Source organism: Jaculus jaculus, chromosome 7 (genome assembly GCF_020740685.1).
Source record: "Jaculus jaculus isolate mJacJac1 chromosome 7, mJacJac1.mat.Y.cur, whole genome shotgun sequence".
NCBI classification, from domain to species: domain Eukaryota; kingdom Metazoa; phylum Chordata; class Mammalia; order Rodentia; family Dipodidae; genus Jaculus; species Jaculus jaculus.
In genome coordinates, this window is record NC_059108.1 from 70,794,483 (window position 1) to 70,866,571 (window position 72,089).

At 42.3% G+C, this 72,089-nt stretch overlaps 2 protein-coding genes and 2 pseudogenes across 2 annotated transcripts; 3 read left to right on the plus strand and 1 right to left on the minus strand.

The window, feature by feature from the left end:
* Positions 1–3,877: 3,877 nt before the first annotated feature.
* Positions 3,878–13,648, plus strand: LOC101606005 (dehydrogenase/reductase SDR family member 2, mitochondrial-like). The gene is made up of 7 exons (XM_004661758.2): positions 3,878–4,017; positions 5,860–6,037; positions 6,839–6,940; positions 7,559–7,629; positions 12,496–12,547; positions 12,858–13,009; positions 13,489–13,648. Exons 1-7 carry the CDS (start codon positions 3,878–3,880, stop codon positions 13,646–13,648), a joined length of 855 nt encoding a protein of 284 aa, XP_004661815.2.
* Positions 13,649–21,426: 7,778 nt separating this feature from the next.
* On the minus strand, positions 21,427–21,995 carry LOC101610722 (histone deacetylase complex subunit SAP18). Its single transcript, XM_004661809.2, has one exon. It carries the CDS (start codon positions 21,954–21,956, stop codon positions 21,495–21,497), a length of 462 nt encoding a protein of 153 aa, XP_004661866.2. The 5' UTR covers positions 21,957–21,995; the 3' UTR covers positions 21,427–21,494.
* A 1,317-nt stretch (positions 21,996–23,312) lies between these two features.
* LOC101611015 lies at positions 23,313–24,532 on the plus strand (annotated as a pseudogene).
* A 46,655-nt stretch (positions 24,533–71,187) lies between these two features.
* On the plus strand, positions 71,188–71,631 carry LOC123462311 (annotated as a pseudogene).
* The last annotated feature ends 458 nt before the right edge of the window (positions 71,632–72,089 follow it).

The window sequence follows — 72,089 nt, forward strand, 5'->3', positions numbered from 1 at the left end:
TTGTCTCTGGACAAGTTCTAGAGGAGACATGGCTTAAATTTTCTGGGGGGGGCGGTTCTGAGATGAAGGGGGTGTCAACCCTTTTCCCAGACTCCAGCTTGCCACCATTTTAAATAGCATTTAATAGTAAGCAAGAGCAGTCCAAACTAAGAAAGATAATTATTAAAGTATCTTTAAGGGAAGTACAGAACTAAGGGAAGGAAAATGAATATGCCCCCATGGTCTGAGAGCCCACATGGTGGGCCTGGAAAAGCCCTAAAAGAAGAGCTAGAGAAACAAGAACATACATACAAGGCTCCCGCGATGCCGACAGCAGGAGGGTGAAGAGCCCATATGGGAGTAGGGGCTGGGAGTTCTGGTCAGGCCAGGCTGAGATGAGAGGAGACTCACCAGAACCTAGAGGTTCAAGAGTGCTCAGACATCCTAGACAGCATGCTCTCCCTCCTAAATGTATTCAGAACCTCCCTGCAGTGGGCTTTACCTTCTGGCTCAGGTGAGCCAGGGTGAGAATTGATTGGTCAGGGCTAGGGGCTGCCTCAGGAAGTGGCATGCCAAGATGTCAAGTTCTAGGGGCTGAATTTGACCAACCACAATGACAGGATTAGATTTCTAAGAAAGGAGACCTCCCTCCCAGGTAAGGGCTCTGATCTAAACTCCTTTAGGCAAGAGATCATCCTTTGATCTCTAGCAAGTGCAGATTGCAGATTCCTGCCTTTACTTTCAGGGACCTGGTCACGCTAATTGCCTAACTACCTGAGTCCCTCTCAACCTGAGAGGAGAAATAAATGAGTATAGGAAGCGCAGGGAAAGTAGTATGGAGGAACTGTTTGTGTAGACACTGCAATCAACAAAGTGGAGGAGGGGCCAAGAGCTCCGGGAGACAGACTGTCATTTGCCATTGCACTGTATAAAGTTCTCTAAATCTGTAAGACTTTTGAGATTAAAGGTACTAGTCTCAGGCCATTGATCACCATTATCCAATGTATACTGTGGCCAGACAGTATTACAAGTGTTACAAAAGAAAATCAGTTATTTTTGTCCGACTTCTGCTTCAGGATTTTAAGGGATACAAGAGTCAGAGCAGGTCCCATTTAGAGTTAGAGGAGAGAGTCTGCCGGTAGAGTGGTACCCATGATAAGCTTTGGCAATCAATCACATAGAGAAAAATAAGGGATACAAGTCCTTATACCTCCTTAATTTTCTCTCCAATGTGTGACATTGAGTAAACAGAGGCGAGACTGAGCATCCCTAAATTTCACCTGATTTGGGCAATGAGGAAAATCAACTAGTTCAGCTCTGAGTTTTTTGGTTTTTTTAGCAGTCCAGAGATAACAGGTGTCCCAAAGACTCAAGAGACTCACCAAAGGAGAGCTGAGGCTGGGGTTCAGTGTGGAGAAGCTGAACAAAAGGAAACTGATGTGAATTGTTTCTTGAAGCCACAAGATTTATTTTACACCAAATGAAAGAATGGTGGAATTCAAAGCAAACAGGGGCTAGGAAGATGGCTCAGTGGTTAAATGCACTTGCTTACAAAGTGCAAGGAAAGAAGCTTTAGACCACCCAGACAGAGGAGGATGGATGTTTTAAGACTTCTTGGAGATGGGGGGAAGTTCTTTCATTGCCAAAGAAACATGTGTAAATAGTTCAAGGGTATGCAGAACGTACAGAGCCTGGGGGAAAGCTGGGTGCATGTGACAGGAGTTAAACTCTTTCTCTGAGTAGGAGGCTAATGGTGTTACTTCAGCTCTGTCTTTATAGACCTAAACTCCTCTGAAGTAGTGAGAATCACAAAACCACAGATAGGGTCACAGTGGAATGACTGTCACAGCTTTGACAAGGAGACAAAGAGAATGAGCCTAAGATGAGAAAGAGAGAGAGAGTCTTAGTTCTTTCTTCTTCTACCAGATTCCTATTCACCAAAAAGTCTGAAAAACAGCTTTGGAAAAAGAGACAGAATGGGGCTGGAGAGATTTCTCACTGATTAAGGTGCTTGGCTGAAAAGTCTAATGACCAGGGTTCAATTCCTCTGTACCCATGAAAAGCCACATGCACAGTGGCATATGCATCTGGAGTTTGTTTGCAGTGGTTTGATACCCTGGTGCACCCATTCATTCATTCATATTCTTCCTCCCTCCCCCACCCCCCATTTCTCTCTGCTTGCAAATAAATAAAAATATTTTTTAAGAGAATGATTTTGTCCTTAGATGAAGCCTCAAAGATTTAAGAATAAACTACCTGTAGTGACACAAAAAGTTAAGTAGCAGGAGCAGGAAATTCTACAATCTTTTATGAATCTTTAGGGAAGTAAGGATTCATAATGAATGGTTATAGGAGTTGGATTTCTGAGAAAACAGAGTATGAATTTGTCTTAAAGTTTGCTTCAGAAATACTTGCCTACTTTGATATTTACTTGGGACTTACTAAAGTGGAAATGATTAGGGAAATTGGCTTTATGCAGTAAAGTTCATAATTTCAGATTTGTGGAGATTTGAGTGGAAGGCCAGTAACAAATATCAGGAAAATGCAAGTTTACTTTGTACACAAAGTACATGAGATGCCACCCAATGCCTAAGCAATAAAAAGTACAGAAAGGCTATTGGGGAATAAATCTTTTGAGATCAGTGCTTAGGTGATACAACTGAGAGCCTTGGGGGAAGGGTCTGGCTTTCCAGTACTAAGGAATTTGACTCACAGGCCTAGGGAGACCCCTATGCAGCCAAATCCTCATTTATTCATTCAACAAATACCCTCCAGCAATTACCAGTGCTGGGCACTCTGCTATAACTGATAAACAAAACACAATCACTTCAGGACACTGGGTTGGAAAGAGAAATATGTCAAGAAAAATAAGCACAAGAGCCACATGGATACAATAAATAGCTTTGAGGGTTAAAAAGGATTCCCCTTATGGGATTAACATGTAAATAAGTCTGGAAGAAGACTTGGCCAGAGGATTTAAAAGAACAAGAACAGAACATGACAAGAAGGGAGTGGGGTGTATGCCAAGGCTTGAGGTGAGAGACCTGCAGGGGAGTAAAATCATAAAACTTAGCACCCTTAAGCATGTCAGAGTCACATACAAAGACCTTTCACATCTGAACCTTGACTTGTTTGGTTCTCTCTCCAACAAACCTGTAAATTAACTGTTCATTATCCTAGGTAAACTCAATGAATAAATATTTATTGAAAGTTTGTGCATGTATGTTCGCCTCTGATTCCAGATAACCAAAACCATTCCTGTTACAGATTGAATATAGGAAATTTTGTGTTCATAAAACCACTAGAAATAAGTTTTGAATGAGGCTAATCTTGTCTAATATAAATAAATTAGTCTGCATACTAACCTCCAAGCTAAAAAGTTCAATATTTATAATTATGTTCTTTATGGTTGTAGTGTTGGAAAACACTAATGTACAGAAAATAAAGACATTACACAGTGCTGTTTCTCATGTTATGTTACTTAAGCTAAATAAAAAGGATGTGTTGGTATGTTGTATCATGTTATTCTCCAAGGAATAGTAAAAAGTAACTTAATTTGAGTCACCTGATTCATTAAAAAAAAAAAAGAATCTTTTTTTTGTGTGTGAATGGTTATTGTTTGAAGTTTGCCTCTTTTAGTTTAACCAAATCTTATAACAACTTAGGACCCAAGATCAATTGAAAATAAATTTTTAAAATAATAAAATAAAAATAAAATCCACTAAGCAGACTACAGGTACAGGCTGAGTGAATTCCAAGGCCAACCCAATTCCATTCTAACACTGGGATGCAACTTTCACCCTTTATTGTAGGAACTGGTATTGAACAGTGATTGCCTACCTAGAGACCTCCCTATCTGAGCCCAGTTCACCAAAAAGAAGAGCAAACTGAAACCTCAATGTTTAGGCCTCTGACCCAGTGTTGGATGAGAATCCCAACCCTTGCAGCTCTACGTCCCATGGGAAGCACCAGCGGTACAGCCAACCATAGACTCACACTGGCCAACAAAGTGGCAGTGGTCACAGGATCCACAAATGGGTAAGAGCAGCCCTTCAGGGACTTGGAAATTATAGGTGTCTCTAGATTTTATTGTTCTCATTGTATTTGCTTCATCCCCACAAAGCAAAGCCGTACTGCAATGCTTAAGTTTTGGGGGAATGGAACCCTAAGAAAAACACCAAGGAAAGGTAGATGAAATTAGGAAAGAAGACAAAGCCAGTATAGGACATGTTACCAAAATGGCCACCAGGTGATGGGCCCATAGGTGTGGTAGGAAACTGAATTAATATCAATTACCCATCAAAGGAAGTCAAGTAATTCAACAATTGCTACTGATGCAGTATTTGAGGGCTTAGAAGGGGTTCCCTAAGTTTATGACCCTAATTGTGGGTCCTGTTCTATTTTTAACAAAGAATTGATAAAAATGAACTCAAAAAGAATTAATTGTAAGTTATTTAGGGAGAAATAACAAATTGTAGGGTTTATTCAAGGGAAATTAGGGTCTAGGAAGAAGGCTAGAGCAGAGTCATAAACATGTGGGAAGTAGGAAAAACATACTCACGTGGAAAACACTGTATAGTTCATAAGGTTTATTTAAAAGAACTTTGGGTTTTTAAGGAAAGGCTAGAGTAGAGAAAAGCACCTGGAAGATAGTTTATAAAGCTCATTGAAGAGAATTAAGGTTTTTAGGGAAGGACTGGAGTAGATCCAGAAGCACATGGAAGATAGAACTTAGGTTTATATATAGGGAAATTTAGAATAAACATCCACCTTGTGCTTCTCCATGGAAGGAAGTCAAGGGCAAATGGTGGGAGCTTAAAGAAGAATAGCAGGGGGGAAATATCAAAGCAGAGAAATTCGAATGAGAAATGAGTAGTAAAGAAAGTTATACCCATGGCTACCCCAAATTTAAGGAAGTTTACATAACTAATAGACCTACAGTTAGAGAAGGCATCCACGTGGTAGATCTGTAGTATAAGGGAAATATTCATGTGGTAGATTCAGAAACCAAAGGAAAATCATACATGTCATAAAAGTGAGAAGTTACCCCAAAGTGTAAAACAGAGGCAAGCAGAGAATTATTCAGACCAAGATACAGTACTATGCTTTCCGTGACCCACCCAGCTGGGTAGGGGGAAGCCAGACTCACATGTATCCAAATAGCCCAGGGTAAAACCAGGAGAGTCACACAGTCACAGGGGAAGGAGGAGCCTTAAGGCAGCCTTTACAGTGATTGAAAATGTATTCTTTTGTCAGATTCAGGTGTGCAAGGAGAAGACCCAATTGGTTTGTAGATTTGAAGGGCAGGCTCCAGAGGGCAGCCCACCTAGGTAATATGCTTGACTGTGGGCCTCAGGGGGAACTGTAGCCAGTTGTAGATGAGTCATCTACCAGTCTTGATCAGACATGAGTTCCATCCCTGCCAAGGAGGATTAGCATGTGGGATCTTGTAGTTCTCTTTAAGCCTCAATTTCTAACTGAAAATGTCTAAAAGAAGCCAGTTTTCTCTTATTTCTTCTTCACTACCAACTTCTGTCAATTAAGAGTGGTGCAACATGCGTTGATAACTCTGTCCTTCCATGCTGCATGCCGGAGAATGGCTTAAGAGGCCTGAAAGCCTTGAGGGACTAGGAATGGGTGAACACAGTGGTTCCAGGAGGAGGTCAGGCCAAGATCTGACGTTGCCACATCAGAGGCTCAAGGCATCCACAACTGATGCATCCCCTCTCGTCTGATCCTCTTACCATGCAGAGCATGGCGTTAGCCACCCCGAATTAGTAGAGAGAATTCATTTGGAACCTTAGGGTAAGCAGTATAGCAAGAAAGAAAGGGTTTGGCCCAAGGCTAAACTGTCACTTCCTCTTCCTCTCTGGTCTGCAGGATTGGCTTCGCTATTGCCCGGCGTCTGGCCCAGGATGGGGCCCATGTGGTCATCAGCAGCCGGAAGCAGCAGAATGTCGACTCAGCCGTGGCCACACTGCAGGGAGATGGGCTGTGTGTGTCAGGCACTGTGTGTCACGTAGGAAAGGCAGAGGACCGGGAGAGGCTGGTGGCCACGGTGAGGGGCACAGAAGAAAGCACAGTCAAGGAAACAGGGATTCAGCATCTATGACCCACAATAGGGTAGAGTTAAAGGATCCCTCGCAGGAACCAGTTCCACTATGTGTCAGTTGGTCCTGTTTGGAAAGCTCACAGTCTCCTCTGAATAGACTTGAGCAAAGAAAGGACATGTTCAGGTCAGGAAGGCTGTGGGGTGGGGAGCATGTTGGTAGAGAAGGACTCTGCTTACAGTCATCAGCTACCTGTTGAGTATCAGCTATGTCCCCATAAGATCCCTGGAGAGGGGCCTGAGGAGGGATTGAGGTGACATAGAGAAGAAAGTCCTAGTTCTTAGCTAGAGCTAGGGTATTCAGGAAAATGGAAAAGGGCTTTGGGAAATTATGTGGATGACAGATGTGTTGGGCAACTGGTAGCAAAGAGTGCTTGGGGGTATGAGGACATAAAAGAGAAAGTGGGCCCGGTATGTTGGCACACACTTTTAATCCCAGCATTAGAGAGGCAGAGGTAGGAGGATCACTGTGACTTTGAGCCTGGGCTACAAGAAGACCCTACCTCCAAAAAAACAGAAAAAAATATATGCAGATGGAATGAAACTCCACCCTTTTTGTCCAGAAGCTCAATACCTGGTTCCAAAATGAAGTCCGTTGTTCTCCATCTTGAGTTGGAGTTGTTCCTCTCCTTGATTTTATCCAAGCATAACCCCAGGGACACTAAACAAGAATGATCTCCCAGTGCAGAGAAAACTTTCCTCCTCCCCCAACCCATGCCCTGGTCCTCAATGTCTTCTTCCCATCCATAGGCCTTGGAACACTGCGGAGGTGTGGACTTCCTGGTGTGTGTTGCAGGGGTCAATCCCTTGGTAGGAAGTACCATCAAGAGCAGTGAACAGATCTGGGACAAGGTAAGGTCTAGGGAAGTCAATAAGTTGCTGGTAGGACTCCAAAGCTAACTTTCTAAGAAACCCTCTTGTTTTGACTAGCACACCCAGGACCAGTCCTCAAAGCCACCTTCCCATGTAGGCTCAGAGTCTATGAGCCTCAATTTCCCCATCTATGAAATCAAGGGAAGAATATCTAAGTTGAAGTGCTGGTCATTTCCCACCCCACCCCCAGCTTCCAGCCTGCAGAAAGTAGCATGAAACCAAATAAGTCATAAGAAATGTAGGTGCAGAGAAGTAACTGCCTTTCTTTGCTTAAGGATGCTTATCCCTCAATACTGGCAATTCCAGGCTATCTCCCTGAACTTCCATCTTCCCCAGATTCTGCTGCTGCTGCTCTGCTCCACATGAAACTAGTGTCTTTAGAGTCATGGGATGATGTCCCACAGACTAGGGATCTTCAATTACAGTCCTCAGCCTGACCCCTTTAATCCTTTGTCTTCAGAGTGATCTTTCACCTCTATAAATTCTCCTTGGCACAAGGCTCATGCCCACATTCTAACATAGCAGGAATGCTTCCAGATACACTGAGAGTACTGGTTGGATCTCCTGTCCCCCAACCCTCACTTGCTCTAATTTCAGATCCTGAGTGTGAATGTGAAGGCCCCAGCCCTGTTGCTGAACCAGCTTCTGCCTCACATGGAGAAGAGGGGGTAAGCATATGGAAGAGGGGTAGGAAGAGAGAGTCTCTTGGTATCAAATAGGGTTCAAGGAAACAATGAGAGTTACACCTTTCCATTGGAAAAGAGGCTTAGCTGAGCCAGGAAAACAAGAACAGTGAGTTTGTCTTTCAGATGTGTGGGTCAAGAAAAGAAACCGAGGAATCTTATTCATTAATGTACCAAGAGAATATATGTACAGTGACTAGGGAACCTGGCAAGGTTTACTGTGGAAGGAGGATGAGAAATCTACAGACAGAATGGCCTGAATCCTCAAAACTGTTCTAAAATCAAAGAAATCAAAGTGACCTCTCTTGGGATGCAAGAGCTCAGGCCGCACAGGTCCAGGTTGGAGATCCATTTAGCCATCCTATAATCTCTGCTTCTCCCCACAGACTGGGGTAGTGACCTGCAGGACCTACTCCATCTTCACCTGTGAGATGGGCCCAGGGCTGCCTGCTGCTGCTCCCACTAGCTGACTTCCCACTGATCTCCGTGACTGGGGTGTTTCCAAAACGATGCTCTCCATAGGCCCAGCGTTTGTCTTGAGTGGCAACACTATGGCTGTGCTCCCAAGAGCAAGATTTTTTTACTCAGTGCATTGCAGATCCAATCACTACATGCCTTCCATTGTCAGCTTGGCATGATGACACATGCCATAATCCCAGTCCTTGGAAAGTAGATGCAAGAGGAACAGAAGTTCCTTTGCTACAAAATGAGTTTGAGGCCGGCCTGGGCTATGTAACACCCTGTTTCAAATCCCTACTCCCAAATTACATACACATGCACACATACATATATACATACATGCATGCATGCATACATACATACATGCATACATACACAGTAGCTTTTTATTGTCAACTAGTCTGATTTTCCTAATGGTGCTCTATCCAATACCTATTCCAGTGCCCCAGCCTGGGCCAGTCTCATTCCCATTCCTAAAAATATCCTTCAGGCCTTTCTCCTTGTTTAACTATGACTCTTCTGTGTTCTAGGAAAGAAATCAACTCCAGAAAAAAAAAAAAAAGAAAAAAAAAAGAGAGAGCTTTATTGAAGCTTTTTACATGCAGACCTCTGTTGGCTAGTGCCAGAACAGATAGAGGCCCTGAACACTGATCATGCTGTTTTATATCTTATAATCTCCATGTCTAAAAGTTTCCCCACATTGCTGAAGGGAGAAATTTACAAACTACAGGTATAGAGTTAAGACATTCTTTTCTGTCAAATAAGATTGATCACAAGTTGCTGTTTCCCAAAGATAAGGTAGTAGTTTGGTCTAAAGGGGTCTAAGTTAGTTCCTATTTGTGTAACTTCAGCTACATTGCCACAGAATTCTTGTTACCTGTTAGCATGTTGGCTTTATAATAAATTGTTTGAAGGAAACTTTATAGCTATAATTTCAGAAGGAAGTATAAGATTCAGATTACCTTACTGAAAGCTTAGGCACATTCATATATTTCTTGTACATACATTGATTATACTTTGTCCAGACAGATATAGGCTAAGGACAGTAGTAATGTGATATTTCCTCAATATCTGATGTCATAGTCACCTGTCTTCTTGATCCTCATTGCCCTTGCTCTAACCTTAAAATGACCAACTGCAGTTTTCTCATATTGGATCAAGAGCTTTATAAGATTTAGGGTTTTTTTGGGGGGGGGGTTGTTTTTAATTTATTTATTTGCAAGCATAGAGAGAAAGAAAATGGGCAAGTCAAAGCCTCTAGCCATTGTAAATGAACTCCAGATGCATGTGCCACTCTGGCTTTACGTGGGTACTGGGGAATCAAGCATAGGTCCTCAGGTTTTGCAGTCAAGCACCTTAGCAGCTGAGCCATCTCTCCAACCCTAAAAGATGAAGTTTTAAGACTCCTCTTCCAAGGCTGGCCATGCAACTTGGTGGTAAAGTCCATGTTCAGCATGCATAAGGCCCCCTCTACCAAAATAAAAAGAAAGATCCTATTTCCAATCAGGCTGCTTTTCTTAGCTCCTCCCATGTTGGCATCCTGTTAGAACCACTGAGTTCAGCAAGATGGGTGTGGTTAACCCCAGCTTTCAGGAGACTGAGGTGGGAGGATCACCATGAGTTCAAGGTCAGCCTGGGTGAGTGTGAGATAAAGTGAAACCCTCCTTCAATTAGTTAGTTAGCCAGTTAGTTAGTTAGTTAGTTAGTTAGTTAGTTAGTTAGTTAGCTAGCTAGCTAGCTAGCTAGCTGGCTAGTTAGTTAGTTAGATCAGTCATACAAGAGGGGCCCCAAGCAAGAGGGCCTGTGAAGACCTAAGATTACCTGAATTTGATTCTCCAGGACCCATGTAAACATCTGGATATGGCCATGCAAGCATATAATCCCAGAGCCTTGGGGAACAGAAACCAGAGAATCTCTGGGGCCCATGAAAACCACAACTCCACATTCAGAGAGACTCTGTCTCAATGAAATACTGATGAGCAATAAAGGAAGGACATGTGGCATTCTCTGGCCTCTATGCACACAGCTGCATTCATCTGCACATACAGGTGCATATACCACACACACCCCATATACTACATATACACACACACACACAAACATACAAAAATAATATTCAAATTAGGAAGACACAAACTGAGTTACACTGCTAGAAGATTTTTCTTGTTTGAGGCAAGGTAAGATTATTAAACTTTGATGAACTAAATAGTCCTGTGTCCTTGCTATGGGAATATCTCCAACAATGTCAGTAGAGTACAAAGTACAGTTTCAAACTAATAGATGGGGGGATGGAAATAAAAAAGACAATCTAAAAGAAAGTAAGAAAGGACAGATAAAAAAGAAACTGGAGGAATGAAAAAATAATAAAATTGAATGTGAGATATTAATCACATACATCAGTAATTACAGTTAAAATATAAAAATCATTGAGGTAGGTTTTTTAATCAAATTGAAGTTTTTTAATTTGATTAGACTACAATGACATGTTTTATCAAGTTTTTCATTCTATATAATGCTAAGAAGGAATCACTGTAGGGTAGTTATAACCCTAGGAAAGCTAGGGATCAAGAAATTATTCAAGGGCTGGAGAGATGGCTTAGCAGTTAAGGTGTTTGCCTATAAAGCCAAGGGACCAATGTTCAATTCCCCAGGACCCACGTTAGCCAGATGCACAAGGGGGCACATGCAACTTGAGTTACATAAATAAATAAATAAATAAAAAGAAATTATTCAAAGTTGAGCAGATGAACTAGAACACACACAGAAAAAAAATAAGCTTGGTCTGGACAGATGCCCTAATGCTTAAGGCGCTTGCCTGCAAAGCCTAAGGACCCATGTTTGACTCTCCAGATCCCACATAAGCCAGACACACAAGGTGATGCAAGTGCAATGTCACACATGCACACTAGGTGGTGCACACATCTGGAGTTCAATTGCAATGGCTGGAGGCTCTGGTGCACCAATTCTTTCTCTCTCTCATAAAAAAAAATGTTTTAAAAAATTATGGGGCTGGAGAGATGACTTGGAAGTTAAGACATTTGCCCGCAAAGCCTAAGGACCCAGGTTTGGTTCCCCAGTACCCACACAAGCCAGATGTACAAGGTGATGTATGCGTCTAGAGTTCATTTGCAGTGGCTAGGGGCCCTGGAACACTCATTCTCTCTCTCTCTCTGTCTCTTTCTCTCTCAAATGAATAAATAAAATATATAAAAAAAATAATTAAAATAAAATATTAAAATTAAAAAGAGCCATGCATAGTGGCACACGCCTTTAATCCCAGAACTTTGGAGGCAGAGGTAGGAGGAGCGCCAGGAGTCTAAGGCCAGCCTAAGACTACATGGTGAATTCCAGGTCAGCCTAGGCTACAGCGAGACCCTACCTCAAAAAAACAAAAAACAGGAGGGTATTACCATGGGATATTTTTTATGATCATGGAAGATGTTAATAAAAATTGAGGAAAAAAAAACAAAAAAAATATGTAATATAAACAATCAGCTCAACTGCTGAGCTTAAAGTGCCTGTTTTAAATCTCTCTTTACAGACAATGAAATCCTTCTGGATTATAAACAACAGTGATTACCCAAATCACTCTTCATTGTTGTAAAAGCTCAAACAGAAATAAATGGGGAGTGTGAGGGGAGTAAAACACGAAGGTAGAAGGAAGTAGTACAAAGCAAAAATTACTGGAAAGTGGACTGGAAATGTATGTAGCTCAGTGACAGAATGCTTACTTACTAACATAAAGCCCTCAGTTGAATCCCCAGCACTGACAAAGGGAGGAAAGGTGGGGGGAAGGGATGGAAAGAGGGAGGGAGAGAGGGAAAGGAGAAAGGGGGAAGAGAGATGGAAAGAGGAAGAGAGGGAGGAAGAAAACAAAAAAACTATTTTAAAAAGAAACTATCACTTTTGACAAATTTGTAGTGAAACTGATCAAGACAAAATAAAAAAAGGAGTGCACAAATAACCAGTGAAAGATGAAGTTACCACTAGAAAGCTTTTAGAAAGCACTAGACATGAAAATACCAAAGAGAAATCTTTGTGCCAAACATAAATTGGAGTGGTAATGAAACAAACAAATTTTTAGAAAGGATATGCCTTACCAAAACTAATTCAAGAAGACATAGAAAATGTTACCAGCCCTGTTACCATTCAATAATTACAATCTATAGTCAAATTGTTTTCCTACGAAAATAAAATTCTAGCACAGATCGCTTCTCTGGCAATATAACCTGAAAATACAATTAAAGACCTAAAGGAAAATGCAGATAATTCCTTCAACCAGGCCCAAGCTATTCTCCCTCACCCATGTATCTTTCAGCCCTCTTCCATACAGCCTCCATGCCCAGTCACAATTGTCTTCAGTGTTTAGCCTATCCCTCTTTGTCTCCCCAGACAAGGTTCAGTGGTCCTGGTGTCTTCACTTGCAGCCTACGTACCATTGCCTGTAAGTGTGATCATCTGAGGCTTCGGTTAGGTAAGAGGAAATTCTCCATTTCATCAGGAAAATGGGATGCATGGACATAGCCAACATTGAACAAGTGTTCACTGCATGTGCAAAGGTACTCCTGGTGTGCCACAGATCTTTCATTTACTGCACTAAATTGGAACATGTTGCCATCTCTTTTGGGCAGTATCTCCCAGACTTGATGACTGTGATGCTGACCAACATAGGTTCCTGGGAACTCAGGAAATCCAAATGATTTTCCCTTGCCCTCAATTACAGTCTATCCATCTAATTCTCTTTCTGCCCACAGAAGCTAGGAGCCTACAATGTCAGTAAAACAGCTGTTCTCGGCCTCACCAAGACTCTGGCAGTGGAGCTGGCACCAAAGAACATTCGTGTTAATTGCCTAGTACCAGGAATCATTAACACAGACTTCAGCAAAGTGGTGAGGACCAAGGGCAGGCAGCTCCTGCTCCTACTCTGATATTGTGGTCCCTGGCCCTTGGGACCCACAGCAGAATCAGAATCAGTTCTCTGTCAAGGATTAGCCCAGAGTGTCCCACAGATGCCCTTTCACAAACCCACAGTAGGTGTGATGCAGAGCCCATGAGATAGCATGCACAGGAGCAGCATTGACCTTTGACTTTTCTTTTAGCTCAACGAAGTACCAGCGATTAATGATCATTTCAAGCATTTCTTTGGAATGCAGAGGTAGGTTGTGGTTAGGTCATGACACTTGTAACTCTGAATTTAACCTGAGCTGGAAGGACAAAAAATTATAGACTATTGCTCTGCAGGTTTTTATCCATTCTCCTTTCTGGGCTGTGAAGATTTCCTGGGGCCTGAAATGGTGTCTAAAGTTCCCAGCAGAGCTCATATGTCTTCACGAGTAGCTCTTTGTTCACCCCCACAGAATATTGATTTTTCACAGGAACTCAAAGTTGGTGGGGAAGACGTTACCAGTCTCAGCCCTACTTCTCTCCATGCAGGGTGGGGCAGCCTGAGGACTGTGCAGGACTGGTGTCTTTCTTATGCTCGCCAGACGCAAGCTACATCACTGGTGAAAACATCGTGGTGGCTGGCTTGTCCCCACCTCTCTGAGCTCAAAGCTTGGGCTCATCTCTCCATGAAGGAACCCTGTGTGACCCTAGGCCCATATGCTGGAACACTTTGAGGATAGGCCCATGTTCCAAACGTATATACATTTTGGTTCAAAACTTTCACTGACTTCAAAATAAAGGACATCAGAAAAGAGAGTTTGTACTATGAAACTACCAACAAAAACAATGTGAGTGTGCCAGAAAATAAAATATGGGTTTGGGAATCTTAGACAAGAGGAAGTAGAGTTAGGCAGGGAGAGACTGGAGAGCAAGGGAAACAAAACGGCTTTCTGAGCATGCTACTAAATGCTTTCCATGCACCTGATGTGTTCATCTCTAATTCTGCAGCTAAAGAAGCCAAGAATTAAGGACAGTGTTCCAAAAACACACATTAGGCCTATGAGCAGGAGATGAACCCCACTCTGTACAGCAGATAAGGATCAGCATGGAACCCAGCCTGAGGGGGAAGACCTTTCTCCAGCGTCCTCATTCCTTCTCAGATGCATATCCTACAAGACTTGATCTAGCACCCCTCCATCACCATGCATGGCTGCCGTGACATGCTGCCTTTCTACCATGGTGGAAATAAGCCCTTTCTCTAAGTCTATGATCTCAGGCACTTCCTAGAGTGATGGGAAGCTAACCAGCACAGAGAAAGATAGTAGATACTTTCTCAAAACTCAGTTCCAGAGACATCAGGCTCCAGACACCCTCAGATAGTTTACACAAATCATCATTGTCCCCAAGCCTCAACTAGGCCAAGAACTAACTGGAAGGAACAAGATGCAGTCCACTGCCTGACCCTTACAGAAAAATGCAAACACTAACAGGATATGGGTGAAAATAGAGGTGTAGAGGAAATAGAATTAGGGCTTAAGCATGCATATTTAGAAAACACACCTTTAAGAAGTAGCACAAGAGTTGGAGAGATGGCTTAGCAGTTAAGGCTTTTGCCTGCAAAGCCAAAGGACCCAGGTTCTAGTCCCCAGGGCCCATGTAAACCAGATTCACAGGTGGCACATGCACCTGGAGTTCATTTGCAGTGACTGAAGATTCTGGCATGCCTATTTTTTCTTTTTCTTTCTTGCTCTGTCCCTTTTTCTTTTTCTTTTCTTTCTCTCAAATAAATAATTTTTTTAAGTAGCACAAATTGCATAGCTACAATAACTCTCCAAGAACCCCTACCCTAAATAATGAACAAGTGAGTGGGCAGGCTGGGATGAATTCATTTAAAGGGCAAGGGGATATGTACATTGAGTATGATTCCTTGGAACGAATCCACAAGTAAAGGGAAGTCGATGTTGTTGAGAAGCTCAAAGGTCTTTGTGAGCAAAGAATGAGCCACTGACAATTTTGTCAGTGTGAGGACAGGAATCTAAACCAGTAAAGACCATTCAGGAGTAACCAGTCTATCAAGCAGCAGAGCTATCATGGTAGAGAGGGATCTCTGAGCCACAAAGATCTGTGGTGAAGACCAAGAGACAGTGACATTAAGACTAATACAGCAGCTAAACCTTAGGGTGATATCAGCAGTGACAATGAGAAAATATCATTCACACATGCTTTGTTCATTTTCTGTACCTCACCCACAATCAGGCACATCTCTAAGGAGTCTTTAGAGAGAAATGCTATTCCAAGGACTGTAACCTTTGGTTTAAATGTTGTTTCTAGGCTTTTCCAGAATACTGGGTGAAAAGGTTTAAGTGGGGAAGGAAAGCAGGAGGATGGGGTGGGTGGAGGACCAATGAAACCTAAGTATGTTTGGTACAGCCACAATGAAACCTGCTACTTTATATTTTTTTAAGTGTGTGTGTGTGTGTGTGTGCAATGAGTTCAATGATACCTCAAAACAAATTTAGCTCCACATAATGGCCTGAGGAATACAACACAAACCTACCAAAATTATTTTGTAAATCACCTTAATTTTTTTCAAATGTCAACCCTAAACTCTCCATCTTTTGACAATTGTACTATCAGATGGTACAGATACAGTGTAATTAAAAGCTGAGGGGAGGGGCGGTGCTGGAGAGATGGCTTAGTGGTTGTTAAGGCATTTGCCTGCAAAGCCAAAGGATCCCAGTTCCATTCTCCAGGACCCACTACACCAGAGGCACATGCATCTGTAGTTCGTTTACAGTGGCTGAAGGCCCTGGCATGCCCATTCTCTCCCTCTCTCTTTCTCTCTCTCTCTCTCTCTGCCACTTTCTCTGTATCAAATAAATAAATAAAATATATTTTTAAAAAACTGAGGGGAGTACAGCCATTGTGGAAATCGGAGTGGAGGTTTCTGAGACAACTAAAAATAGGTGTACCATATGGCCCAGCTATACCATTCCCAAGCAAATATACTAAGGACTTGTTGCACTACTTTAGAAATACTTATACATCCACGCTTATTGCCATTCAACAATAGCTAGGAAATGGAACCAGCCTAGATGTCCCTCAATGGATGAGTAGACTATGAAGATGTAGTTCATATGGAGTTCTATTCCAATAAATAAAAATGAAATTATGAAATTTATTTATGTACCTGGAAAGGATTATACTTATATTATATTATACTGAGGTAACCCAGGCCCAGAAAGCCAAATATTGCATGTTATCTCTCATATGTGGATCCTAGCTACAAATGTTTGGACTTGTATGTGAGTTGAAATAAAACTCAGTAGCAGAGGCCAGTGAGCTAGAAAGGGCCTGTACAGGAGGGAGCAGAGGGGAGGACTTAAGGGGGTGGCACCGTATATATCTAAGTAGAAGTACAGGTTACTCAGGGTGGAAAGGTCTAAGTGAGATTAGGGGAAGAGATTGAGTAAATGAAGAGGGGGGGTGTTAATCAAAATCTAACAGGGTATGAATAAGTCATATGGAAACCTACTTTTTTGGACAATGGCACACCCAGAAGTGTCTGGAATGGGAAACTTTCCAGTGGGTTGTTGGCCAAGGAGGTCCCTGATGCCCCCAAAACATTACAGGCCATTGCTGAGGCTCTTGGTTTACCACCAGGAATAGATGGTAAGACCCTATTGCTGAAGACTCCACATGCTTGGACTGCAAGGTCACTGAGAAATCTTGCTGGAGCTGATCTAAAAACCTCCTCTGTGTAGACCAACTGACAGAAAGCTGGAAAAAGCTATGCTACAGGTAATAGGAGAGAAATCATCAGTGGAGATACTCATCAGTGGACACTGCAAGCCTTAAATTTGGCCACTCAGGCCAAATGAGCCAACAGGTGCAATAGTGGCATGTTTGTTATAGGGGAAACCAACCACTCTCTAATTGCACTGAAGGCCTGCTCCATGGGAGGGAATCTATGCCTGGTACTGAAAACCTATGGCAGGGGAGGTCATGAGCCCTAGGAATGTAATGTTTGCTGGTGTCTGGCTAAGAACATATATGCTCACCAAGCTGCCCAGTAGGCACTTCTCCTAATGTTCATTCCAATATATTAATGCTACTCTCACTTTTGGTTAGAGAAGCTTCTCTTTTCAGATGGCAGTGACCTCTGGGATGACTCCAAAGGCACCGTATTTCTGAGAAGTGACAGAGGAGTGCTCAGAACTGAAACATCTCTATCACATACTCCAAGGCTCAGGGTCCATTGCAGATGAGGGGGCAGAAAGAATGTAGAGCCAAAGGAAGGGTAGGACTCCTTACAGTGAACTCTTCCAGACAAAAAAATGGCCTGGAAATCCATGACCTCACAGTGCCTGATACTACCTACACAAGACCCTCATAAATAGAAGGAAAAAAATGATGACATCAAAATAAAAGAGAGACTGATTGAGAAGGGAAGGGAATATGATGGAGAGTGTAGTTTCAAAGGGGAAAGTGAGGAAGGGAAAGAATTGTCATAGTTCATTGTCTCTAATTATGGAAGTTGTCAATAAAATAATTGAGAGGGAAGTTGAAGAGGGCACTTCCATTACATACATACTCTCTTCATTATAACTCCTACCTAATTTAAGTTCTGTAAGTACCTATGTTCGCAGCATTTTTTTTTATAATTGTGCTGTATATGAAATATTGGGATGACTGTCTTCCTGCTAACTTCATTTAAATTCAACTCTACAAGGAGTCATGTTTTATCTTCACCATTAGTATTTACATTGGAATCTTTCTGGTTATTTCTTTCTCCAAAACTTGTCTAGAGAATTTTTCACAAGAGTACATGCCAGTGTCCATTGCAAGTTCTTCCAGGATGTTGTGGTTTGTGTCCCTTTGAACTTGAAAGTCACTATCATTGAACAGAAACTCTTTGGCTTACATTTCGTCTCTTGGTATACATAAGGCATTACCATATTTTCCTCTGACAAGTAGGGATAGTATGCTACTATTCATTCTGTTGTTGTTGTTTTTGAGATAGGGTCTCACTCTAGTCCAGGCTGACTGGAAATTCACTACGTAGTCTCAGGGTGGCCTCAAACTCAGGATGATCCTCCTACCTCCGCCTCCCGAGTGTTGGGATTAAAGGGGTGCACCACCATGCCTGGCGCCCATTCATGCTTTTGAATACAACTTTAGATGGCAAATAGTTAATCTCTCATCAACTTGACAGGATTTAGAATCACCATGGAAACAAATCTATGAGAACATCTGTGAGGGATTTTTTAGGTTAGGTTAAGTGGGAAGGCCCACCCTAACTATGGGTGACACCATCCCATGGACTGGAGTCCCAGACTGGACAGAAAGGGAAGAGACAGATGAAAAGCAACATTCACCTCTGCTCTTCATGCTCCTACCACCATGCCTTTCCCACCACGAGGTACTGGATCTGCTTGAATTGAAAGCTGAAGTGAAGGCTTTATCCTTACGTTGCTTCTGTCAGGCATTTTGCCACAATGAGAAAAGTAACTAATATAGGAAATTGGAACTGGTTTACAGAGAAGTATGTGAAAGAGTTTCAAACTTTGGACTACAAGCGCTCTTGAATATTCTAATGGGCCATTCTGACAAAGATGTGGCTCCATTCTGCCCATTTCCAGAGAACTTTAGTGGGGTTGAATTCAAAGGTGGACTCATTTGTTTGGCAGAAGAAATTTCAAGGCAGAACTGCATTCAGGCTGTGGTGTAATTATTAATTATTGCTCACCACTCTTATCCAAGCTAATAGTTTAAAAAAGCAATAAATGGGCCAGGAATATATTTAAAATGTGCAATTTGTCAAGAAAATGACCTTGAGTAAGTTTAAAGTTGCAGCCAAGACATATGCTTTGTTAAAAAAAACAAAAAAAGAAAAGAAAAGAAAAGAAAAAGAAAATGCTAGCCAGGCATGGTGGCACAAGCCTTTAATCCCAGTGCTCAGGAGGCAGAGGTAGAAGGATCACTGTGAGTTTGAGTCCACCTTGGACTATACAATGAATTCCAGGCCAGCTCTGAGCTAAAGCAAGAGCTTATCAGAAACCAAAAAGTAAGAAGAAGAAATAAGCTGTACTTGTTACAGTCAGTTGTTACACTGGGACAACAGGAAAGGTGCCCTGAGGGGAAAAAAAAAAAAAAGAATGGAACCTAAACTGAAGAGGTTCCCTGCTCAGAAACAATACCATGGAGAAGTGCCTCCTCTACAATCCTCGCAGAGACTCCAACCCCACCACACATTACCTGGCCTTAGTGGCTTTCTGAAACTATGGAGCAAGACTTCATGACCCCTCAATCTTCCATTTTTCATGCTTCTAAAACTAATACCACATGATGCCACCAGCTTCTAATGTAACCTAGACCCCTTGGACCAAAGCTGTATAGGTCTCTGTATGCCTGATACCCAGGCTAGAAATGTGACTCAGATTCCTTTCTTTTTTATTGTTTTTATTTTTATTTATTTTATTTATATATTTTGTTTGTTTGTTTGTTTTAAGTAGGGTCCCGCTCTAGCCCAGGCTGACCTGGAATTCACTATGTAGTCTCAGGCAATCATTGTTACTTGTTTTTTGAAGATTCCCTTCCTTTAACAAAAAAAAAAAAATCAGGCCTGGTGGTGCATGCCTTTAATCCCAGTGCCCTGAGGGAAAGACCTCATCAGTTGGAGGCTCTATCTGTTGTCAATTCAGATTCATTTAAAAGAATGGAACCTAAACCAGGCATGGTGGCATGCACCTTTAATCCCAGCACGTGGGGGGCAGAGGTAGAAGGATCAGCATGAGTTCAAGGCCACCCTGAGAATCCACAGTGAATTCCAGGTCATCCTGGATTAGAGTGAGACCCTACCTTGAAAAACCAAAAAAAAAAAAAAAGATTCCCTTCCTTTGACCAGTCATCATAGTCTTGGCATTTCCGCTCCTGAATTTAGAAGCTGATGATTATGCTGGAGGGAGCTGGGCATTTGTTGGTTTTCACTGAGGGGCCCACTAGGTTAGACATTCACCTTGCTTACATTTAGAGCACTCAGATTATCTTCTGCAGGACCTCCTCTCTAATTCCACACTTTATTACATTCAGTACCTGTCATCTTTTCATAACCTTTCCATTTCAAGCTTCTTTCTTATATGTCAGTGCTCTGCTTTATTATGTAATAGTTTTTCTTTCTTGCTCAGAATCAGGGAAGTGGTGTTGCTGAGTTCTTTGTGATGGAGAATACTTGTCTCTTGGTTTTTCTATTTTAAGTACAACTTGAAACACGTGGTTTTCCCTTTAAACTGCTTTTCCAGAGGCTTTGCTTGAGCAGGGAGCATAATTTGGTCGCTTTTTCCTCTGCCTTCCTGCCTGCCTCCCTCCCTTTCCTTCCCCCTACTTTCCCCTTTCCTTCCTGTGTTCACTCCCTACTCTTCCAACTCCCCTCCTGGCCCAGCCCCTTTCTCTTCCTTTCCCCTTCTCCTTCCCAGTCTTGCCCTCCATAGGCCCCCAATGCCCTTCTACTACACACCTCCTTGCCCTTCCTCACCTCTCTGTCTTCTCTCATTTTATGGCTCCTCCAGCTTGTTTTTCCTTTTCACGTATTTCTCCTGGATTGAACTGCCAGTGAGATTTTCATTAAAGACATGCTTATGGCTGTCACGTTTCCTAAGTTCTTTCACAGTCTTTGAGAATGTTGGCCTGCTATGTTGCTCGAATGAGGAAGTAAATGGCCCCAGTATTTCAGGAGAATCCAAGGAAGCTCTTCGGTCAGATAACCTGGCCAAGGGTACACTGCACAAGATACTTGGCTTCAATTAAGTTGAAAGATGAGGATTGACACCCAAAAGTTGTCCTCTGACCATCACATGCACACAGTGGTATGCATGTGTCCACAGTCACATGCATGAACACACATATACACACATCATACGTATATGCACATACCAAAAATAAGCTTTTAAAAAAAAGGGCTGGGGAGATGACTCACTGATTAAGAGCAGTTGCCACTTAAGCATGAAGGCCATAGAGGGCCCAAGATGGCCCAAGTTTGATTCACCAGCATCCATTTAAAAATCTGGATGCAGGATTGGACAGATGGTTTAGAGGCTAAGACACTTGCCTGTGAAACCTATGGATCCATGTTTGACTCTCCAGATCCCACATTAGCCAGATGCACAACTGTGAGGCAAGTGCAAGGTTGCACATATCCACTAGGTAGCACAAGCATCTAGAGTTCGATTGCAGTGGCTGAAGCCCTGTCACAACAATGTTCTCTGTCTCTCTCAATCTCTCTCTCTCTCAAATAAAAAAATAAATCTTGAAAAGCTGAATGCAGCCACCCACACCTGTAACCCCAGTCCAGTGGAACACAGAGAACAGAGACTTGTTGGGGTTTGTTGACCTAAAATGACAGATCTGAGTTGAGGAAGAGACTCTCTCTTTTTTTTAAAAAAAAAGAATATGTAAATTTATTTTACATAACTGCCTGAAAAATAAAATTCAAGAAGTAAATAGAGTACTTAATATGGTCTCAAACGCCCTGAAGGAGGTGGTGCTCGATTTGGAGGGGTGATTGCTATGTCCAAGTAATCGCCAATTTGGAACTTCTGTGACTGCAGTGTCATGGAATCATCAGTCCCCTTTCTGCCAGACATGGTGCTGCCAATCTCCTTGACTCGATAACCAGGTCTCTTAAGATCCATAAAAACAATTGCAAAATTAAAGTGTGTGCCCTTCTTTCTAGCTTCTGGGTAGACTTCTTTCACTAAACTAGTCAGTTCTTTCAAGGTTGCATCCATCCAAGTGTAGATCTGCAGCTCGCTGGAGGGCACGTTTCCGTGGGAGAACTCGTCCATGCGGTGGTGGCGGCCGTTGTTGGTGGTGAAGACCCTCAGCAGCAACGGGCATGTCTTCTCGCGGTCAATTGGCTTCTCAGGCTCCTTCTTAATTTCCTCCTGTGTAACGCGCAACTCCACCGCCATCTTCCTCCCCCGGCCCGCGAGACGCTCGCCCTGACCTCCGACCCCGGGCGAGCATGAGCACTGAGTCCGAGACTCTCTTAAGGAAATTTATACATAAGTAATAAAAGAAGGAACCCAACTGTCCTCCTCTGGTCTTAACACACAGGCACATAGGATGTGCACATTTGCACACACACACATAGCTATACACCACACCACACATACTATATACATGTGTGCACAAGTGCATGCATGCACCAAAAATAAATATCAAGATAGGACACCAAACCTGAACCCTAAGAAACCACCAGACAGCCTGTTTGTATGTGGCTTCTTCCATCAGCAGTGAGACATTAGAACACATACTAGTGTTGTTTCCTCCATTGGCCATGTGACCGAGTGAGTCTCTCACTGAGACTGGGCACAGTTTACACCACTTAACACACACAACAATCGACAAGATAAGAGGCTCAGCCTTCCCAACACCACACACGCTATCCATTTGGGAGGGAGTCTTGACAAGAAACAGTGGCTGGAAGAAAAATTTGGAAAGCTCCAGTTAGCTTGACACATGGGCTTCCTGAGTTTGGGGAGCTGGAGGCTGGAACTATGGTCACATGCACAGAGGTGTGGAGAGTGCCAAGGCAGCAGCAGAATGAAAGGACTGCTAAAGTATTCTGAGTGAAATCTCAAGAGAGTGTATCAGACTGCATCTCCAGGCTGCCAAACAGAGCACAAAGTCTGGCTGTGTTTCTGAGGTGTCACCCTGTAGCAAAGCCACCCATATCCATACAGCTGTGTGCAAGCTAAGGCAATAACTTCTTTTTTATGTTAAGGGAGCTCACAGTTAAAAGTTTGCCTCAGGGCTGGAGAGATGGCTTAGCAGTTAAGCACTTGCCTGTGAAGTCCAAGGACTCCAGTTGGAGGCTCGAATCCCCAGGATCCACGTTAGCCAAATGCACAAGGGAGTGCACGTCTGGAGTTTGTTTGCAGTGACTGGAGGCCCTATCACACCCATTTTCTTTCTCTCTCTCTCTCTCTCTCCCTCTCCCTCCCTCCCTCCCTCCCTCTCTCTCTCTCTCTCTCTCTCTCTCTCTCTCTCTCTCTCTCTCTCTCTCTCTGTGGCTCTCAAGTTAATAAATAAAAGTACCAATTTTTTTTTAAGTTTGCGGCTTCTCGGGCAGCTGTGGCTGGGTTGGAGCGCTGAGCGCGCCGGGGCGGTAAAGAGCTTTGCACGCCGGGGCGTGGGTGGGGGACCCTCCCTCCGGCTCCAGGCTCCGTCGGCCCTCCGGTGTCCTCTCTCTTCTCGGTCCGGCCGGCACCCTGGCCGTGGGCACCTGCGGGGCGGGCGGCGCCGGGCCGCTGGGTGGTGGTGGTGGAGGCGGCGGCGGCATGAAGGTCACGTCGCTCGACGGGCGCCAGCTGCGCAAGATGCTCGGCACGGAGGCGGCGGCGCGCTGCGTGGTGCTCGACTGCCGGCCCTACCGGGCTTTCTCCGCGTCCAACGCGGCTCGCTCAACGTCACCTGAGCTCGGTGGTGCGGCGCAGGGCCCGCGGCGTGCTGCCCGAGGAGGCGGCGGCGTGGCGGCCGCGGCGGAGCTGGACCCGGGCAGCCGACGCTGGCAGAAGCTGCGGGAGGAGAGCTCCGCGCGCGTCGCGCTCACCTCGCCGCTGGCCTGTCCGCCCGCCGGCCCGCGGGTCTACTTCCTCAAGGGGGGATGTGAGACCTTCTACTCACAGTATCCTGAATGTTGTGTGGATGTAAAACCCATTTCACAAGAGACGGTTGAAAGTGAGAGAGCACTTCTCGGCCAGTGTGGAAAGCCCGTGCTCAGCGTCAGTTACAGGCCGGCTTACGACCAGGGTGGCCCAGTGGAGATCCTTCCCTTCCTCCACCTTGGAAGTGCCTACCACGCATCTAAGTGTGAGCTCCTCGCCAACCTGCCCATCACAGCCCTGCTGAACGACTCTCTGAGACCTGGGCAACGCACGCACTCTACAAGTGGATCCCTGTGGAAGACAGCCACACAGCTGGCATTAGCTCCCATTTTCAGGAAGCAATAGACTTCAGTGACTGTGTCAGAATGGCAAGATCCTGGTCCACTGTGAGGCTGTGGTCTCCTGGTCACCCACCATCTGCATGGCTTACCTCATGAAGACCAAGCAGTTCCGCCTGAAGGAGGCCTTTGATTACATCAAGCAGAGGAGGAGTGTGATCTCTCCCAACTTTGGCTTCATGGGCCAGCTCCTGCAGTATGAGTCTGAGATCCTGCCTTCCACGTCCACCCCCCAACCACCCCCCTGCCAAGGGGAGGCAGCCGGCTCCTTGTTGCTACATCACTTACAGACACTGAGCCCTGACGTGCAGGGTGCCTACTGCACATTCCCTACCTCGGTGCTGGCACCAGTGCCCACCCACTCAGCAGTCGCAGAGCTCCACAGGAGCCCTGTGGCCACAGCCACATCCTGCTGAGATCCTGGTGGAGGTAGCAGCCTGGCCCTAAGAGCAACTGTGATTTTGTTTTCTTTCTTTCTTTCTTTCTTTCTTTCTTTCTTTCTTTCTTTTCTTTCTTTCTTTCTTTCTTTCTTTCTTTTTTTTTTTTAACTTGTGGACATTTCATACCTGTGCAATACTGAAGACCTCTCTCTGTTCCGCTGCCCCAGTGAGATGGTGAGTGGTCACCAGGCTTGCATATGAACTTCAGACTGACCTCGAGATGGGTTCTTGGGACCCGAGGAAGGACAAGCCATAATGATAGCACAGCGTGTGCTAACTACTGTACTTCCAGAGACCCTCTGCCCATTCAGGACCACCCAGTCCTTGCACCTCAGTAGTTCGCCTTTTCATTTCAAGCATAAGGCAATAAAAACCCGCAGCGACAAGGGGACGAGAAGCTGCTGGGTCAAGAGAAAAGGCCAGGGTGAAGCCAATTCACTTTGAAGGAAGCACAATTTCCACCTTGGGTTTTGAACTTTAATGATCTTGATGTCTGTTCTCTGTTGCTTCAGGGCATAAGCTGATCAGGAAAATAACCCTACTGGGTTTGTGGGGACACGACTATATGCCAGTTCAAACACAGAAGTGTTTTTGAGATTCCATTTTGGAGTCCAGTGGAGGCTATAAGGAGTAAGGCATGGACTCTTCTGGGTTTCTTTTTTCATGGTGGGTTCTCCCTTGACCTTGAACTTTGGCATAGTTTGTATTCATACTTGAACCTGTCTCGTTGCATCTCTCCTCAAAGCAACTGCTGTCATTTGAAGAGAGTTTTTCAGACCCTGGGCAAAAAAAAAAAAAAAAAAAAAAAAAAAAAAAGCACCCTCTGAGGTGGTGACAGTGGATGTCCATAGACGCAGGGTACACACTGAGTTCTGGGCCAGGGACGTTGAGAAGTTGTTCCTCAATTTGGTGTCCTGTGTGCTTGTGTGTTGTCTCTTATGACACTTCTTTTCTCCCTGCCCCTGGGGCTTGTCTTCAAGTTCCTGACTATTGGGATTTGCATATTTTGCAATCTGGTACTACTTCTGTCTATAGGTTATTTCCCCAGGGGAAAAAGCAATAATTTCCTCAGACCCAAGTGAATGTGAAGAAAGCAGTATGTTACTGATTTGTTTTGTTGTTTTTTATAGTGCAAAATAAAAATAGCAAAAGATTAAAAGAAAGTTTTTAAGTTTGCCTAAGTCTCAAAAGAGACTCTGCACTTACATTTTTAAACAGAGTTGGGACTGTTAAAGCCTATGGAGACGAAGAATGGATAGTATGGCTTAAACGTGTTATCTTTGGAGGACTGGGAAATGGCTACATGGTTAAAGGCTCGAAAAGCCTTACTGGCCTGCCCCAACACCAACATAAAACCAGACTCTGAGTTTTGTTTCTATTTCTAGAAGTTTCTCATCTATTTTGAATCCTGTGATGGTTTAATTCAGGTGTCCCTCATAAACTTAGGTGTTCTGAATGCTAGGTTCCCAGCTGATGGAGATTTGGGAATTAATGCCTCCTGGAGGGAGTGTATTGTTGGGGGCGGGCTTATGTATGTTATAGCCAGTTTCCCCATGCCAGTGTTTGGCACACTCTCCTGTTGCTATTGTCCACCTTATGTTGGCCAGGGGGTGATGTCCACCCTCTGCTCATGTCATTTCCCTGCCATCATGGAGCATCTCCCTCGAGCCTGCAAGCCAAAATAAACCTCTTTTTTTCCCACAAACTGTTCTTGGTTGGGTGATTTCTACCAGCAATGCAAACCTGACTGCAAGAAGTCCTTTCCTAGAAAGCAGCTGGTTAAGGCACTTGCCTGTGAAGCCTAAGGACCCAGGTTCGATTCCCCAGTACCCATGTAAGCCAGGTACACAATGTGGTATATGCACCTGGAGTTCATTTGCAATGGCTGGAGGCCCAGTGTTCCCATTCTCTCTCTATCTGCTTTTCTCTCACTCTCTCCCTCTCTCTCTCTCTCAAATAAATAAATAAATATTTTTAAAGTTCATAGAGAATGGACCATTCTGGACCCTTCAAACCACAGTTGAGGGTGAATGAGAACCCCAAGTCTGGGAATTATGCATTTAAGAAACTTTGAACCTCTGGCTAACTGGGAGACTGAGAAAATACACAGTTGGCTGGAAGTAGGGAGGGCTCTGGTAATTCATCCAAAACACTGCAGTGGGCCAAGGCAGTTAACCCCTACCTTTGCAAACAGCCTTCCATGCTCTCTGTGCCCTGCTCAACACACGCACACACACAAAAATCTCCTGGTTAGTACTTTTAATAGATAATCAGCCTAGGATACCTTCAATTACAGATACAGACAGTCCTAACACTTAAACCACCCCCCAAATCAAATCAGCCCTCATTTGAGTCTCCCACCTTCTGGAGCTCTTATCCATGTAACAGATGCTTTCTTGCTTGTCTGATGTTTTTGCTTGGGCTATATCTCCGAATCCTGCCTAATAAAGCCTATTATGCACTTTTCTACTGGCCTTACCACTCTCTGGGCAAGAACAACTCTGGCACAGTACACTGAGACCAAACAGCTGCTCCCACCCACTTCACAGTCTCTCAACACTAAGGTCCACAAAACCCTCCCAGTTTCATCTGATGACCCCAGAGTAGCCTATGGTGCTTACCAAGTGAGTTCTGGTTTGCTGGTTTGGGATTCTTCTGGTTGAAGATCCTTCAGACTCTGTCCTGTTGCTCTCTCTTCTTCTTCATCATAGATGTTGATACAGATCTTGTAACTTTTGGCAATTTGTTGCTCTTTAAGTACTGTGAAGGCATGCTCTCCATAGACTGGGGTGTTTTATTAAAACTGAATTTGCAGCTTCAGTCCCTAGCAGGCAGACTCCTTCTACAGGGGGCATGTCACAGAGGCAGATCTGAATTCCAGCTGCAGTTAGGCAGAGAGATCTGCAGCTCTGGAGATGCTGCTTTCTGATGGTTCATGCTGCTGCTTTTTGGTGCTTGCTGGCTGGTGGAGGTTTCTCTCTCTGCTTAGATTTATGAATAGAAACCAGCTTCTTCCACCATTGATAGAACTCTTCCTGAATCTGTAAACTTGAAATAAACCCATTTCTCCCATAAACTGTGTTTGGTTGGATATTCATCCTAGCATTGTAGAACTGTTTAAGACACAGGGTCAGATAGATTTCCTGCTGAACTCTATGAAACTTTTAAAGAAAATCTAGTATCAACATAGATCACTGAGCATTCTCTAGAGTAACATACTAATAGAATAAATATGTATTGGGGCTGGAGGGATTGTTTAGTGGTTAAGGCATTTGCCTGCAAAGCCAAAGGACCCAGGTTTGATTCCAAAGGACCCATGTTAGCCAGATGCACAAGGGGATGCACGTGTCTGGAGTTTGGTTGTAGTGGCTGGAGGCCCTGGCATGCCCATTATCTCATTCTCTCTCCTTCTTTGTCTATCAAGTAAATAAATTAAAAATAAAATATTTTTTAAAAGGTGGAGGGAGACCTAATCAAAATGTAAGAGGATGCAAATAAATCATATGGAATCCTTCAGTTTTGGACAATAGAACACTCAGGAGCCATAGATCATTGTTAGAAAATTTTCAGTGCCAGGGATGGGATACTTCCAGTGAGTTGTTGGCCAGAGAGGTCCCTGATGCCCCCAAAACATTATAGGTCATTGCCGAGGCCCTTGTTTTCCCATCAGGAATTGAAGGTAAGACCCTATTGCTGAAGACTCCACATACTTGGACTGCAAGGCCACTGAGAAATCCCACTGGAACTGAGCTGATAACCTCCTCCATGTAGATCAGCTGACAGAAAGCTGGAAGAAGCTATTCTACATGTAGTTCAATGGTAGAAAGAGATACCACCAGTGAAGATACTCAAAAGTGGACACTGCAAGACTTATAATTGGCCAGCCAGGCCAAATGAGCCAATGGGTACAATAATGGCATGGCTGTCATGGTGGAAACCAATTGCCCTCCAATTGGACTGGAGGCCCACTCCATGGGAGGCAATACATCCCTGATACTGAAAAGTTAAAACAGGGGTTGCCAAGCATGGTGGTGCACGCCTTTAATCCCAGCATTTAAGAGGCAGAGGTAGGAGGATCGCTGTGAGTTCGAGGCCACCCTGAGTCTACATAGTGAATTCCAGGTCAGCCTGAGCTCAAATGAGACCCTACGTTGAAAAAAAAAAATACAAAGCCGGGCATGGTGGCGCATGCCTTTAATCCCAGCACTCGGGAGGCAGAGGTAGGAGGATTGCCATGAGTTCAAGGCCACCCTGAGATGACAGAGTTAATTCCAGGTCAGCCTGGACCAGAGTGAGACCCTACCTCGAAAAACAAAAGAAAAAAAGAAAAAAAATACAAACCCCCAAACACACCTTAGAAAAACTGAGAACATTTCACCCAAAATCTAGAATGAGAAAGGTGCTCACTCTCTATACTACTACTCAATATAGTGCTCAAAGTATTAGCCAGAGCAATAATGTGAAAGAAAGATAGAAAAGGTATGAAAATGGAAAGGAAGATCTCAAACTATACCTAATTGCAGATGTCATGGCTCTGTACTTAAAAGACCCTGTGGACTTGATGCACTTAGCTCCATGTTACTGGGACATACATTCAACCAGACACAATTTATGGGAGGAAGGGGTTTATTTCAGGCTTACAAAATCCAGGGGAAACCTTGTCAATGGAAGAAGAAACTGCTCACTCCATCATCATCAGCATAGCAGAGAGAGAGATAAAAGCAACGCCAGCAAGCATGAACCACCAGAGCTTCCACTGCTCTGAACACACCTAGTAGGGCTGGACTCAGATCCTCCCCTGTTATAGTTAGTTCCTCATTGCTAGGATGAACATCACACCAGAAACAGTTCATGGAGGAAGAAATTTATTTCAGGCTTACAGAGTCCAGGGGAACACTATCAATGGCTTCCTTTAATAGATCCAAGCAGAAAGACATCACCAACAGCCAGTGCCACACAACACCAAAAGCCAGAGCTTAAGCTGCTCTCCACATACCTTTGGGCTGAAATGAGATCCACCCCCAAACACACCTTAGAGCTGGACCTCAGGATCTGCTCCTAGTGACACCTCCTCCAGCAGACTGAGCCTGTGGGGCCATACATACAGATATATCACATTTAAACTATCATAGGACTCCACCAGAAAACTTTTAAACCTGATAAACATTTTAAGTATGGTTGCAGAATACAAAATTGGGTACTGAAAAATCAGTACCTTTTCTAACATAACAATTATGAATTTTCTGAGGAAGAAATTAGAAGAAGATCCCAATTGTAAGATCTTCAAAAGATGATTAAAATATGGGCGTGGTGGCCCATGTCTTTAATCCCAACAATTGGGAGGCAGAGGTAGGAGGATCACCATGAGTTCAAGGCCATGGACTTGGACTGCAGAGTGAGTTCCAGTTTGGCCTGTGGCTAGGGAAGAAGAAGATAGGGCTAGAGAGATGGCTTAGTGGCTAGGTGCTTTCCTGTGAAGCCTAAGGATCCCAGTTTAAGGCTCAATTCCCCATATAAGCCAGATGCACAAGGTGGCATACATGTCTGGAGTTCATTTGACGTGACTGAAGGTCCTGATGCACCCATTCTCTCTCTCCACCTCTTTCTCTCTCTGTCTGTTGCTCTCAAATAAATAAAAATAAACAAAAAATATTTTTTAAAAAGATAAGATATCTAGAAATAAACCTAAAAAAGACCTCTACAATAAAAACTTCAAGTACTGGAGAATGTAATGGGAGATCAAAATACATTCTATACATGTTACATGTACAAAAATAGTCAATAAATAATTTTAAAGACATTGAAAAAATAAATTGAAAAGACACTAGACAATGGAAAGACTTTACATTGCCTGGATTGGTAAAGTAGACTATTAGAAGTATCAATAGATTCATTGCAATCTTCATCAAAATGCTAATACATTCTTTAAAGAATAATTCTAAAGGGATTGGAGAGATAGCTTAGTCACTAAGATAATTGTATGCAAAGCCAAAGGACCCAGATTCAACTCCCCAGGACCCATGTAAGCCAGATGCACAAGAGGCACACATGTCTGGAGTTCGTTTGCAGTGGCTGGAAGCCCTGAGTGCCCATTCTCTGTCTCTTTCTCTCTCCTTCTCTCCCTCTCTCTCTCTCTCTCTCTCTCTCTCTCTCTCTCTCTCTCTCTCTCAAATACATAAGTAAAAATAAAAATATTTAAAAAAGAATAATCCTAAAGTTCATATGGAAACACAAAGGGCCACACAGATAAAAAGACAATCCAAAGCAAAAAGAACACAGCTTAAAACATTACATTATCTGATCTCACACTATTCTTCAGAGCCACAATAACAAAGACATCAAGGCACTGCTACAAAAGCAGACATGCAGTCCCATAAACTAATACTAGAGGACCCAGAGATAAACCAGCATAGCTATGAACACCTAATCTCTGGCCAATGTGTCAAAAATATACACTGGAGGGAGGGAGGGCTTGCTTAGTGGTTACGGTGCTTGCTTGCAAAGCCAAAGGACTCAGGTCCGATTCCCCAGGACCCACAGAAGACAGATGCACAAGGTGGTGGTGGCACACATCTAGAGTTCGTTTTCAGTGGCTAGAGGCCCTGGTGCACCTATTCTCTCTCTCTCTCTCTCTCTCTCTCTCTCTCTCTCTCTCTCTCTCTCTTAAATAAATAAATAAATAAGATGTTTAAAAGATTCTATCTTGGGCTGGAGAATAGCTCAGCAGTTAAAGGCATTTGCTTGCAAAGCTTGATGGCCTGGATTCAATTCCTCAGTAGTCATGCAAAGACAGATGCACAAAGTGGTGCATGTGTCTGGAGATAGTTTGCAACAGCAAGAGACCCTGGTGTGCCCATACTCACTTTCTCTCTCTGACTCTCCCTTTCTCCCTCTCTCGCTCTCTCTCTCTCTCTCTCTTTCTCGCCTCACAAGTAAATAAAAAAGAAAGATTCCATATCACTCCAGTCAGAATGGCTAATGCCAAGAAAAAAAAAATGACAATAAATGCTGGTGAAAATGTAGGAAAAGAAGAACACTTGTTCCCTATTGATGGGAGTATAAACTGGTACAGCCACAATGGAAATCAGTGCTGACGCTTCTCAAAGAAAACTAAAAGAGAACCACATGTAGTTTAACTATTCCACCCCTGGGCATATCCTCAAAGGACTCTATACACAGAAATATTTGCACATCCATGTTCATTGTTGCTTTATTTACTATAGCAAGGAATTGGAATTAGCCTGAATATCCATCAACAGATGAATGGATAGTAAAAATGTGGTATATATACACAAAGAATTTTATTTAGCTTCAAATAAAAGATGTATTTTGGGGGGCTAGAGAGATGGCTCAGTGGTCAAGGTGCTTGCTTACAAAAGCCTGAAAGGGAGCTGGAGAAATTGCTTAGTGGTTAAGGCACTTGCTGAAAAGTCAAAGGACTCAGCTTCAATTCCCCAGGACCCAAGTAAGTCAGATGCACAAGGGGGTACACGCATCTGGAGTTCATTTGCAGTGGCTGGAAACCCTGGCATGCCTGTTTTCTCTCTCTCTCTCTCTTTCTCTCAAATAAATAAATAAAACAAAAAAAAAATTTAAACTGAAGGGCCAGGTGTGATGGCACATGCCTTTAATCCCAGCACTTGGGAGGCAGAGGTAGAAGGATCTCCGTGAGTTCAAGGCCACCCTGAGACTGCATATTGAATTTCAGGTCAGACTGAGCTAGAGTGAAACCCTACCTCAAATAAATAAATAAATAAATAAATAAACAAACAAACAAATAAATAAATAAAATAGAAAAGCCTGAAGGCCCAGCAGGTTCCATTTCAGAGAAGTCACATAAAGCCAGATGAACAAACTAGCACATGTGTCTAAAGTCTGTTTGCAGTGTCAGGAGGCCCTGGTGTCCTGAAGCCATCTCAATATTTCTCTCTCCCTCTCTCTCTCTCTCTCTCTCTCCCTCTCTCTCTCATATGTGATCCTAGCTTGTAATTGTTATACATGTGTATTATGTGGAAAAAGGTACATATATAAGCCAAGAGACTAGAAAGGAGCACATGAGGTGGGAAGGTGTTAAGGAAGTGGAGTTAGGAGGCTGACAGAGCACATGTCATACAAACTGGAAGGCAGAATATTGGATGTGGAAAAGTGAGGTAGAGATGTGGACAGAGAGACTGGGGAGAGAAGAAGGGAGGGTGGATGAAGAGAATTGATCAATGCTATGGATGTTTGAAAACTGCCATAAGGAAATCTGTTTATTTCATATGCAAGTTATAGGCAAGTGTCAAATAAGTAGATAAATATAAAATGTTTAAAATAAATAAATAAATAAATAAAGGATTAAGGAAAGATTTATTGGTGTTGCTAAGACAAAACATTTTTTTCCTTTTGTCATACCTGTGCCTCTACTAGACCTGTAGATATCTCTGGGATTCAAGCAAAAAAGCTTTATAATGAAGCAATAATGAAGAATATACTATAGGTTTCAATTTGTCTTTCTAGTATTGTCTCATAGCACTTCCTTCACCATAGCTTACATTACGTTCCTCTAATCATCTCAGTTACCTGTGTACACACCCATGTAACAACCTCATGGATCTCCACATTGTTCTTTATGCGCTCTCTCCACCTAATGACCTTCCTTTCCAGTTCTACTCTCCTCTCCTCTTATCTTCTCTATATTTCCATAGAAAAGTCTCATCTTCAGGCTAAGAAAATACATTCAAGTTACAGAAGTTATACATGGGTGGTTGAATTTGACATAAATCCATATACCAACAATGAAATTATCTCCAGGGTAACTTTCCCTACAGTTATTCATGCCTACAATGGGGTTTTAGGCTGCCTCACTGGGGAAGCTAGAGGGGTCCTCTGTCACCAAGAAGCAGCCAAACTAAGTGTAACCCATAAGACTCCTTCATGAGATTGAAATTTTTCAGTCAAAATAAGTTCATTTTAAATGACATGATTGAATTTGCAAAAGTACATCTTCTGAAGTCTAGAACTAGATTAAAGCACAAAGATATATCTGACAAAATAGAATTCAAAACAAAATTAATCAGAAAGAGACAAAGGTCAGTTCATACTTGCCAAGGGAGCAATTTCTAAACATATGCACACCAAAAACAGGAGCACCCTAATTTTATAAAATAAAAATTGCCAGTTATAAAGTGAGAGATAAAGTCCAACATACTAATAGTGAATGACTTCAGCACTCAACTATCACCAATACACAGGTCATTTAGGCAAGAAATAAACAGAACAAGAAAGGAGAAAAAAGACACCTTAGATCAAATGGACCTAAGAGACATTTATAGAATATTTAATGAGGGCTGGAGAGATGGCTTAGCAGTTAAGCGCTTTCCTGTGAAGCCTGAGGACCTCAGTTCGAGGCTCAATTCCCCAGGACCCACGTTAGCCAGATGCACAAGGGGGTGCACGTGTCTGGAGTTCATTTGCAGTGGCTGGAGGCCCTGGCATGCCCATTCTCTCTATTTCTATCTATCTGCCTCTTTCTCTGTCTGTTGCTGTCAAATAAATAAATAAACAATAATAATAAAAAAAATTTAAAGAATATTTAACGAAACTCTGACCACCAGACATATGTCATAGCTCTCTCTCTATATATATCTGTCATCTATCTATCTCTCACACACATTTATATACACACCATAATATAAAAAATTAAAATTGGAAATAAATTTGCAGCAACATGGCACTGGAAGGCAAAGTGCTGAGTGAAATAAATCAAGCACAGAAAGATCATACTATATGTTCTCACTCACATATGGGAACTAAAATAATTGATCGCAGAAAAAGAAAACATGGCTTTGCAGCTAAGGTGCTTAGCTGTGAAGCCTAAGGACCCAGGTTCAGTTCCCTAGTGCCCACATAAAGCCAGATGCATAAAGTGGCACATGCATCTGCCATTTATTTGCAGTGGCTAGAGACTTAGTGCCACCATTCATTCTCTCTCCCATCTTTCTCTCTCTCCTTACAAAGAAATAATTAAAAAAAAAAACAGAACAGTGGTTACTAGAGGGTAGAAAGAGTAGGGAGATGGGAATAGAGAGGTTAAATAACAAATACAGTTAAACAGTTCTATAGCATAACAGGGTAACTACAAGATACAGCATTTACTACGTATCTTAAAATACCTAGAAAAGTCTGAATTCTTCTAACACATAGAAATAATAAATATTTGAATAATAGAAATGCTAACTATCCTAAATTGATCATAATATGTTGTATACACATATGATAAATACAATATCCCATAAATATGTGTAAATGATGTCAATTTTATTTATTTATTTGTTTATTTATTTATTTATTTTGGTTTTTCAAGGTAGGGTCTCACTGTAGCCCAGGCTGACCTGGAATTCACTCTGTAGTCTCAGGGTGGCCTCAAACCCAGGCAATTCTTCTACCTCTGTCTTCCAAGTACTGGGATTAAAGGTGTATGCCACCATGCCCAGCTCAATTTAAATTTTTTATCAAAATGGAATTTAAAGAAAATATTTACATCTACCTGATATGATTATCTAGTCTAAAATCTATAAATATTTACTGTAAATGTCCATTCCAATATTAGTAAAGCCAGGTGTGGTGGCACATCCCTTTAATCCCAGCACTCAGGAAGCAAATAGGCAAATGTATGAGGATCACTATGAGTTTGGGGCAAACCTGGAACTACAGAGTGAATTCCAGGTCAGCCTGGGCTAGAATAAGACCCTCCCTCAAAAAAAAGTATTATTGAAATAATGTCAGTGCTAACCCACATTCTAACTTCAAAACTAAATCTATCTGCGTACCTCAACTAACAGTTGAAGATCAGGCTGGAGAGATGGCTTAGTGGTTAAGGTGCTTGCCTGTAAAGCCAAAGGACCTCGTTTAGATTCCCCAGGACCCACATAAGCCAGATGCACAAGGTGGTGCATGCATTTGGAGCTTGTTTGCAGTGGCTGGAAGCCCTAGCACACCCATTCTCTCTCTCTCAAATAAATAAATAAAAACAAAATATTTTTTAAAAAAATAGTTGAAGATCATTAGATTATATTTTTAAAACATAATACCCCCAACTATATGCTGCCTATTGAAAATGGATTTTAGGGCCAGAGAGATGGCTTAGCAATTAAGTCTCTAGCCTGCTAAGCCTAAGGACATAGGTTCAAGTCCCCAGGACTCAAGTAAGCCAGATGCACAAGTTGGCGCATGGATCTGGAGTTCATTTTCAGTGGCTAGAGACCTTAGCATGTCCATTCACTGTTTCTCTCTCTCCCTCTCTGTATCTCTTTCTAACCAATCATGCTGTCCAAGCAAAGAAAGGCTGAACTCTTTGACTATCAGGCAACAATTTCACACTAAAGGAAATAGCCTGAATAAAGAAGGTGTGTCATGGGCTGGGAAGATGGGAAGGTAAAGTGCTCGCCATACAAGCATGAATATCTGAGTTCAGATCCATAGAACCCACGTAAAGCCAGTCAGAGTTGTGCAAGTATCTATAATCCCAGCAAGATGGTCAATGAAAACAGGAGAATCCTACAGAAGCTCTCAGGCCAGCTAGCCTAGCAAACACCACAGTGAACAAGAGCCTGCCTCAAAACAAGGTGGCAAATGAATACCAACACCTGAGGTGTGCTCTACCTCCACATATGCACCATAGCATAAACGCTCAAACATATGCATGCATCGTTCACACATACATACAATCAAGAATGAATAATTTCATGGATGATAAGACAACATTAAAGACAGTCTACTATCATTGCCCCACAGCCTTATACACTGAATATTAGCCAACCATATGATGCAGACATTCACTCTGGAGGCATTACCCAAGGTCCTCCTGAGGTCACGCTAGCTTCTGATTCTCTACCTAGGGACCATATATGCTATAGACTACAGCAGTATATATCTTTTCTGAGTTTTCTCTCAAATTTTTCAAATCTTTGTTGCTTTTCATTTGAAGTCTAAAATATGGAAATGAGCTGGGTATATATGTAATCTGTATATGCTGATAGGAATGTTGATATACTAATGTTGTATTGTGTTGTGCTTCAAAAGGAACATCTCAATATTATGTTTTCCTTTCTACTTTGACCAGCTTGATTTTAAGAACAGTTAAATTCAGTAATAGCATGGACTATTTATTTTCAGCAAAATAGCCACAGGTAAGGCTGATTAGAAGCACAGGAGTTTGTGAGGTTTGCAACAGGCTCATGTGTTGAATACTTGGTCAGAACCAGCTGAAGTGCCATTCTAAGGTGAAACTTTAGGAGGTGGGGCCTAGGTGGAGAAAGTAGGTGACTTGGGCTGTGCCTTTACCTGGTCTCTTCCTTTCTGCTTCCTGTCCATCACGGATGGAGTAGCCTCTGCTAAATGCTCCTGTTGTGATGTTCTGTCTCACCACTGGCCCAGAATCAGCAGAGCCAAGGACTGGAGACCAAAACTTCTAAAGTCATGAGCTAAATAAGTGCCCCCCTTAAGCTGTTGATGTCAGGTATTTTATCACAACAAAGAAACTAACAGAGTCCATAGTCTTCTAATATGACTTAGCTCAAGAGCAATACGCAGACCCAACTCAACCCTAAGCATTTAATTATCTGACTCTTGTTGACTCTGGCTTTAAGAGTTCTCTTATCTTTCCTAAAAGTTCATCTTTATTTTCATAAAAGATAAGAATCACCAAATTTCATGGTTAAAACTATAATCTACTTCAATCCCTACTTAATATTTGAATTACCTCCACAATATTCCTGCAAAAATGACCTTCCAACCAGCCATGGTGATGCATACATTTAGTCTACACTCGCTGGACTAGGAGGATCGCCATGAGTTCAAGGCCACCCTGAGACTACATAGTGAATTCCAGGTCAGCCTGGGCTAGCATGAGACCCTACCTCATAAAAACAAAAGAAAAAAAAATGTCCTTCCATCCTCCCTGTATAACTTTACTGTTGGGAAGCCACTATTTCTTCTGGCAGTTTTCATCATAGATAGCTCTAGCTATTTGAGTTTCTTTTTTCTTAAATTGAGCTGAAAATTGTATTCCTATACTTCCCCCCTCCCCATAGCCTTACAGTTATTGAGGGAGCACTATTAATCAAATCAGTTCTCTTCTCCATAACAACCCTTCTAATGATACTGCAGCTATTATTCCTACCTGTCTCAGTTTGATCTTCTCTCTTCCCTAAGAATCATCCCAAGTTCCCTCTCTAAGACACATTTGATCACCAGATAAATAACATTTATTAACATCACTCTTCTTTACTCTATTCCAGCCAGAAACACATGAGCATTATCAAAATCCCCACTTAGGGGTTGGAAAGATGGCTCAGCAGTTAAAGCATTTGCCTGCAAAGCCTAAGAACCAAGGACTGATTCCCAGTACCCACAAAAGCACAATGTGTGTGTGGGGAGGGGTAACTATAGATATTGAACAGTGGTTACCTGCAAAGCCTAAGGACCCACGTTCTACTCTCCAGATCCTAAGATAGCCAGCCACACAAAGGTGAAGTAAGCACAAGGTCACACATGCCCACTAGGTGGTGCAAACATCTGGACTTTGCAGTGGCTGAGGCCCTGGCCTCTCTCTCTCTCTCTCCCTCTGTCTCTCTCACTTTCTGTCTCCCTCCAGAATAAACCTGTTATTGGAAGAACCTAAATCCCCATTTCTTTTTCTAATTTTTGGTTTTTAAAACATTTAAATATATTTATTTCTTTAAGAGAGAGAGAAATAAGCAGACACAGAGAGAGAGTGAGTAAGGGCATGTCAGAGTTTCCTGCCACTGTAAATGAACTCCAGATGCCTGCACTACTTAGTGCATCTGGCTTTAAGTGGGTACTCAGGAATCAAATCCAGATCCTCAGATTTTGCAAACAAACTCATTAACCACCGAACCATCTCTCTAGACTATTTTTTGTTTGTTTGCTCTCACAATACATATGGAATTCTCTGTGTTGTACAGGCTGGCTTTGAACTCAAGGTCTTCTTGCTCCAACCTCTTGAATGCTGAAATTTCAGGTATGAGCTCCATTTGCTCAGAAAAGTACTCAAGGATCACCAGCAAGGCTCCATTAGTGCAGTCTGGAGCAGGTCTTTTGATGTCTTGCAAAGAGGAATCAATGGAGACATTTACACTTGATGTACTTTGGAGCTTAGGCAAAGGAATCTTGGGATCCCAAGGAAGAAGGGAGAGATGGCCACTAGTGGGCTGGCGGCATAATAATGCCACTCACCCTCCTCACCTGAAGCTGCTCTCCAAATGCCACAGCAAGCTCTCTAAGGGATGGTAAAGTCATAGCTACTTTCTGTGGTATATTCCTTGATATTACATTTTTTCTATTTTTTATTTCCCTCTCTCTCTCTCTTTTTGAGACAGTCTGATATAATCCAAGTTGGCCTCAAATTCACTATGAATCAAAGATGACCTTGAGCCCCTGATCCTCTTGCCTGTACCTCCTGAGTGCTGGGATTGCAGATGAATGCCACCATGTTCAGCAATGTGGCACACTTCCTTCCTCAGTTGTTATTAACCTTTGACCTCCCCATTCCCATAGGAACACTGCTTAATACATCATTTTCACACAAATCCTTATCTCAAGGTCAATATTAGGGAATCCACTTCACTTACCATCTCCATCAATCAAGTCCTTGTTGTCAGCCGGCATTCCATAATCTCATCCTGAAGCTCTGCTTGCTAAGGCCATTCCTGGTCCATTTGTCTTGCTTCAGTTCCCTGAAAAAATAGTTCCCAAGGTAGAAACCTGGGTACAGATAGTTTATTTGATATGCGATCCCATACAGTAAAAGTAAAGAAAGAGGGTAGAGATTGAGCTCATGACCTCAGGTTTATTAAGTAAGATGCTGCCACTGAACCACATTTCAAGCCCACATGGCAGCAGAGCTTTTGTGAAAGCCCTTGCACTGTGCTTGGTAGAAGCAATTAGTTGACTTGAGAGCAGAATCCAGCAAAGATACAATAATGGGAAGTGTAAACTCCCTTAGTCACTTGCTCAGAAAGATAAAGAAAGACCCACTACAGGGTCAGCAGTTAAGTGCACTTCCTACTTAAGGGGCAGGAGACTGCCCAAGTTCAAATCTCCAGATCCCATGCAAAAAGAGTTGGATGCATCCACACATGCCTGTAACCCCAGTCTCATAGGTGAGCAGAAAACTGAGACTTTTTTGAACCCCACAAGAATTAGTAAAAAAAAAAAAAAAAAAAAATAGGGGGACAGCTTAAAATGAGACCAAGCAGAAGAGCAATGGAGCAGTTCATCTGACATTTCACTCCAGCCTCTGCAGACAAGTGTACGGGGCATAGGAGGGGTATAAATACATGCATATACTACAAATATACTCCACACACCACGCTGTACACACACACGCAAAAAGTAAATATAAATAAATAAACTACTTCCAAGATTCACCACTTGGGTCCCAGCTCTGTGCTATACTTATCATAGTTACTCTATCTGAATTGCTTATCTGAAGGACAGCTCGCCAACCATGAAGAGTACAGTACCCAAATTGATCCTTTATTCCAGTGATTTGTCAAGTTGGGAAACTTCTGATATTAGTGATGAGACAAGTGAAGGTCATAATCATGTGATGTGGTCACATTATTTCACCATGACACACAGATTAATTAAAGCAAATGTTATGTGGATCTTGTGACAATATATCATATCTGACATTCTTGAGCAGTGGTACTGGTCAAACACTGCAGACAAGGTAGGCAAACGCACCCAAAGTAGCCATTAATCCTAGTAAGGATGAATTCCATTCTAAAGTAACCAACCTGCCAGTTAATATCATTTTAAAGGCTCATATCAGTTTCTACTACCAAAAATCAGTGATTCAATAAACCAACAAGATCAGCCTTGATGAGAGACTGAGTACCAGACTATGAGTCATATCCTATGGGATAGGGCTACACATCAGAAGCTGGGTTCTATTAGACCCTGTTTGTGGGGTTTTTTGAGGTAGGGTCTCACTCTAGTCCAGGCTGACCTGGAATTCGCTAAGTAGTCACAGGGTCACCTCAAACTCAAGGTGATCCTCCTACCTCTGCCTCCCAAGTGCTGGGATTAAAGGCATTTGCCACCATACCCACCACCTTTCTCTTTCTTAATGGTCATAAGTAAAAGATACAATTCCATATGCAGAAGAGAGAATGGAAAGATTGTAAGAGCCACAGGGTGGGACATTATACCCAGAGGCATTGCCTCCCTCCAATAACTGACTGCTGCTCCCACAATAGGTAACCCACTGAGGAGGGCTTCCAGCAGAATGGGGACAGGGAGGAATGAAAAGATGGTACCAACACATGATGTATCCATACAAAGTAGCTCTTTAATAAAGAAATTTTTTAAAGAAATTTTTAAAGATACAATTATCTTGGGCAGGAGTTTTCCCTCCCTCCCCTATTGATAGCAGGATTTCCTCCCCTACCCCCATATATGTATAGGAACCTGACCCAGAATAATTTTCAGGACTGGTAACATCTTCCTCTTCTTCCTCCATTTCTTTCCCACTTCATCTTTGGGTGAGTCAGTCTTGTTAGTTAAAACTGGGCTTCCTGGGAACTCACTACAGCCCAGGCGGCCTTGAACTTGTGACCTATCTGCCTTACAGGATTGTTGGTGTTGTGCCACCATGCCAGTCTACCTCAGCTTTTGTGAGGCCTAGGAAAAGTGATAACTCTATAGTTTATTCGTGTTTTTCTTGTTTTTAATGGTTGGAGGACTATTTTCCCTCATCTTTGTACCTCCTAAGCACCAACTTGAGTTGCATTTTTTGAAGAGAAATCAGAAATATTCTTATCATTGCTCTCCTATGCATGTTTAGTTTTTCTTCTGAAATTTTGCTTTGGCTGTGTGTGTGTGTGTGTGTGTGTGTGTGTGTGGTGAATGCACGTTTATGTGCCCTTGCTAGAGCCCATATGCTTGCCTGAGGTGGGGACTGGAGGTTGCGTGGCCAGAGTGGAGCACCGTGTGTCCTCCTCCATCACTCTTCCAGTCTCTTTTTATTGATTCTGGAGCTTTGTAGGGCTCCTAGATTCTCAGTTCTCTGTTCCTTTCCCTTCCCTAGTACTAGGCTACGGCAATACTTTGTGCTAAGCTTGTGATGGGTGCAGGGGAATAGCTGTCCCAGAGGCAGCTTCAGTATTAAGCAGGCCCTGTCTTCCGGACCTCAAGAGAAGGGCTTTCTATGCAATGCTATCCTTTTCCCTTTGCTCTGCTTCAACAGTGCTGGAACAGAACTTGGCTCTTGAGCCCGCCTGCCACAGCCCCCACGGCCACCACTTGGCAGCACCCTCGGATCACTCCAAGGCCTCGCCACAGCAGCTCCAGCACCGCTGTCCAGCCACGTGAACCCCCACCCCACCCCCAGCGGGTGCGCCAGAGCTACCAGCAGGACTCCAGGCTGCCTGCCATCAGCCGCCAGATCAACCTGGCGCTGTACGCCTCCTACGTCTATCTGCCCATATCTTACTACTTTGATCGTGATAATGTGGCTCTGGAGAATTTTGCTGAATTTTTTCTTCATCAATCTCATGAGGAGAGGGAGCACGCTGAGAAACTGATGAAGCTACAGAGCCGGCGAGGGGCAGAGGGTCCTGCGGAAGAGACCCATCACTGGGGGGTGGGTCTTGAATCCAGCCCTAAAGCATTTGGCACTCAGCAGTTGCGTGCCGCTGGCTGTTGGTGGTGTCTCTCTGCTTGGATTTATGAAAGTGAGCCACCTTCTTCCACCATCGATGATATTCCCCTGGAATTTATAAACCTGAAATAATTCCTGTCCTCCTACAGCATGCTTTTAGGTGGGTGTTTGTGCCAGCAATGCAGAGGTTGCTGGACAATGTAGGGTGTTCCAAACTGAAGACTGAATTTAACTTGATCCCCTACATGTAAAATTCCTTCAAAAGAAGAAAAAAATTAAGAGAAGAAGGAGTGAAGCAAAAACAAAATCATCCTTCTCCCATAGCCTTTCTCTCCATGGCAACAGTTGTTAAATAAAGTATGTATGCTGCAAATTTCCTGGAAAAGATTAATAGATTTATTGACATATGTTTGTATGAACATGCAATATTTATTTATATCACATTGTTCCATACAATGTTGATTTTGCTTCATAATATACTTTGGGCATCTTCCTCACAGCACTCATAAATCTACTTACCATTTTAATAAAGTAAATAAAATAAATAAATAGGTCCCTATTTAGTTTTATCACCACCCTCATAGGGATGAAGATATGTTAATGAGACACTTATACTCCTCCCTTTGGTTATCAGACTCTCAAAACAAGGGACTATAAGAAGCTGGAATTTCTCCAGGAATCTCATGCTGGGTAAAGAAAACAAACGAAGCCCTGATCCAGCCAGAGAAGGAACCTGACTCCCCTCTTTGCCTCCTGGGTTCCACTTCCATCTCTGGTGATAACTAGTTTGAGATGGTGTCTCCAGAGACTATTTTCCTTTTTTGTTTGTTTCAAGGTAGGGTCTCACTCTAGCCCAGACTGATTTGGAACTTACTCTGTAGTCCCAGGCTGGCTTCAAAGTTTTACATCAGCTTCCTGAGTGTTGGGATTAAAGGTGTGGACCACTACTCAAACTCTTTACCCCAGTACAGGGTGATCTTAGACTTGGACAGCCACCCTGATGGCCCCTACATTGATACTATCTTGCCCTTAACAGAGATAGACATTAATGCTGAAGTGTGGCCACTGAATTAAAAAAAAAAAAAAAAAAAAGGTCAAGCTAGGACAGCTACACTTGTGAAACTTCACCTAAAAGACCCTTTTGCCTTCCCCCACCAGAGGCCTTTGAGACCAGAGATCTGAAAAGGCCATTTGTCTCAGCCTTTTGGCTACTTGGGAAATTGTTTTAACAAAGTCAAAGTTTTAAGTCTCAGGCTGAAGAGATGGCTTAAAGGGGTCGTTGTGTCGCACCGTCGGGCGGGCGACGCGGTCGTTGCGGGAGTCTCGGGCGAGGCAGGTAGGCGGAGGGCCTCGGTGAGCGCCCCGACCCTTCTCTTCCGGGGCCGGCAGTGGCTGCCCTGAGCCCGCGGCTGCAGCGCCCGGCCTTGGCGGCCGCTCCAGGGAAGCCTGAAGAACAAGAGCTCGGTGCGGGCGCCCGCCAACAGCCCGGCCGGAGCGCGGAGGAGCTGCGGGAAAAGTCGGAGAGGCGGGATGAGGAGAACGTCCTGGCCCCGTGTCACCGGCGCGCAGACTTGCTCAGCGAAGGCAGGAGCCGCGTCCCGGCGCGGCGGGCGGTGACGAGGACGTCACCGAGACTCAGGCCCGGAGTCCCCAAGTCTCGCTGAGAAGTGAGCCGAGCCCCGGCTCCCAGCCCGCGGGTCACACCGGGAGCGAGAACCACGCAGCGAAGAGCGAGACGCTGACCTCTCACCGGAGGAGCAAGAGAAAAAGCGACAATTTGAAATGAAAAGGAAGCTTCCCTACAAAGAAGGACTGAATGTTAAACTAGCTAGACAGTTACTTTCAAAGGACCTGCATGATGATGAGGAAGATGAAGAAATGCTGGAGATCGCAGATGGAGAATACATGAACACTGAATAATCAAATCAAGGATCTACAGGAAGTGACCGATGACAAAACAAATCTCAAAGTTCATACAAGAAGTTTGTTCAACTTCGCAGTTTGCCAAATGCAAACTGTTACTGTAATACACTGCTTCTTGTGCTCCACAGTTCACTACTTAAGCACCAAAATGCACACCAGTTATAACATATTGCCAAGAATTAAATGATAACCATAGCGACTGGCTACAGTAAGATGCATATATTCCGGTGCCTCCTACGTACTGCACCACCATTATAGTACAGTGTCACTAGTCCAGAACTGCTAAGCTATTGGTGCAGCGGATACATAGGTGGATAAATATCCAGGCTGAAAGGTATTTTAACACTTCAACTTGTTTTGTGTAATTGAGAAGGATTATTGAGAAGAGTTACTGTTGGATTTTTTAGCTTATGACCTTTAAAATTTGTACTAAGGATTTTTTTGTATGTGTTTACACGTAAAGGATGGAAATTTTTCTCAAAAAAAAAAAAAAAAAAAAAAAGGTTAAGGCACTTGCCTGCACAGACAAAGGACCTCAGTTTGATTCCCCAGGACCCACATAAACCAGATGCACAAGGTGGCGCATGCATCTGGGAGCTCATGTGTGGTGGCTGGAAGTCCTGGCATGCCCATTCAGTCTCTCTCTCTCTCTCTCTCTCTCTCTCTCTGTCTCTGTCTGTCTGTCTCTCTCTCTATCTCTCTCAAATAAACAAATAAAAACAAAATATTTTTTAAAAGTTATGTCTCCTTCAGTGTTGTGGTCTTGGAAGCTCTTAATTTTTTGCTTTATGAGTTTTGAAATGCCTCAGTATCTGCCACCACCTCCCTGAAGGAGGTTCTTAGGCTGGTAGTGAGAGCCACACTCATTTAACCCACCACTTTCACTGTAGTATTGCCTGGACTCTGTGGGTATGATAGGGATAATGTGTCTCATACCAGGCAGTCAGCTTTCCATTCTTGTTATTCTGATGGGTCTCTGGTCTCCCAGATATTCACTGCCATCCATAAAAAGCAGCTTTTTATCCAAGAATGGGAGCAGAATAGATTAAAGGAGATAAATGAAGACAGTTAAAAGGCTTTTGGATGGGTATAAACTCTCCTTTCAGCCAAAGAACCATGAAAGCTTTCCACTAGGCTCTATGAACTGCCAAGCCATAGGCTCCTGACTTGGTTCTCAGTACCAGGCATGAGTTCTATCCCACTGAGCAGGCCTCATATCTAATCAGAGAGCAGTCAATTACCCCAATAACAGATGTGCCACCATTGCCATGGTGGATACATCTTTCCTGGCTGATTGATTTTGTAACTTGAACAATCCACTGCTTGTTCACGCTGTTGGTGACTTTTATCCCCAGCAACTCTCACAGTGCTTTTCAACACTATGAGAGCTAGCTAGCCAGTGGGGAATGTGGCTTCCATTTTCCATTTTAGTTATAACTTGACCTCAACCTATGGAGGGGGGCGGCCTTTGGAAATAAGGATACCATTTAGATCTGGTGAGTAAACAAGGGCTTTGGCAATGGCCTGCATTACTTTGGGGCCTCATGGGTCTCCCTGACTGACAGATCACTGTAGGGAGGGGTAACCTAACTCTTGCAATGGGTTTTATCAGCAATAGCCTATGGTTTTAGGGTAAAGCTTTCTCCATCTCTATAAGACTATAGGGTACTTCTGCCCAATCTCTCTCTCTCAACAAGTTATATCATTTAATTGGCTAACAAATAGGTAGGTTTTTGTGGTACTGATTCATGCCACCTTTAGTTTTGTGTACATAGTTCCTCCCTTCCCTCCCTTAGCCCTGCCTACCCCAGATGTTTCCACCTCCTGAATTCTGTCCATCCACTTTCCCATCTACTATCCCCTCCTCTGATCCCTCCCTGATTTTCTTCTCTCCAAGCCTCATTCTAGCTTCCTACTCAGTAGTACTGATGCTTACTACTTATAAACAAATCAAACTATTTCATGTTAGGATCTGCATATGAGAGAGAACATGCAGCGTTTGTCTTTCTGAGCCACAGTAACCTCACTTAATATGATTTTTAACAGGTCCATCTGCTTTACTGAAAATTTAATTTTCCTTATTACTGAGTAGAATTCTATTGTGTATGTACCACATCTTCATCCATTCATCAGTTGATGGGCATCTGGACTGAGCAGCAACAAACATGTATCTCTAGTAAAGAGTTAAGTGGTTGGGGTATACGCCCAGGAGTGATATAGCTGGGTCAAATGGTGCCAGAGCCTGCCAGTTACAATGGTTCAAGCCTGATGGGGAGTGAGGATTAAAGAAAGACAGGAGACAAGAGTGCAAGCAAGGACTCCAGACAAAGGCTGAAGCTCCATTTATTTCTCAACAGTCCCTTTTATAAGCTCTTGCAAACAATAAGCCAATGTAGTCCTTTTCATAAGTTTCTATCAAAACAACTTCTTGGAGACTTCCAGCCAAGATGGCGACCACCTAGCTGTGCTGAAAATCCTTGGGAAAGATAGATAGATGCAGATCCTAAGGAGAGAGCCACCCCATCATACCGCAAAAGGGCCTCGGCTGAAACTAAGAAAAATTGGCAAAACAAGCAAGGGTGTTGTTTTCCTGATGAATCGTATACCAGCACAAGGGGGAAGGAGACCAACACAGAGAAAAATCAACACCTACCAAATCAGAGAACCAAAGCCCCCAGAGGCCCCCAACACCTCATCAGTGAGGCAGACCAAAAATGAACCCAACATGGCTCAGGGAAATTTTGCAGAAGAGGAGGCGGAAAGAATGTCAGAGCCACATGTTGGGTCATGATATGCAGAGACATTTATCTTACCCATAACTGTGGGCTAACTCCACAATGCACGACCCATATACCTCAACCAGGAGGAGCCAATAGGGAGGGGGTAGGTCATGGATGAGCCTAATGATGGTACCAAACTGCCTGTACTTGCAGAATAGAAAACTAATTTAAAAAATACATTATAAAAAATTTAAAAAATAAAAATAAAAAACAATTTCTTCCTGTTACAGAGTCGCACACCTCCACCACTTCTAGGTGCAAAAGTTATTCAAAGATTGGGAGTCAGACAGACTCTCTGTCCCCAGCAATAACTTCCTCATACAAGCACAAGACTTAAAAGATCGGTCACCTCTTGCCAGAAATACTAAATTTACACAAACTTGCTTGCTTGCAGGTGCAAAAAGTCTTGTTGCCACACAACCCAATGCTACAGATTCAAGGCCAGCCCAATGGCTCCCAACAAAGTGGGAGATCTATTTTTAGATTTCTGAGGAACTGCCATACTGAATTCCATAGTGGCTATACAAGTTTGTACTCCCACCAACAGATAAGGGCTCCTCTTTCCCCACAATCTCAGCAGCATTTGTTGTCATTGGAGTTTTGGGTGATAGCCAATCTGACTGTAGCAAAACAGAATCCCAAAGTAGTTTTAATTTACATTTACCTTATGGCTAGAGATGTTGAACATCTTTTTAGATGTTTATTGGCCATTTTTAATCCATCTTTGAGAACTTTGTTCAATTCCTTGCCCCATTTTTTGAATGGATTGATTAGGGTTTGTTTTTTTTTTTTGTTTTTTTTTTTTCTTTTTTACCTACGGTTTTTTATCTGTAAGGAGAAAGAGAGAGAGGAGCAGGGCCTCCAGCCACTGAAAATGAACTCTAGACGTATTCACCACTCTGTGCATCTGGCTTTACATGGGTACTAGAGAATCAGACCTAGTTGTTAGGCATTGTAGGCAAGCATCTTAACAGTTGAGCCATCTCTCCAACCCTACTTAAGGTGTTTTGTTTTGTTCTGTTAGAAGTAGGGTCTCACACTAGCCCAGGCTGACCTGGAACTCACTCTGTAGTCCCAAGCTGGCCTCAAATTTATAGCAATCCTCCTACCTCTGCCACCCAAGTGCTGGGATTAAAGGTGTGGAGTACCATGCAGCTTATTGCTTAGTTTTTTGAGTTATTTGTATCTTCTAGATATTAGACCTCTGTCAGATGTACATCAGGTGATGATTTTCTCCCATTCTCTAGGTTATCTATTGACTATGTTGTTGGTGGTTCACTTAGCTGTACAATAGCTTTTTCAATTCATGAGATCTCAATGGTTAAGCATTTGGCATTTGTCTTATTCCCTGGGCTACTGGGGTCTTACTCAGAAAGTCTTTCCCTATGTCTACATCTAGGAATGTTCTCTCTACTTTTACCACTAGTTGTTTTACAATTTCAGGTCTAATACTGAGGTTCTTAATTCTTCTGGAGTTGATTTTTGTGCAAGGTGAGAGAAGAAGGTTGCAATTGTTAAGATGTTGTCAACTTGATCTGTTTAGTAATTCACAGAAATCCCTTTAGGATGGGTCTGTGAGGTTGCTTCCAGGAAGGATTAACTGAAGGAAGATGTCCTTCCCCCAGAGTGAGCCCTTCCCCCCAGAGCAGGTGGTCCCTCTCAGGGGGGACTTTATATAAGGAAGCTCTGGGTGAAAAGAGCCCCCTTTTTCCTTCCTTCCACTTGGCTGCTGGGGCTGCTTGCTGCCTTCTAGTGTGGATTAAAGACCAGTGCGGACTTGAAGACCAGAATCAACTGAAGACCCGCATGGATTGAAACCCAGCAGCTCCTCAGGTAACCTCCAGGCCTTCAGTGGGGGATTGGGACTACTGAGGCATCTGGCCACGTGAACTAAGCAGCTACCAGGTTCCTTGATTATCAGGCCTGCACTGCTAACTAATCCAATAAATTCCCTTTTTAATATAATTCATTCTAATGGTTCTATTCCTCTAGAGAACCCTGACTAATGCAAAGGTCTAGATTCATTCTTCTACATGTCTTTATGCAGTTTCTTAATCATTTGTTGAAAATGCTCTTTCCTCCAGTGTGTTTTTGGCCTCTTTGTCAAAGATCATGTGGCTATAGCTACTAGAATTTATACCATTCCTATGATCTACTGATTATGCTGTGTGTGTGTGTGTGTGTGTGTGTGTGTGTGTGTGTGTGTGTGTTTTGTGCCAGTATTGTGCTGTTTTATGATTATGGATTTGCAGTATATCTTGAAATCAGGTGTGGTAATACCACCAGAAGTATTCTTTTCACTGAGGAAATTTTTGGCTGTCTGAGGCCTTTCATGCTTTCATATTAATTTTGAGAATATTTCCTAGTTCTATGAAGAATGGTGCTGGAATTTTTATTGGAATTGCACCAAATCTGTTTGTTGCTTTTGATGGATGGCTATTTTCATGATATTCTTTCTAGTTATGAGCATAAAAGATCTTTCCATCCTCTCATACCTTCCTCGATTTCTTTCTTCAGTGCTTTCACTTTAAAAGTCTTTAACTTCCTTGGTTTGAGATATTCCAGACAATTTTTGTGACTATTGTAAATGATATTGTTCCTCTGATTTATTTCTCAGTATGTTTGTTATTGGTATGTAGGAACATTATTGATTTTTATGTGTTGATTTTATATCCTGCCACTTTACTGAAAATGTTCATCAGCTTTAAGACTTTTTGGTAGAGCCTTTTGGGTCTCTTAGGTACAGAATCATATCATCTGCAAATAATGCCAATTTGACTTCTCACTTTATAATTTGTATCCCTTTTACTACTTTCTCTTATTTTATCACTTTAGCTCAGACTTCAGTTAAATGTATGTTCCTCAATAGACTTAAGTGTTTTATTAAAACTTGAATTTCCAGCCACTTGGCTGGAAGAGGTGTCACTAGGAGGGGGGAGCAAATCCTGGGGTGCAGCCCTAAGGTATTACTGGGGTTGGATCTGATTTCCAGTTAAAGGTATGCAGAACAGTATGAGTTCTGCCTAGGTCTCTGCTGCTTGTTAAGGGTCTTTGCTGTTTGTGCTTGTTTGGGGTGCTGGTGGTTTGGTGGTGTCACTGTGTACTTGGATCTCTGAATGGGAGCCAGCTTCCTTTGCCATTGATGTAACTTCCTCTTAGATATGTAAGCTGAGATAAACCCTTCCTCCTATAAACTATACCTGGCTTGGAAGTTCAACCTAGCAATGTGGAGCTGGATTACAACAGTGGACAACTTCAAATTTAGTATATATAATATTAACTTTAGGTCTGTTGTACATAGCCTTTAATTATGTTGAAATATGAACCTTCCATCCTATCTTCAGTGCTTTAGTTATAAAATGGTATTGTATTTTGTCAGAGGTATTCTGCATCTATTGAGGTGATCACGTTATTTCTACCCTTACATCTATTTATATGATGTATTATGTTTAGCAATTTCCATATGTTGAACCATCCCTGCATCCCTGAGATGAACTCTACTTGATAAGGAAGGTTATACTTTTGAAGTGTTCTTGGATTCAATTTGTGGATTATTGAGAAGTTTCACATCTAAGCTCATCAGGGATATTGATTTATAATTTTTTATAAGAGAGAGAATTGACACACCAGGGTCTCCAGCCACTGCAATCAAACTCCCGTTGTGTTTGCCACCACGTGTGCATGTGCAACCTTGCACATTTGTATCACCATGTGAGGTTTATTTGGTAACTGGAGAGTAGAACACGGGTTCTTAGGCTTCACAGGCAAGTGCCTAAAATTACTAAACCATCTCTCCAGCCCTGTCTGGTTTTGATATTAGTGTAATGCTGGCTTCATAGAAGGAGTCAAGGAACATTCCCTTCTTTTTAGTTTTGTGAAATAACTTGACAAGCAATGATTTTTAGTTCTTCTATAAAGGTTTGGTAAAATTCATAGGTTGGAGAGATGGCTCAACAGTTAAGGCACTTGACTGCAAAGCCCAACAACTCAGGTTTGATTCCCTAGTACTCAAGTAAAGCCAGATACACAAAGTGGTGCATGCCTCCAGAGTTTGTTTGCTAGAAGTCCAGGCATTCTCATTCTTTCTATCTCTTCCTCTCTTTGCAAATAAATAATTTTTTTTTAATTCATCAGTAGAGCTGGAGAGATGGTTTAGTAGTTAAGGTACTTGCCTGCAAAGCCTAAGAATCCATGTAAGATTCTCCAGCTCCCACATGAGCCAAATGCACAAGGTAGTGCATACATCTGGAGCTTGTTTGCAGTATCTGAGGGCCCTGGCATGCCCATTCTCTCTCTTTCCCCCACTCTGTCATAAATAATCAAAAATGAAAATAATTTAAAAATTAAATTCATCTGGTACTGGTCTTTTTTTGGTTGGGAGGTTTTTAATTACTGTTTTAATATCATTAGATATAAATTATAGCTTTATTCAGATAATTTCTCTCTTCTGAATTTAGCTTTGGCAGATAGTCAAGAAAATTATTTTATTTCCTCCAGATTTTCCAATTTTGGGGAATATAGGTCTTTGAAATATGTCCTTATGATTCTCCCAGTTGCATTGATATATGTGCAACAACTTTTTCATCTCTAATTTTATTGACTAGGGTCTTCTCTCTTTCTTTTGATAAGTTTTACCAGTTTTTTTAAGACCCAGATCTTCATTTCATCAATTTTTTAAACTGCTTCTTCATTTCTAATTCATTGATTTCTGCCCCAATTTTATTTCTTTCTGTCTGTTACACTTAGGTTTGGATTGTTCTTGTTTACCAATAAATGCCTTCAGATAGAACATTATTTGTAGCTTTAAACTTCCTATGCAGACTGCCTTTCATTGTGTCCCATAGATTTTGGTATATTGTAGTTTTGTTCTCATTGTTTTAGGAATTTTTTTATTTCCTTCTTGATTTCTTTAATGACCCATTCATTGCTCAATAGTGTGATATCCATTTTCTGGGAGACTGAATTTTTTCTTGTTTCTCTTATAGAGTTATAGCTTTATTGCATTGTAGTCAGATATAATATAGGAAGTAATGTCAATTTTTATAAATTTGCAGAGATTTGCTTCATGTCCTAATATATGATCTATTTTAATTAATTAATTAATTTATTTATTTATTTATTTGAGAGTGACAGACACAGAGAGAAAGACAGATAGAGGGAGAGAGAGAGAATGGGCACGCCAGGGCTTCCAGCCTCTGCAAACGAACTCCAGACGCGTGCGCCCCCTTGTGCATCTGGCTAACGTGGGACCTGGGGAACCAAGCCTCGAACCGGGGTCCTTAGGCTTCACAGGCAAGCGCTTAACCGCTAAGCCATCTCTCCAGCCCTATGATCTATTTTAAAGAAGGTTCCATGAGCTACTGGGAAGATGGATGGAATTGGATGGAATGTTCTATAGATGTCTGTTAAGTACATTAGATTTATGATGTGGTTTAGCTTCATTGTTTATTTTCTTTTTAGACATCTGCCTATTGATGATAGTGGGATATTAAAATCACTTACTATTTTTGTGTTGGGATTTATTACTGATTTAATGTCTAGTCAATTTTTCTTTATAAAATGCAATGCACTTGTGTTTGGTACATATATGATTGATTGCAATATGCTCTTGTTGAATTGTTCCCTTGAGTATAAAGTGACCTTTATATCTATTTGATTACTTTTGGCTTAATATCAATTTTGTCAAATATTATAACCACACCTTCTTGCTTCATATTTCAGTTTGCTTGGAATATCTTTTTTCTCTCTTTTCATCCTAAGGTTATGCCTATTTTCATGGTAAGGTGGGTTCTTACTTATTTACTTACTTCAGAGAGAGAATTGGTGAGCAAAGCCCTCAGCCACTGCAATCAAATGCCAAACACTTGCGCCACCTAGTGGGAATGTGCAACCTTGTGCTTGCCTCACTTTTGTCCATCTACCTTATGTGAAATCTGGAGAGTTGAACAAGGGTCCTTAGACTTGGTAGGTAAGTGCCTTAACCACTAAGCCATCTCTCCAGCCCAGGTTCTTAAATGCAGAAAATGGATAGATCCAGTTTTCTGATCTAATCTATTAACCTGTGTCTCTTCACTGTGGAGTTAAGTCCATTGATGTTCAGTTATAATTAAAAGGTATAAGATAATCCCTATCAAGTTGGAGATTTTGTGGAGTTTGGTGTTTTCCTTTTTTAAAATATTACTTATTTGCAAACAGAAGGAGTGAGAGAGAGAATGGGCACACCGGGGCCTCTAACCACTGCAAGCATACTCCAGATGCATGTCCCACTTTGTGCATCCAGCTTTGTGCATTTGTGCTTTGTGCATTATGCTGAGGAATCAAACCTAGGTCCTTAGGCTTTGCAGGCAAGTAACAACTGCTAAGCCATTTCTCCAGCCCCAAGTTTTGGTGTTTTCTTGATCTTCACTTTCTTTCACATCTATTCTGGTTTTGATTATTGTTTTTACTTACCTGTAGCCTCTTGAGTATGTTTGTTCTCCTCTCCTGTGCAAAGTATTAAATCCACTATTCCCTGTATGACTGGCTTAGTGCTTATTTATTCATAAAACCAGCTTTTATCATGAAAAGTTTTTTAATAATTTTTATTTATTTATTTATTTGAGGGGAAGAGAAAGAGAGAGAATGCCCATGCCAGTGCCTCTAGCCACTGCAAATGAATTCCACACACATGTGCCACCATGTGCATCTGGTTTACATGGTTTCTGGGGATGTTGAACCTGGGTCCTTAGGCTTCACAGGCAAATTCCTTAAATGCTAAGCCATCTCTCCAGCCCTGTCATGAAAAATTTAATTTCATCTTCTATTATGAGGAAGAATTTTGCTGGGTGTAGTAGCTTGAATTGGTAGCCATGGTCTTTCAAAGTTTAAAATACTCCATTCCAAGCCCTTCTGGTTTTTAGAGTTTCCATTGCAAAATAGGATATAATTCTGATGGGCTTACCTTTGTAAGTGATAAGCTGTTTCTCTATTGCAGTTTTTTGTTGTTTGTTTTTTTGTTTTTGTTTGGGTTTTTGTTTGTTTTTCGAGGTAGGGTGTCACTCTAGCTCAGACTGACCTGGAATTCACTATGTAGTCTCAGGGTAGTCTTGTATTCATGGCGATCCTCCTACCTCTGTCTCCTGAGGGCTGGGATTAAAGGCATGTGCCACCATGCCCAGCTTTCTAGTGTAGTTTTTTAATAATCTCTGTTTTCTGTGTTTAGTGTTCTTTGTTCTGGGCCTGTGTACCTAAACTGACAACTTGCAAAGGAAAATTACCTTGCTCCTAATCTGTATCAATCCCTCTTAGAAGTAAGATCTTTGTCTGACCATTTCCCCAGTCATGGTGGTTTGGGCTTCCATTACAGGGAATTGAGAGCTAGGGCTGGGTTGTGATGTTCCTCTTATTCTTTGTCTTTTTTGCTGTGTTTTTCACATCTGTTGGGATGGATGTGCTTCCAAATTTAACTTTCCTCTTTTTCCAATAATGGTTGGTGATTTGTTTTGTGAGGTACCTAATGATTTCAGGCATATTTCACCTCAAGATTTAGAGAGTAAAATAATAAATGGGGAACTGTAACTGTCCTACAGGAATAAAAATGTTCTAAAGAGACACATGTCCTTCTCTTTGGCTATGGACCTTAAGAAATTAGAATTTGCCCCCAGAAATACCCAGGATAAATTCCTGGACCCAGTCAGAGAGGAATGTGCCTTTGTGAAAGATTTACAGCTTTTAGAACACCTTGCAGGAGAAACTGTAGCTGAGACAATGGGAAGTGCAGAATCACACCTTGACTAGAGTTGCCTGGCTATGCATACCTCTGCTCTCTATTTAAACCTACTACTCATGTCAGGATGCTGACAATGGACTAGGGAGGTCAATGGACTTCATTGTTCTTCTTCCCAATATGGTCAACACGAAATAAGTCTTTATCTGCTTTTCACTATTACTTGTTTAGTTGGCTTATTGAAAATGGGCAGATGAATCTGGCTTGTTGAGGGGCTTACTAGGGGGCTGTTAAGACTCAGGCTCTGATCCTAATAACTCTAGGAACAGTTTTACTACCAATAAATATTTGTTTGCTTTCCAAGTTGTTTGCTTACTAAACAATTTGCTTTTAAAATTTACTACTTTACCAACACATGATGTATCCATACAAAATGTTAATAATAATATAAAAAACATTTAAACATTGTTTACTACTAAATAATATCTTTGAAAATACTCTTTAACATACATTTATGGGGAATTGTAGTACGTATATTCACAGCATAAATCCTAAGAAGTGAAATTTCCAAGTCACAGAATCAAAATATGCATTTATTTAAATATATGATGGATATTGACAAACTGCCTCCCCAAGAACTTATTTCCCATGCTTTTGTAAGCTCTGGCATTATAAAGCTTTCTTATTTATTTTTTGTAGGCAATCTACAGTTGAAAGATTGTATCTTGCTGATGTGATGAGCTCTGTGTCTTCAGATAGGAGTGGGACTGAGTATATTTCCATAATTTTACAAACCATTTATATTCTTCCCATGAACTATCTGTTCTTATAACTTGCATATTTTCTCCAGAATTGTTCTACTTCCCTGTTCATTTGTTCATGGTTATTTTGCAAATTAAGGCAATTAGCCATTTTATCATATGTTCTGCAATTACTTTTTCAGTCTGTCTTGTCTTTTGCCAAATAGAAGTTTTAAATTTTTACACAGTCAATTTGATCAAACTGTTCTTTTATGGTTTCTGGGGAACAGATATTTTAAATTTTATTTTGTTTCTTGGAAGTTTAAATTCTTTTCTGAAAGGGTTGGTTAGACTGTGAGGTGAATAGAAAGGAGAAAAATAATTTAGACAATTGCAACTTACAAGCAGCACAAAGGATTTAAATGAGGAGGTGACAAGGTGCTGGTGACAGTACCCCAGCTAAGGCCAAATTCAAGGGAGTCAACATCCAGGCAGGGTCTGCTGCATCTTTTAACTCCAAGGGAACTTCAGCTACAACTCTGAGCAGCCAGGCTGCTCTGAAGATGTGAGGCAGCATCCTAGTGCCTTCTGGGCATATTGTAGAAGGGAACTCTCCAAGGTAAGCAGATGTCATGAGTAGCTGAGCTTCTGAAGATATTTCAGCATAGGATGTCTTTATTAAGTCAGTAAGATTGAACATGTTGTAAGAGAAAATCTACATTCTGGTTTTCTCCACCAAAGTTCCAAGAAAAATTTAGATTAGACATTTTCCTTCTTTTTATTTCACTGTGTGTGTGTATGTGTGTGTGTGTTTGTGCACATGTGCATGCACATGCATGTGCCTGTGCGTGTGCATGTGTTACTCTATATGTGATGATATAGTGCCTGGTGGGCTTGCCTGCAGCAACCAAAGAAAATCATTGGGTGTTCCCTTCTATCATACACCAGCATGTTTTCTCTTATAAGAGTTTCTTTCTAATTCCAAAGATTCCAGAACTTGCCTTTTGTGAGCCTAGAAATTCTCCAGTCTCCCAATAGGACTGGGGTTACAGACATGAGTGGTCATGCCCAGTTTACATGGGTTCTGGAAATCTGAACTGCCATGGCCTCAGGTCGGCATGCCTATGCAGTAAGTAACTTAACTGCTGAACTATGTCTCCAGCTCCCTTTCCATTTCTTTCTGAGAGCAAGAAAGAGAAAGAGAGAGAGAATTGGCGTGCCAGGGCCTCAGCCACTGCAATCAAACTCCAGACACTTGTACCACCTAGTGTGCATGTACAACCTTCCTTGCCTCACCTTTGTGCATCTCGCTTAATAGGATTTAGAGAGAGATCAAACATGGGTCCTTAAGCTTCGCAGGCAAGTGCCTTAACCCCTAAGCCATCTCTCCAGTCAGAGTTTATTTTTTTTGAAAAGATAAACAAAATCGACAAATCTTTAGTTAGATCAAGAAATGGGGTGTAGGAGACATGGCTTAGGGGTTAAGGCACTTGCCTGCAAAGTCAAAGGACCCAGGTTTGATTTCCCAGTACCCACATAAAGAAAAATACACATGGTAGTGCATATGTCTGGAGTTGTATGCAGTGACTGGAGGCCTTGGAGAACCCATTCTCTATCTGTCTTTTTCCCTATTTCTCAAAAAAAAATAAATAATTTTTATAAAGCTGTTTGGGGCTGGAAAGATGACGTAATGGGTAAAGCACTTGTCTTGGGAAGCTTAAGGACCCAAGTTCAATTCCCCGGTAACCCCATAAGCCAGATGTACAAAATGGCACATGCATCTGGAGTTAATTTGCAATGGCTGGAGGGCCAGACTTTCCCATTCTCTCTCTCTTTTGCGCACTCTCTCTCTCTATCTCTCTCTCTCACTCTCTCTCTTAAATAAATAATTTCTTTAAAAAAAGTCAACTCACCAGATGTGGTGGCACACTCCTTTCATCCCAGAACTCAGGAGGCAGAGGTAGGAGGATCACTATGAGTTAAAGGCCACCCTGAGACTACATAGTGAATTCCAGGTCAGCCTGGGCTACAGTGAGACCCTTACCTCGAAAAAACAGAAAAACAAAAAATCAACTCATAGGACTGAAGAGATGGCTTAGTGGTTAAGAAAATGCCTGCAAAACCAAAGGACCCAGGTTCTATTCTCCAGGACCCACATAAGCCAGATGTACACAGTGATGCAAGTAGTTCATTTGCAGTGACTGGATGTCCTGGTGGCCCATTCTCTCTCTCTTTCTTTCTTTCTCCCTCTCTTTGTCTCTTTCAAATAAATAAATAAAAATAAAATATTTCTTTAAAAGCCAACTCATAGTTACACTGATATTTTCTATTGTTTTATTTCATTTATTTCTGCTCTAATCATTACACTTTCTTTCCTTCTACTAACTTGGACCTTAGCTTTTACTTTCTTAAAGTATAAAGTTAAGTTGCTGATATAACATCTTTCTTCTGTTTATATAGGCACTTATAGCTATAAGTACCCTCATATAACTGTTATTGCTATATCCTACAAGTTTTTTTATGCTTTATTTTGCTTCTGTTTGTTTCTCTCTCCCTCACTCCCTCTTCTCTCTCTCTCTCTCTCTCTCTCTCTCTCTCTCTCTCTCTCTATATATATATATATATATATATATATATATATATATACACACACACACATACACACACACGTATATATAATTATATACATATATATTTTTTCCAATCTAAATTAAGTGGGAATATACATATACTTCTTTACTCATTAGTTATTCAGGAGTATGTCATTTAGTTTCTATCTATTCCTGAGTTTTCTAATTTTCCTCCTGCTGAAAATCCTAGGAGAAAATTAATCATAAACTTATTAAAAATGAACATGCATATACATAAATGTGGTATATTATATTAACATAATGAAGGATAAAAGTTTTATGATCTCCTCAACAAATACAGAAAATTAAATGACAAAATACAATATCCCTTCATGATAAAAACTCCCAAGACGGGACTGTCTCAAAAACAGACACAAAGTTCTAATAGCAAAAGCAACAAGTGAGATTGATTTTGAAGGTAGAATTTCAGGTAATGTCTCATTATGTAGCCCAGGCTGGCCTTGAACTCAAATACTCCTGTCTTACCCTCCACTGTGCATATGCCACTATACTTGGCTAGAATTGATTTTATTTTATTTTTATTAGCAAGGAGAGAGAATATATGTGTGCTCCAGAGACTCTTGCCCCTGCAAATGAATTCCAGATATATGATATATGTGTCACTCTGCGCATCTGGCTTTATGTGTGTACTGGAGAAATGAACCCTAGCTGGCAGCCTGTGTATGCAAGTGCTTTGAACCACTTAGCCATCTCTTCAACTATAAAACTAATTTTAATAATGTATTTTCTTTAGCCTATACTATCTAAAATATGATTTCAACATGTAATCAATTATTAATGAAACATTTTATCTTTATTTTATACACTATGGTGGTTTGATTCAGGTGTTCCCCCATAAACTTAAGTATTCTGAATACTAGTCTCCCCAGTTGATGGCAATTGGAAATTAAAGCCTCCTGGAGGCAGTGTGTTGTTGGGGGCAGGCTTATGAGTGTTATAGCCAGTTACCCCTTGCCAGTGTTTGACATACTCCCCTGTTGCTATTGTCCACCTTATGTTGGCCAGGGCGTGATGTCCACCCTCTGCTCATGACATTGCTTTTCCCTACCATCGTGGAGCTTCCCCTCAAGCCTGTAAGCCAAAATAAACCTCTTTTTTCCCACAAGCTGCTCTTGGTTGGGTGATTTCTACCAGCAATGTAAACCTGACTACCACACATACTAAGTCTTTGAAATCCAGTATGTTGTTTGAGCTTTGAGCACATTGGAATTTGGGCCTGCCATGAGCTAAGCAGTTGCCTCATGTGGCTAGTGGCTGCTATATGAAAGGACAATGCAGTTTAGAATTTCTATAAATAGGAGCTGGGGCAGTGACCATGTAGTAAGAAGTACAAACCGGGCTGGAGAGATGGCGTAGCGGTTAAGCGCTTGCCTGTGAAGCCTAAGGACCCTGGATTGAGGCTCGGTTCCCCAGGTCCCACGTTAGCCAGATGCACAAGGGGGCACACGCGTCTGGAGTTCGTTTGCAGAGGCTGGGAGCCCTGGCGCGCCCATTCTCTCTCTCTCCCTCTATCTGCCTTTCTCTCTGTGTCTGTCGCTCTCAAATAAATAAATTTTAAAAAAAAATTTTTTTTTAAAAGTACAAACCCACAGGGGCTAGGAATTGAGAAGTTATTTGCATGTTCATAAAATGGTCTTTATGCAGCTGAAATGACTGTTGGAGAGGTGGCCTTTAAGCCACCTGGAACACTGTCTCAGCCAACCCCAAGCAGAAAGGATCCAGATAGTCCCCTGGTGTGGGCTTGCAGAGTTCAGATTCACAGAACTAACCCAATGCCCTATTGAAGAGCAAGCATCCCCTATTTTAATTTATATTTAAATGTAAGAGTATGGTGAGTCACCCCTTCATATTCATGGGAGTCTGGTTCTGGGATCTCCCTCCCAGAATACCAAAATCTTTGGCTGCTTATGTCTCTTATAATGCCATATTTGCATGTAGCCTACATACATCTTCCCATGTGCTTAAATCTCAAGTCGCAAAACCTTAAATCTTAAATCTCAAAATGACAGAACTGGGGCTGGAGAGATGGATACCTACAAAGCCTAAGGACCTAGGTTCAATTCCCCAGTACCCACGTAAGCTAGATGCTGTCTGGAGTTCATTGTAGTGGCTACAGGCCTTGGCATGCCCATATTCAGCCAGAAAAGCTCAACAACTAATTATAATACAATATCATAGTAAAAATCATCACCTTCCCCCCCCCAAAAAAGCTCCCTGACATTAGTCATCACCACTGCTTTTGATACGACACGACAAGTGAAACCAAAATAAAGTGAAGCTTAGCAAATTCAAAAGCTGTTTCTACAGAGCAAAGAAAGAAATCAACAAAATTAAAATGCAGTTCTTAGTTTTCTGTGACTGTGATTATGAACTTGAGTTAATCAACTTATTGAGAGAAGTTTGATTTGGCTCTCAGTTTTAGCAGTTTCAGTCCATGATTAGCTGGTCTCTTTGATGGAGTCATCACAGAAAGAGAACATAGGAGCAAAGTGGATCACATTATAGCTGAGAAACTAAAAGCAAAGGAGGAGGAGGGCTGAGACCCTGCCAATCCCTTGTGAATGTGTTTTCAATGACCCAAAGACCTCTCACTAAGCCCCATCTCTTAAAGTTTCCACAATCTCCCAAAATCACCACTCTGGAGAACATTGGAGAACAGTCCAAATCCAAGCTGCTATACAGTAAGTATCAAGTTGTTCTTCTTGTTGTTACTACAGTAGCAAAAAAGAAGAGACAGAGAAGATAGTTTACAAACCACATATTTGATAGAGATTTCCTATCAAAAGTATAGAAAGAATTTATCCAATTAAAGAGAAAAAATAATATTTATCAGATCAAAGGGACAAAAAAAGCCTGATGACATTTCTCCAAACAAGACATAAATGACTAGGCATGGAAGCACATGGCTTTAATCCCATCACTCAAAAGGCTGAGGTAGGAGGACTGCTGTGAGTTCAAGGCCACCCTAGGGCTACAGAGTGAGTGCCAGCTCAACCTGGGCTAATAAGAGACTCTGCCTCAGAAGAAAAAAAGCGGCATAAATAGCCAATGTACATGAAAAGACAGTCAACATCATTAATCATCAGAGAAACACATATCAAAACCACAATGAGATATCACCTCACAAGTCAGGATGGCTTGTACCAAAAAGGTAAAAGGTGAGTATAGGTAACGATTCTTTTAAAGATAAAAAGAAGAATAGTGAGGGCTAGAGGGATGGCACCAATGGTAGAGAGCTTCCTATGCAAGCATGAAAGCCTGAAAGGGCCTGCCACAGCCTGTTTAATCCCCAACACACACACACACACACACACACACACACAAACTGGGTATGACTATACTTACCTATAATTCCAGTCTATGGGGAGGAGACAAGAAAATCATTGGAGGTCTCTGGTCATGGAAAAACAATAAATCTAATAGGGTTTCTCTTACCAATATTCAATTTTGCAGGAGTAAGGTTTAATTGTGTACTCATGAAAAGTGATAGCCTTAATAAGTCTCAGTCTTTGCCATTATGAGGTAAGGAGCATAGTCAGTGGATAAACATCTTGATCATCATAAAGCCACACCAACATGGCTTATGTGGGAGGCACAATAGCCCTTTATCTGGAAAGGTCATATGGCTTTTTGCCTTAGTCGTTTTGCATTAATAAAAAAAAAAAATACCTGAAACTGAATACTTCATAAAGAAACAAGACTTTCTGGTGATAGAGAAGTAGTAACAACATGGAATCTGGTGAGGGCTGAGTCATAGCAGGGCAAGTAGCAGAAATTGAATTAGCCACATGCAGAAAAGGAAAGAATGATCAAGAAAGCTAAACTCAGGCTGGAGAGATGGTTTAGAGATTAAGGCATTTGCCTGGAAAGCCAAAGGACCCAGGTTCAATTCCCCAGTACCCACATAAGCCAGATGCATAATGTGGCTCATGCATCTGGAGTTCGTTTACAGTGGCTGAAGGCCGTGGCACACCCATCCCCCCACCCATCGGCCTCTCTCTCAAATAAATAAAATAAATAGAAAAAAGAAAATAAGCCAGGCGTGGTGTTGCAAGCCTTTAATCCCAGCACTCAGGAGGAAGAGGCAGGAGGATTGTGGTGAGTTTGAGGCCACCCTGAAACTAGCCTGGGCTAGAGCAAGACCCTACCTTGAAAGATTAAAAAAAAAAAAAAAAACAAGAACACTAAACTCACTTTAAAATAGCCCATTCTAGAGGGAATAAATCTAGTCCCAGGAGACCTGAGACTTCCAAAAGACATCAGTAATCCATTTATGGGAACAGAGCCTGCATGACCTGCCTTTCTCTAAACACCTCTCACTTCAGCACTCTCTAGGTGTATACTAAGTTTCTAGCACATGACCCTTTGTGAATAACACATATCCAAACCATAGCGTTCATTGAACGACAACAATTTCCTTTTTTGTGTGCTTTGTTTTTGTTTTTAAAGACAGGGTCTCACATTAGCTCAGAATGACTTAGAACTCGCTCTGTAGCACAGGCTGGCCTTGAACTTTTGGTGGTCTGCCTACCACAGCCTCCTCAGTGTTGGGATTAAATATGTGAGCCACCACACCCAACCAATTCCCTTTTTTAACATAAACTTTACATTTCTACTTTTATACAATTTACTAAGCTGTTGTCTCTGGAAAGTAACCTTACTGTGTTTCTGCATCATGCATAACTACCTCCAATTATTGAATAATGATCTGAGAATTCCAGATAAACCCAAACATATGCTTCTGTTCTGCGATGTGCAAACCCAAGGGTGCTCCTTTTATATGGAGTGTGGTAAGATAAGTGCTCATGTCTGTGCCCTTGCAGGGAGTGCTCCATGCAGTTACCTGCAGCAGGGGTAGGGTGCTCGCTGCATTGGCCAGAGCAGAACATCACTTTACAACTGCAACAACTTTACAACTTTACTACTTCCAGAGTTTGCTGTTTTTCTGTGAGTCCCAGCAATTCCTTGGTCTCTGTTCCCCTTTGTGGGACTGGAGTTACAGGCATGAATGGCCATACTGGGCTGTTTACTTGGGATCTGGAGATTCAAACTTGGGCAGTTTCTGTCCTTCTCAGGCCCCATGCTTGCACTTGGAAGTGCACTTAACCACTGAGCCATCTCTCCAGCCCCTTTCTAAGCTTTTCTTTGTTGTTGTTGTTGTTGTTTTACAGTTTGTTTTTGTTACAGAGTCTCGTATATCCAAGGGCCTCACTATGTGCCAGAGGATGACCTTGAACTTCTGATCCTCCACCTCTATCTCCTGAGTCCTGAAGTTATAGACTTGTATGACCATGCCAAGTGTATGGCTGAGATTGAACCCTGGGCCTCATTCATGCTAGGCAAGTGTTCTACCAGCTGAGATACATCCCCCGCCTGTACTTTCTTCTACTTCCCAAACCACATTCCAATGGTTCAGGGTTGGTTTAGTGGGTCCCCTTACCAAAGCCAACTGCAAAAGCTACCCAGGTAACTGTGAGGAGGAACAGTTCACAAGACTACTCTCACTTAGGACACCAATTACAACTTTAGAGATCTCCAACCCACCCTCATTTTCAAAGAAAGACTCATTGGAATGATTTACAGAACTCAATGGGAGCATTATACTCATAGTTACAGCTCATTGAAGGCCAAAAAAAAAAAAAAATTAAAATCAGCCATGTGCAAAGACCCACAGGGCAGAGCCTAGAGAAAACAAAACATGCAACTCTTTTTTTTACCTCAGTCCATAGAAATGATAGCATTACTTTCCTGTCATATATGCTTGAACATCCACACAGAACTGCCAAGAGATGGGAGCTCTCTACATTTTGTTTTGTTTTGTTTTGCTTTTTATCTAGAGCCATTATTGGTACCCCATCATATAAGGCATAGTTGATTATCTCTTATGGTTTGGATCTGGAATGTGTCCCAAAGGGTCAGGTGTTGGAGATTTGGTCTTCATCTGGTAATACTATTGAATTGTCATTGAGTCATAAGGTGACTAACCTCATAATCTTAGCACTCTAGAGGCAGAGGTAGGAGGATCACTATAAATTTGAGGCCAGCCTGGGACTGGGTCATCCTGGGCTAGAGTGAAACCCTACCATTTAAAAATAAAAATAAAAAGAGATTGATCCAGGCACGGTGCAGCATGCCTTTAATCCTAGCACTTGGGAGGCAGAGGTAGAAGGATTGCTGTGAGTCCGAGGGTGGCTTGAGACTGCATAGTGAATTCCAAGTCAGCCTGGGCCAGAGCAAGATCTTACCTCAAAAAATCAACAGTTGAATGATGAAGTAAAATAGTCTGGAGTGTAAGGTGCACCCACAGGCAAATGAAAAGGCATGCACAGACACTTCATTGTGGGACCTAATGCTGGACAGGGTGAAATGCCCCTGAAAGTGTTACTCATGACTTAAGTAGCAGTGATGACTTCCTTATACTTGAGTGAATGTATTTGGTGCGGTTACTTTGGTTTCAATGTCTAAATAATGTCTCTAGTTTTCTCTCTTTAGTGTATTTATGATGTGTACTACTTATTGGGGGCCTATATTATTGGGGTTATTGTCAATGTGTGATTTGTGTTTTTGTTTTATAGATCATCTAATGTGATATACCAATTTTTTAAGTTTAAATAATCCTAATAACTATATTTGACAACCTATTAAAATGTTTTGCATTGGAGTTTTTTCCCATTAGTTGTAACATGATAACCAACTCATGACCATCTAAAAGTAAGTCATTCAATAAATATTTGCATTGTGGTATATTCTCGAAAAAAAAGCAACAGATTGGTCCATGAATAAGTTCAGAGCTAAATGTGCTAGTAGGAGTTAGGACCTAGTAATGTAGTATGTTACTAGAAGCATATCATGAAGGGAGTCTTGGCCCTAGACCTTTGTACCCTACACCCTTTCTCATAGTCTCTCTCTCTCCCTCCCTTACTCCCTCTTTCTCCCTTTCTTTCTCTCCCTCCCTCTCTTCCTTCTTCCTCTCCCCCCACCCACCATATCTTCCCATATTAGGTTGAACTATTTTGTTCCATCATGTATTTCTTTTTAAACTTCTTATTGACAAGTTCTGTATATATTAGACAATTTCGCATGATCACAATCCCCTCCCACCCTCTCTTTTCTCCGCTCCCAAATACCCCTCCACTGAATCCCTTCTTCTTTACTGCTGGTCTCTCTTGCATTTTGATGTTATCACTTTTCCCTCCTATTATCCAGGTCTTCTACTACACAATTCTGCCGTAATATTTATTCTTCCTCACCACAGGTATAAATACAATGAAAGCAGCCAAGTATGAAATTTCTGAAAGTCTAAGCCAAAACAAATCTTTCCTCTTTTATTTTCTGTGGTCTTTTGTCACAGTTGCAAAAAGTTACCACACTATCCATGTGGCTAATCTTAGTTTCCAGCCCCTCAGAAGGCTGAGCTGACACCATGTGACCAAAATCCCACCTAACTCATAATGTTACCATCTGGCTAATCAAAGTCTGTGGTACCCAAGGCACTTCTCCAAGTCAGAAGATACTTCCCAGAAGATGCCGGTAAAGCCAGACCTCTTTCAGGATAGCACCACTTCCTACAATACAGTAGGCCTCAAGTCTTATTAGAAGCCACCAGGAAAACTACAGAATAAAGTTAAACACCATTTTCTTTCCTTCCCATGGAAGCATATATAGCCTGTGCTTCTACTGAGAGCTGTGAAAGTGGACCTGCATGAGTTGGAGAAAATCACAAGATTCACAAATCCTCTACAGGAGTCATGGCTTGCTGGGTGCAAGGAGCATCTTTCTACTTAGGAAAGCAATGGACTTTCTGCTGACTTTTTCCACTTCCTTCATATGTGCGTAAGCTTTCTCTTAACTATGGAGAACAAGGACAATGCCTGCGCCATTGACTAGCTCCAAGCCTGCAGCTACTGCTTATAACTGAAGCTCTGAGCCTTCTGGGTCCTCATTGGTGGGGTCTGAGTGGGACAGAGAATGGTGGAGCACTGAGAGACCAGTGCCTCAGCGCTGCTTACAACCTTCCTGGTAGGTCTCTGCCCAGGAGAGAGACAGGAGTGTGACAGCAAGGGTGGCCTCCACTGCAACCTGAATGTGATTGTGATGTGAGAGATACATGCTTTCATCCTCCTACCCTCCCCCACACCCAGACCTCCCTGTGGCAGGGATCCAGTAGTCTCTTGTCACTCTTACCAAATACATTGGGAGACCCCTAAATTAAGAATTTGATTTTCACTCATTGATTGCCCTTGCTAGATTTTTTGTTTGTTTGGTTTGGATTTTTTGAGGTAGTGTCTCACTCTAGCCCAGGCTGACCTGACCTGGAATTCACTATGTAGTCTAAAGGTGGCCTGGAACTCATGAAGATCTTCCTATCTCTGCCTCCAAAGTGCTAGAATTCAAGGCCTGCACCACCACTCCTGGCACAAAATATTTTTTTAGTTGACATAAATTTTTTAAATTTTATTTTGTTTATTTTTATTTATTTATCTGAGAGCAACAGACAGAGAGAGAGAATGGGCATGCCAGGGCCTCCAGCCACTGCAAATGAACTCCAGACACATGTGCCACCTTGTACATCTAGCTTACATGGGTCCTGGAGAATCGAGCCTTGAACCAGGGTCCTTAGGCTTCACAGGCAAGCACTTTAACTGCTAAGCATCTCTCCAGCCCAATTTTTTATTTTTATTTATTTATACATTACACATTTGCATATCTAGAATATATATGTGTGTATATTCTCATCTACACTTATATATACATATACACACATATGAGTGCAGAGAACACTGAAAGGGCATGCATCAAAATAGTAACATATCCAGATAGTAGATTTTTTATTTCTTTAATATTGACAACTTCCATAATTATAGATAATAAACATGATAATCCCCCCTCCCCCCACTTTTCCCTTCATAACTCCACTCTCCATCATATCCCCTCCCCCTCTCCATCAGTCTCTCTTTTATTTTTTTTTAATTTGTTATTTTTACTTATTTACTTGAGAGTGACAGAGAGAGGAAGAGGCAGGGAGAGAGAGAGAGAGAAAGAGAGAATGAGCACACCAGGGCCTCCAGCCACTGCAAACAAACTCCAGATGCATGTGCCCCCTTGTGCATCTGGCTAACCTGGGTCCTGGAGAGCCGAGCCTCAAACTAGGGTCCTTAGGCTGCACAGGCAAGTGTTTAACCGTTAAGCCATCTCTCCAGCCCTCTCTTTTATTTTGATGTCATTATCTTTTCCTCCTATCATGAAGGTCTTATGTAGGTAGTTTCAGGCACTGTGAGGTCATGGATATCCAGGCCATTTTGTGTCTATAAGAGTGCACTGTAATGGGTCCTACCCTTCCTTTGATTCCTACATTCTTCCCACCACCTCTTCCACAATGGACCCTGAGCCTTAGAAGGTGTGATAGAGATGTTTCAGTGCTGAGTATTCTTCTGCCACTTCTTCTCAGCACTGTGGTGCCTTTTGAGTATCCCAGAGGTCACTGACATATGAAGAGAGAAGCTTCTCTAACAAGAAATGAGAGTAGCATTAATATATGGGTATGAACATTAAGAAAAGTGCTTACCAGGCAGTTTGGTGAGCATAACATATGCATTTAGCCAGAAACCAGCAGGCATTACACCACTACGACTCATGACTTCCCCTTTCATAGGTTTCCAGCAGTGCCTAAAGCATAACAAAAAATAGAAATAAATATACCTAGCTCATAATTTTGTACCTGCTGGGCATGGCCAGACACATCTGTAACCTGTCTCTTGGTGAAGACTAAAGAATTGCTGGGGCTCACTAACACACAGCAGCTCTGGGTTACAGAAGACAGACCATTTCAAGGAAAGAAATACACAGATGAGCAATAAGAGAAAGATGCTTGACATTCTCCACTGACCTCCACACAAATAGAGGATGGGGCATGCATACACATGGGCTTTATGCCACACACACACACACACACACACACAAAATGTATAAACAGAACAAGCAATATCTTTGGGACACCAAGAAAAGACCAAATTTATGTACTGTGGGCATCGAAGAAAAATAACTCCATGTCAAAGATACAGAAAATATCTTCAAAACTACTCATAGCAGAAAAATTTCCAAATCTAGGAAAGAAGAAGTCCACCCAGGTGCAAAAGGCCTATAGGATATCAGATAGACAGGAACAAAAATGAAACTCTCCACTTCATACAAAGATAGAGTATGGAGAGCAACAAGAGAGAAACACCAAGTCACATAAAAAAGTAGGCACATAAGAATAAGAGCTGAGTTTTCAATGAAACTTTAAAGCCCAGAGGAATTTGGAATTACATTTCAACGACTGAAAAACCAATGCTGACATGAATTAGGGCCATAGAAATCTTCTTTCTGGATACCATTCTACAATATATAACTCCCAATAAATGGGGGCAGGGAGACAGTCTGAACAGAAGTGCCCATAGAAGGTGTAGAAAGCACCCATAGATATAGAAAGCTCAATCCTAAAACCATGAGCTCTGGCTGGTAAATCCCAAGGACCAGAATTGGGTTACCCCCACACAGAAAGCTGTTGGTCAGGGAGACCCATGAGGCTCCCAGAACAATTCAGGCCATTACCAAAGCAATGGTTACCCACCAGAACTAAATGGTAAGACCCTATTCCTGAAAACAGCACAGGCTACTGTCACAGGACACTGAGATACCATGCTGGAACTGAGAGGACACCAATTCTCTCCTGGTAAGCCCTCATGGTGCTGGATAGTGCTGTGGGATATGCTGAAGGATAGTGGCCACCAACAGTGTGAATAAGCAGGAAACGCTGCAAGCTACCCAGCAACCAACTGGGCAAGAAGTTCAACCTGCGAAATAGTGGCACACAGCCTTTACAGGTAACAAACTGCCCTCTGATTAGACATGAGATCTCCTCAGTAGAAGAGAATTTATACCTAGTACTGGGAACCATGTCAGAAACCCTTGGCCATGATATTCATAGGATCCAGAGAGAAGCCACTATTGCTCTCCAGATAACAAGAGTGGGCATACTCATCAGTTTCTCAAATAACTGCATATCCCCCTTAAACAAAGCTGATCTCACTCTTGGTTGAGAAATCTGTTTTATTTTACAGATACCAAAGAATGCTGGGGAGAGCCAAGATCCATCAATACAATGACAATGATAGCCAACTGCTCACAATAAGACATGCCACCTATACCACATCTGTCAGGGGCAAGGAGAAATTGCAGCGGAAACAGTGGCATAAGTACTGCCTTCTCTGCTAGCCTGACATCCAGCTCCAGAGAAAAGGCTACAGACACCATGGTTAAACAAAATCCATCAAAGCAGAAATCCAGAGGCTACAGAGAATTCAGCACTAAATCAGACTGCCAACAGGCCTGCCAAGGCTAAGAGCCACAGGGCAAATAGGAGTATCCTAAGGCATGGTCCCTCCCCCTAGCAGAGACTGACAGAGGCCCTAATTATCCTATAGTAAATACCCACTGGGGAGGGCCCCCAGGGAAAATGGGAGCAAGGGAGAGGAGATATAAGATTTTGTAAAAATAAATATTTTTTTAAAAATACAAACCTGGGCTGGAGAGATGGCTGAGCATTTAATTAAGGTGCTTGCCTGCAAAGCCAAAGGACCCATGTTTGTTTCCCATGTAAACCAAATGCATGAGGTGGCACATGCATATGGAGCTCATTTGCAGTGGCTGGAGGTCCTGGCATGCCCATTGTCTCTGTCTCTCTATCTGCCTCTGCCTCTCTCTTGCTCACTCTCTCTCTCTCTCTCTCTTACACTAGATAAATAAAAATAAAGTTTAAAAACATTTTTTAAATCTCTCTAAACCTTACCCTCTGTCTGTGGATTTCAATTCTTTGAATTCATATGACAAAATTCCAGGAACACCCCAAAATTATTGGTGTGTGGCAAATATTGGTGCATTGATGGAGGAACCCCAAATTCCTATATCATATTGGTGCATTGGCTTATACTGGTGCCTTGGCAAGGGAACCCCAATTTGTTTCACTTTCCACTTTATTTATTTGTTCAATTATTTATTTTTGTTTTTTGAGGTAAGATCTCACTCTGGTCTAGGTTGGCCTGAACTCACTGTATAACTCCAGACTGGTCTTGAACTCATGGAAATCCTCCTCCTTTGGCTTCCCAAGTTCTACGATTAGAGGGGTGCGTCACCATGCCTGGCTTCCACCTTATTTTTTGAGACAAGGTCTCCCACTGAACCTAGGGCTCTCCAAGTCACCTGGCCATCAAGCCTTGGGAATACTCTAGCATTTTTATGTGGATAATGGGGTCTGAGCTCAGGCTCTTAAGCTTGCACTAAAAGTACTTTGCCCACTGAGTCATGACCTAGCCCCTGGAGCATGAAGTTTGTAGATGATAATGTGGGGCCCAGAGAAGCCAAAAGGTTGGATATCCCTGCCTGAATGAGACAGGGAGGAGCAAACTTCATCGGATGACATTGTTAGAGATTAGGAGCAAAAAAGGTAGCCTCATTTTTTAGGTAGCCTGTCAGGGACACAGGCCCCAACAAACATAAAACATCAACTTTTCTTGGCAAGAGCAGAAGGCAACTTTAGTCCAGGAACAGAAATCCAAAAGACCTTGGCATATCGATAAGTATGTCAGCAGCTGTTTGTTCTTTTTACTTCCTGGTTCCTCTTCCTTCTTGGAACTTTAAAAAAAAAAAAAAAAAAAAAAACTTTTAAACGAATTTCTTTATATTTATTTGTTTGACAGAGAAAGAAGGAGAGAGAGAATGGGCACACTAGGGCCTCCAGCCACTGCAAAGGAATTCCAGATCCATGCGCCCCCTTGTGCATCTGGCTAACGTGGGTCCTGGGGAATCAAACCTGTGTCCTTTGCAGACAAATGCCTTAACCGCTAAGTCATCCCTCCAGCCCTCTTGGAACTTTGTAGTGGCCCTTTCTCCCCTCAAGACTTTTTCTGAGCATACATTTTTCCACCTAACCCATCTACCAGCCAGAGGGTCCCATATACACTTATAACCTATCAGACTCATTCCAACTTGATGTCTAACTTTCATAGTGAGGAGTTAGGATTGTTCCTAGTGCATAAAAGCTCCAATCAAGAGTGCTACATTGGCAGCACCTCTTGGGACCGCTCCCTGTTGCAGGGATATGTTAGTTTACTTATATTTCTGAATAAAGCTTTGCTTGTTTTCCCTTCTGCTGTCCTAGGTCATAATTTTTTGCAATTAGGAAACAATGAACTCTGACCCAAGAAAATAGTAATGGTAGCTCTGGACGAGCAGGGGACGCACGTTGAGCATGGGTCGTGGAAGCCATGGCCGCACTTCCCAGGTGGCCACCCTGCCAGCCAGGCCCCTCAGATGCGAGCTGCACCCAGGCCAGCCCCTGCAACCCAGCCGCCAGCAGCAGTGCCCCACCAGCCGCTTCTCCTGCTGCTGCACCTCGCGGCCAGGTCCGATGGCACCGATGGCAAGCACTGTAGCCGCTGGGGCTGTGCGCTCTGCGCTGGGCCCACCCTGGGCCACGCCCTCACTGGGGGCTCCAGTGGGGGAGGTAATTGCTGAGCCCGCAAAGCCTCTATAGCTTACCCGGAACCTCAGGGAGCCAGGCCAGCAGAGCAGCAGCCTTGATTTTGTGAGATCAAACAGTTCCTGGAGTGTGCCCAGACCAGAGTGAAGTTAAGCTCTGTGAAGGTTTCAACAAGTGCTGAAACAGTGCAGAAGAGCAAATGGATTAATCTAAGAAGTTATTCAGCCTGAAGAAATGGGAAATCTACTCTGATGACTAAGTTGTTTTAGCATAAAAAATGTAATTATAGGGCTGGAGAGATGGCTTAGCGGTTAAGCACTTGCCTGTGAAGCTTAAGGACCCCGGTTCAGGCTCGATTCCCCAGGACCCACATTAGCCAGATGCACAAGGGGCGCCCACGTCTGGAGTTCGTTTGCAGTGGCTGGAGGCCCTGGCGTGCCCATTCTTTCTCTCTCTTTCTCTCTCTCTTTCTCTTTATCTGCCTCTTTCTCTCTGTCTGTCTGTTGCACTCAAATAAATAAACAAAAAAAATTTTTTAATGTAATTATAGTGAATGTGTAAAACTCTAAATTGAACTCTGTATTAACAGATCCATTGCTTCAGAGTGGCCATCTGAAAGTGTCCTGAGGGTACAGAAGCTCTTTGAGATGTATAGGTTGGGCTAGGCAAGT

Coding starts and splice junctions, on each gene's coding strand:
- LOC101606005 (XM_004661758.2), top strand. CDS start 3,878: ATGTTTAGGCCTCTGACCCAGTGTTGGATGAGAATCCCAACCCTTGCA. Junction 4,018..5,859: donor GTCACAGGATCCACAAATGG/GTAAGAGCAGCC, acceptor TCTGGTCTGCAG/GATTGGCTTCGCTATTGCCC. Junction 7,630..12,495: donor CCTCACATGGAGAAGAGGGG/GTAAGCATATGG, acceptor TTGTCTCCCCAG/ACAAGGTTCAGTGGTCCTGG.
- LOC101610722 (XM_004661809.2), bottom strand. CDS start 21,956: ATGGCGGTGGAGTTGCGCGTTACACAGGAGGAAATTAAGAAGGAGCCT.